Source organism: Solanum dulcamara, chromosome 5, assembly GCF_947179165.1.
Source record: "Solanum dulcamara chromosome 5, daSolDulc1.2, whole genome shotgun sequence".
NCBI lineage: Eukaryota > Viridiplantae > Streptophyta > Magnoliopsida > Solanales > Solanaceae > Solanum > Solanum dulcamara.
Genome location: NC_077241.1, coordinates 68,124,518 through 68,183,494, shown reverse-complemented (window position 1 = coordinate 68,183,494; position 58,977 = coordinate 68,124,518). Strand labels below are relative to the sequence as shown.

The 58,977-nt window shown below is 33.3% G+C and overlaps 6 protein-coding genes across 11 annotated transcripts; 4 read left to right on the top strand and 2 right to left on the bottom strand.

Moving 5' to 3' along the window:
• The first annotated feature begins 10,131 nt into the window (after positions 1–10,131).
• LOC129889468 (uncharacterized) lies at positions 10,132–13,879 on the top strand. Of its 3 annotated transcripts, none has more exons than XM_055964768.1 (6): positions 10,132–10,219; positions 11,336–12,521; positions 12,616–12,666; positions 12,747–12,842; positions 13,042–13,206; positions 13,488–13,879. In XM_055964768.1, exons 2-6 carry the CDS (start codon positions 11,358–11,360, stop codon positions 13,641–13,643), a joined length of 1,632 nt encoding a protein of 543 aa, XP_055820743.1. In that variant the 5' UTR covers positions 10,132–10,219; positions 11,336–11,357; the 3' UTR covers positions 13,644–13,879. The 3 variants fall into 3 exon arrangements, with proteins under 3 accessions (XP_055820743.1, XP_055820740.1, XP_055820742.1); XM_055964765.1 differs by having other exon boundaries at positions 10,133–10,219; positions 12,744–12,842; XM_055964767.1 differs by lacking the exon at positions 10,132–10,219 and adding an exon at positions 10,822–10,843 and having other exon boundaries at positions 12,744–12,842.
• A 1,554-nt stretch (positions 13,880–15,433) lies between these two features.
• LOC129889467 (delta-aminolevulinic acid dehydratase, chloroplastic) lies at positions 15,434–25,454 on the top strand. Its single transcript, XM_055964764.1, has 13 exons — positions 15,434–15,543; positions 16,305–16,630; positions 17,770–17,881; positions 17,957–18,030; positions 20,018–20,086; positions 20,161–20,244; positions 20,351–20,420; positions 22,258–22,313; positions 22,800–22,921; positions 23,349–23,420; positions 23,521–23,602; positions 23,686–23,763; positions 24,865–25,454. Exons 2-13 carry the CDS (start codon positions 16,325–16,327, stop codon positions 25,030–25,032), a joined length of 1,293 nt encoding a protein of 430 aa, XP_055820739.1. The 5' UTR covers positions 15,434–15,543; positions 16,305–16,324; the 3' UTR covers positions 25,033–25,454.
• A 2,700-nt stretch (positions 25,455–28,154) lies between these two features.
• Positions 28,155–29,607, top strand: LOC129889466 (peroxidase 16-like). Its single transcript, XM_055964763.1, has 4 exons — positions 28,155–28,382; positions 28,492–28,692; positions 28,814–28,979; positions 29,078–29,607. Exons 1-4 carry the CDS (start codon positions 28,155–28,157, stop codon positions 29,482–29,484), a joined length of 1,002 nt encoding a protein of 333 aa, XP_055820738.1. The 3' UTR covers positions 29,485–29,607.
• A 199-nt stretch (positions 29,608–29,806) lies between these two features.
• Positions 29,807–41,586, bottom strand: LOC129889464 (ubiquitin carboxyl-terminal hydrolase 18-like). Its single transcript, XM_055964762.1, has 11 exons — positions 41,100–41,586; positions 39,187–39,349; positions 39,020–39,108; positions 38,840–38,925; positions 38,585–38,747; positions 38,308–38,431; positions 37,269–37,426; positions 36,712–36,796; positions 33,057–33,269; positions 31,869–31,930; positions 29,807–31,750 (listed from the first exon to the last, which is right to left on the bottom strand). The coding sequence occupies exons 1-11, from the start codon at positions 41,357–41,359 to the stop codon at positions 30,802–30,804; spliced, it is 2,352 nt and encodes a 783-aa protein (XP_055820737.1). The 5' UTR covers positions 41,360–41,586; the 3' UTR covers positions 29,807–30,801.
• A 9,880-nt stretch (positions 41,587–51,466) lies between these two features.
• Positions 51,467–53,004, bottom strand: LOC129890697 (ethylene-responsive transcription factor ERF038-like). Its single transcript, XM_055966195.1, has 2 exons — positions 52,927–53,004; positions 51,467–52,032 (listed from the first exon to the last, which is right to left on the bottom strand). Exons 1-2 carry the CDS (start codon positions 53,002–53,004, stop codon positions 51,499–51,501), a joined length of 612 nt encoding a protein of 203 aa, XP_055822170.1. The 3' UTR covers positions 51,467–51,498.
• LOC129889463 (beta-1,3-galactosyltransferase 7-like) lies at positions 52,836–57,740 on the top strand. 4 transcript variants are annotated; one of them, XM_055964761.1, is made up of 11 exons: positions 52,836–53,094; positions 53,368–53,476; positions 53,560–53,606; positions 53,851–54,062; positions 54,151–54,214; positions 55,979–56,051; positions 56,132–56,252; positions 56,361–56,448; positions 56,557–56,682; positions 57,029–57,138; positions 57,224–57,740. In XM_055964761.1, exons 1-11 carry the CDS (start codon positions 53,003–53,005, stop codon positions 57,370–57,372), a joined length of 1,191 nt encoding a protein of 396 aa, XP_055820736.1. In that variant the 5' UTR covers positions 52,836–53,002; the 3' UTR covers positions 57,373–57,740. The 4 variants fall into 4 exon arrangements, with proteins under 4 accessions (XP_055820736.1, XP_055820733.1, XP_055820734.1 ...); XM_055964758.1 differs by having other exon boundaries at positions 52,884–53,094; positions 53,557–53,606; positions 53,842–54,062; XM_055964759.1 differs by having other exon boundaries at positions 52,886–53,094; positions 53,842–54,062.
• The last annotated feature ends 1,237 nt before the right edge of the window (positions 57,741–58,977 follow it).

Below are 58,977 nucleotides of genomic sequence, written 5' to 3'. Positions count from 1 at the left end.
AAAAATGGTTAGATTTTGTAATTATGAAATGACCAAATGGATTCATAATTTAGTCATTTTAATTTAGAAGGTGGCCAAATCGATTTATTTTAATAAATTCGGTTAAAATTTAAATAAGATGAATTAACACTAATTAATTAACGAGCTTCTTAATTTTAACAAAATTAATTAGTTAACTTAAATATAAATTTATTAATTAAGCCAAACTAATTAATAAAATATTTAACTAATAACAAAACCTTTTGAGATAATTTTTGAATAATGATAAAAGGTACAACAACAACAACTCAGTGAAATTCCACAACGTGGGGTCTGGGAGGGTAAAGTGTACGCAGACCTTACTCCTACCAAGGTAAGACGACTGTTTCCGAGAGACCCTTGGCTCAAAAGAAGAATAAAAATAGGTCAGATAAGGTTAAGAAGTTCAAAGTATTATGGGAAAGAAAATAACGGATAACACAAATAATAATAAAAGGTAATAATTATATAAAATATATATATATTTTTTAGGAGTTATAAAATGTCAAAATTACTTTAAAATAGCTTGAAATAACTTTAAAATATTTAGATTTTTGCAAGCAAATTATTTTAAAATTGTTTAAAATTGAAGAAGCTCGATAGCTAATATACGTTTGTGGATAGTCAAAATTGGGTGTCAACAAGCCCTATATAGAAATTCAATCACATTTGAAAAGAATTCACTATTAATATGAGAATACCAGTACTCACAATACCCTAGACTTTACTACCTCAGTAGTTTCTCATTCGATCCCTCATCCTCTTTAAGAGGTGAACTCGAGTTCAAGTTTAACTTTATATACACAATTATACTCGATATCTATATGGTCAGTGTAATAGCCAACTTGTGTACATAAGTTAGATTATTTAATTTTAATCGTACTATTTTCCTAGACATGCACTACATTGCCGAATCAGTCATAGCTATTAGTGAAATGCTAAAGTAGCAAAATTGATTGAAATTTTAAGAAACAGTTAAGGTTTAAAGGGTGTAATGAAAATTTTAAGTTTAACTTTTAAGGGTCTCACCCAATGAAGAAGTAGGGATCATTCTTTCATTAACCCACTAGTCGCTTAACACACGTGGTATGAAATATGTGCTACAATGTTCTCAGCTTATCTTGGCGCACGTATCTCATTATCCAACATCGTACAGACCTTGGTCTAGACAACTTTTGATGTCTCTGATTTCCAAAACAATTCATAATATGACAGGGATAATTATCTCTTCATATTCTCAGATATAAAAGGCGATTGCTCATATGAGAGAGCCAATCTCACGACTTGTCTGACATATTTTATTTCTAAAAACTTTATCACATATATTATATACAAATGTAATAGTTTTTATTGATGAGAATATTATTAACAAAAAAGTTATTTTACAATACAAATCATATCATACGCAAACCTAGAGACTTAACATGCTTCTCAAATAAGTCTCTAGATATTGCCTTTGTAAAAAGATCAGCTATCATTTCTCATGTAGGAATGTATTTATTCACTTCTCCACTTGCTAATATGTCTCTTACAAAGTTATATTTGATATCAATATGTTTGATTTTACTATGATACTTAGGATCCTTTGTATATGCGAAAAAACATGGGACCCTTTGAATTCTTTACAATATTCAAATGCTCAAAGAATCTCTTTAACCAAACAACTTCTTGCACTGCAGATACACAAACTACGAATTCAGATTCCATGATTGAAAGAGCTGTGCATGCTTGTTTCTTACTTTTCCATGAAATTGTATCATTATTAAGAAAGAAAGCATAATTGGAAGTGGATTTTCTATCATTCCGATCACCAGACCAATTAGCATCTGTGTATCCTCTCAAGAGTAAATCAGATCCACTATAGCATAGTGAATAATCTGCAGTTCACTTTAGATATTTAAATATTCTTTTCACTGTCTTCCAATGATCTCTTCCAAGATTAGATTGATACTTGTTTACCAGACCTACGGCATAACAAATGTGTGGATGAGTACACATCATAGCGTACATCAGACTCCCAACAACACTAGAATATGGAACTCTAGACATGTCTACTTTTTCTTTTTCAATCTTTGGACATATTTCAAGGCTTAAAGTTTCACCTTTAGCTATTGGAATGCCCATGGATTTGCAACAATTCATCCGAAAGCGTTTTAATATTTTTTTTATGTATTGTTTTTGAGATAAACTCAAAAATTTCTTGGAATAATCTCTTTGGATCTTGACACTCAATATATAGTCTGCTTCACCCATATCTTTCATATCAAATGACTTTGAAAGCCATGATTTGATAGTTTTTACATAGTCCAAATCATTTCTGGCTAACAAAATATCATCCACGTAAAGAGAAAGAATTACAAATTTTCCATTGGACCTTTTCACATAGATGCAATGGTCTTCATCGATCATCATAAAATCAAATAAAATCGCTTTCTTGTGAAATCTTAAGTACCACTACCTTGAAGATTGTTTTAGGCCGTAAATCGATCTTTTTAATTTGTAAACTTTCTTTTCTTGGGTTCTAACCATGAAACCTACAGGTTGTTATATGTAGATTTCCTCATTTAATTCTCCATTGAGAAAAGCAGTCTTCACATTCTTTTGGTGTAATTCTACATCTAACGTGCAACGATAGCCAAAAGTAATCTTATAGAGGTAAACTTCACAACTGGTGAAAAGGTTTTCTCATAATCCATTTCATCTTTTTGAGTAAAATCTTTTGCCTCCAATCGTGCTTTGTGTCTATCTATTGACCCATTCAATTTGTGTTTAACTTTGAAAATTCATTTATTCCCAATAACTTTACGTCCCTGAGGAAGGTCAACTAGATCGCAAACTTTGTTTGTTTTCATTGATTCTAATTCTTCTTTCATCGCTTATAACCATTCGTCCCTTTTAGGACTCAATAAAGACTCAGTTACATAATTGGGTTCATCCAATTCAGTGGGAGATACCAAGAAAACATAATCCTCAATCTCATAAGATCGTTCAAGTATTCATTTTCTTTTACTCTTACGTAATTGAAGTTCAGATTCTTCTATATGACTTTGGGATTTAAAACTCCCACTTGGATCAGGAATCATTTCTTGATCAATTGACCTATCAAATATGTCCGATGACATTATCTGATCTTCTAAATTCAACATTTCGTAGAGAGGTTCACATTCATTTATATCATCCTTTTTGGAAAAATCATTTTCCAAAATCTGACATTTCGTGATTCAATTTCAGTAATACATCCATCTTTCAATTCATCAATGAACACATGCCCTTTGGAGCGTTCTAAGTATCTTATAAAGATACATTTCTTTCCTTTTGGAGTTAATTTACCGTATCATATAAAGATACATTTTTTTTTGGACTTAATTTACCAAACTCACCCAAACGATCTTTAATATATGCAACACAACCCCAATATCTGAGATCATTTAGGTATGTTTTATGACCAATTCAAAGTTCAAAAGGAGTGGAAGATACCAATTTAGAAGACACTTTATTTAATATGTAGGCCACAATCAATAATGCATCTCCCTAGAAAGAGATAGACAAATTTTCTTGCGCCATCATTTATCTTACCATATTCAATAATGTCTTATTCCTTCTTTCAGCTACACCATTTTGGTGAGGTGTATAAAGAGTAGTTAATTGTCTAGTAATGCCTTTTTTAGTACATAATTTTTCAAATTATCTCGATAAATATTCATGTCATTGTTCGGTTCTTAAAACATTTATTCTTTTATCTAATTGATTTTCAACTTCATTCATATATCTTTTAAAGCATTCAAATACTTTAGATTTATGAGAAATCAAATAGACATAATCAAAGTACGTGAAATTATCAATAAATATAATGAAATATATGGCACCAGACCTTGCCCTCACATTCATTGGACCATAAATATCAAAATAGATTAATTGAAGTGAAAACTCAACTCTTTTAGCCTTCCCAAATGGTTTACGTGTAAGCTTTCCAGCAAGACAATTTTCACAAGTTGGCATACTAATTTTGGAATAAGAACCTAAAAGGCCCTCTTTTACCAACTTGTTTATTCGATCTTGCCCTATATTAACTAATATTGCATGCCATGTAATAACATCAATATCATTCTTATTTGAATAACGTGTCATTACACAACGATCAACATAATAGTCATAAGTTGAAGACTTACAATCTAAAACAACAAAGCAATCACAAAGAAATTCAAAACCATACAAAACATTATCTAGAGTTATTGTAAAAACATTACGACTAAAGAATAAATCGAAATCAACATCCGAAAAAATTGAGACAACTACTAAATCTCGTCGAATTTCTGGAGCATATAGGATGTCATGCAACATCAAAGATCATCCACCTCGCAAGTCCACTTTGCAAGTGCATATTCCCTTGACTTCAAGTTTAGCATTATTTCCTACATAAATCCATCTTGATCCAGGTGAAACTCTACAAAACTCCACAAATGCTTCTCGATCTTGACTCACGTGGTCGATGGATCATGCGTCTATAATCCACATAGGATAAGATTCAATTAGTAAAGATATGCTTGAAACATATACAACATTTTGAGATGAGTTTAGGAATTCTACCTTTGTCGGCTCAGTACGTTTACGAGCAAAATGCCCTATAACTTGGCAATTGTAGCATTTCATTTTTCTCTTGTCTCTTTTCTTGAAAAACTATTTACCCTTCTTAGGATTTGGTTTGCACCTTTTCTCAAAAGGTCCTTCTTCGGTTTCCTTTCCATTTCCTTTATTCTTTCAATTTTGTTTGTGCTTGAAGCTTGAAGATTTTGTACAACTAAATTCAGCCACCGAGGCATTAGAAGAGGCTTTAGCAGCACCAACCCACTCGTCTTCAAGTTTTACATATTGCGCAGCATCAGAATTTTTTTAAATATTTTTATCATGGGTCAAGTTAACCTTTAAATATTCCAACTATTGGGAAGGGATCGAATCACTGCCTGAACCTGTTGCTCATTCAAAAGAACGTGACCAACACTCTTGAGTTAGGCTATCATGTTTGACATCACCCTAAGGTATTATTTGATGCTTTGATCATGTTGCTTTTTGATAGTATCAAACTTTATAGTCAGCTGTCTAAGATGGGTCACACAAGCAATCCCATTTATTCCTCGTATGTGTCCCTACATGTTCACGAATCACTTCATCAACTATAGAATCACAATGATTTCACGTGCAATAAAATCTGTTCTTTTTTAAGTTTTGTAAGCTTCGAGATCTCTTTTGTGTTGAGCAGTGTTACCCTCTTCAGGTTGACTTAGGACATGATTTATGCCTTCGAGCGCGTTTTGCTCATCTAAGACATACCATATCTTACGACTCAGATGTCATAATTGTCACCATTTAGTTTCTCGCCTTTGTTTAAGTAAGCAATAGTACTTTTAGATGCCATGTCTATAGTTAAGAAACAATTACACAAGTTTATTAAAAAATAATGTATGTGTCATACACATTCAAGCAAATTAATTTCAATAAGAATTTCATATTTGTTATAAAATCGAAAGTTTATGTAAATATCCAATCATTATCTACAAACTAAATATTTAATCAAAATTAGAAACTAATTTCTTAATGTGTATTAATACTACGAAGACTTAATCACAAAAAATTTATAAGTCTTAGATCAATACCATATTTCAAGGGTAGTACAAAATCAGAACAAAGATGAAAGGGCACAAAAAAGAGAAGAAAGAAGACTGTTTGAGGATTTTAAGAATATTAGAATTGCTCATTTTGACTCTATGCTAGACTTCCTGAGGACCTTTAATGAAAAATTAAAAAAAATCCTTAATCATCACATTTGAGTTGAGGATAAGGATACCCTAGTGATTCTACATGATTCTTTACCAGAATCCTAGAAGAATGGAATTATTAAAGTTTATGACGAGTCAGAGCCTAATAAACCTTTATGGAGGTACTTGTTAGTCCTAGGAGTCAAATGAATGAACAAATTTATTTTGTTTATGATATATTATGAATTTATATTTGTGCTTTATCATATTTATGGAATATCAAATAATCTAAAATATGATAAAGCACAAATATAAATTCATAATATATCATAAACAAGACAAATTTATTCATTAACAATAAAAGAAATTACTAATCAATGTTTACACTATTAATTTTGACCCGTTTGACTCCTAGAGCCAACAAGTACCTCCACAAAATTTATTAGGCTCTGACTCATCATAGACTTTAATAATTTCATTCTTCTAGGATTCTGGTAAAGTATCATATAGAATGACTAGGGCATCCTTAACCTCAACACAAATGTGATGATTAAGGATTTTTTCCAATTTTTCATTAAAAGTCCTGAAGAAAGGATAGAGTGTAAATGAGTCATTCTAATATTCTTGAAATCCTCAAACAGTCTTCTTGCTTCCCTTTTTCGTGTCCTTTCATCTCTATTCTAATTATGTACTGCCCATGAGTCATTTCTTATGACTTCAAGCTTTGAATATGAATTAGCTTAAACTTTGATCCTCTTGCGTCGAGTTTTTTTATTTTTTCTTTTTGCTTCTCTGTTTATATCACTCCCACTTGGAGTAATAGAAGCATATTCCTGTTCAGTCATATCAGAAATATAAATCAGAAATCAAATGTCACAACTCTTTGGTAGAAAGTAAAAAAAAGGATTATAAAAAGGCTTTAAGGTTGGTAGACTGCTTTTATAAAAAAAATACTTATAAACATTCAAAAATAATAATTTATTCGTTTTAAATCCGTTTGACTATTCTAATATATTTTCGGAAAGACCAAAACGAATAGATTACGAATATGAAAGAATCAAGTCTAAAGATTTAACTAGCAGAGCCTAAAATCACAAAATTGGAAGCAATATTTGGGGAATAAATAGTCAAAATTGCCATTTTTTCCAACTTTTTTAAAATTATAATATGTTTTTGAAAAACTCAAAATGAATAGATCATGAATATCAAAGATTTAGGCCCCAAAAATTAACAAAATATGGTTAAAACGAATGAAAACAGAAACTTCAATATTTAAAACTTGTCGAAAAAATCGCCAACCAACAAGATTTCAGCTTAACACACATAAATAATGATCTTAAGGCTATTTTCATGGAACAATCAAATCATATAACCGCGCTCTGATACCAATGAATGAAAAAATGAAGCAAAAAACAACGGGTTGTGCACCTTTGTATTCACAGTGGATTGTTGTTATTGCTACCAAGTGAATTTGACCCACATCCACAATCAAGCTTGATATCCACAAACTAAATGCCCTTTTGTTTGTGTGTGTTTATGAATCTAGAAAATCAAGATGAATTTTCTTTCTCTAGTTTTTCTTCGTTTTCTCTCTTCTGTTATTTTAGTCACGTAACTTTTTCACGTGATTTGCAGGTTACTGACTTGCATCGAACAGAAGACTCTATGTCCCTTTAAAATAGGGGAGAGGGAGAACAGTTAAAAAGGGAGTTGAACAGTAACGGTTAGCCTTATCCTAAAAGGATAGGGTTGGACAATTATAATTTAACTGTTTTACCTTTTAATTTAAAATCAGATTTATCTTTTTATTCACGATTTGGATAAGATTGGATCGGATCGGTTCACATGGCGACCCACGATCCCAAAATTCTTACATTTTCTTATTTAGAAAATGACTTTTCTAGTAAAAGTTGAAAAAAATAAGTTTCACAAATATCAGTCTACATTGATTATAACTCCCAACTAGGGCTGTTCACAGTTTTGGTTAAAACCAAAACCAAAACCAAATCGAAAATTTAACCAAATCGAATAAAAAAACCGATATTTGGTTTGGTTTGGTTTGATTTGGTTTGATTTGATTTGATTTTAAATTAAAAAAACCAATAATATTTGGTTTGGTTATGATTATAGTAAAAAATAACCGAATAAAACCGATAATTATATACATAAAATTTATAATTATTTATATTATGAATTCTCTAGTTAGTTTAGTTTAAATATGTAATTTTTTCATGTTAATGAACAAAGTTGTTTGTATTTTGAAACCTCTGTTTGACTTGTTCTTTTAAATCTAAACTGCGTTGGATGTCTTTCCCTCAATATGCAGCAAAGTTCGCCTTTGTGGGCCGTGAGAAAAAAAGAGCTTCATAAGAAATTTGAAGAATGTAGAGAGAGAATATTTGAATTGTCCCAGCTAGTCATAAATCGAAAAACCAAACCAAACCGAACCAAACCGACAGTAATCAAACCGGTGGTTATTATTTTACTTGGTTTGGTTATGGTTTTAGACATTTAAAAATTGATTAAATTGATTTGGTTATGATTTTAATCAATGACCGATCCAAACCGAACCATGAACACCCCTACTCCCAACTCTCCAACACACCTCTTCTTTCTCCACCCTTATAGCCCCCATCCTCACTATCCTACTCTCTTACCGCTACTCCATGCCTCGTTGTTTAAATTATATATAAAGATTTTTAGGATAGTAACATTATTTTGATTATGTATTGACCATAATAAAATAAATAAATAATAAATTCCTATCGAACGTACCTTAAGATTCTTTTTAAAGTTTTTTTAGCTGAAAATTTAACTTTCGACCATTTGTATTTTCAAGCACTGCGATTCTGATATATATACTACGTATTTTTAGTTAGAAAATGCAATATAATAACTGAGCATGTTTTAAAATACAGCTGTACGTAGTTAATTAATTATTATTTATGTTATGACATTCATTGATCTATTTAATCACGCTACTCATCAACATGTACGTTTCCAAATACTTATAACCGGACGTATTCCTGAGGTTTTATTAAAGGAAAAATTTCAAATATATACAATGAGTTATTAGTTTAGAATAAATATAGTCATATTTTATTTATATAAAAGATAGTCATATTTTATTTGTATACAGTGACTATACAATATACCTTGTCAAAAGTCATAGAAAATATACACTGACTATATAATATAGATTACTTATACATGAATTATACACTGAATATACATTACGATACATAAAATATACATCAATATACATTGAATATACATCAAATGATTTTTTTTTTTGATAATTAAAACGACCGAATGACCATCTACTATAATTATCACTTTATTTTAAATGCATCAAAGGGTCATTTGATTGATGATACTAAAACAATCGGTCTCAAAATAAAATTTCGCATAAAATAATACGGCGATTGGTTGACCAAATAAAAAATAATTACAGCATAACTAATATAACTCTTGATTAGCGATTCTAATTGCTACTTCTGTTCATTTACTTGTTCACTATTTCAAATATACATTTTCGCTCATTTTTAATATATATATATATATATATATATATATATAAAAGATTAAAAAAATCATATTTATCCTTAGCATTTATTACTTATTCCCCGAAATTATTTTTCAAGTTCTAATACTATACGTCGATTAATAAAGGTAGTGTGGTAAAATAGTCATGTCAATCATTATTTTCTTAATAGGTGTTTCAAGTTCAAATATGACAAATAAAAGTGAAATGAGAGAGTAATACTTGGATTAACTAATTCATGAATCTAACAAACACAAAATTATTATCTCTTTTATTCTCATTTTTTTGATAATCATGATGTTTGAGCTAACTTCTGCGCATCTTAACTAATTTCTCCATATGTTAGATTCATGCATAAGTTAATGCAAGTATTATTTAATATCGTTAATTAAGCGTTTTCTCAATTATGTTATAACTATCAACAAGTACTATCCATCAAATCTAAAACAAATTGAAAGAAATTACCTCCTAAATCTTTACATAAATACTCATCAAGTCTAGAATAGATAACAAAAAAATCACCTCCTAAGATCTTTGTACAAATAGCAGATTTGTTGTTAATTTTTTTAATTAATAGACATAAATTATATATCCGACTATTATTTTTCTCCCTTTTGTTGGAATTTGTAACTAACCAGCCCCTTTATAAAAGTTGGGAAAGATAGTTTAAGTTGTACTGGAACATGACGTATCGCCTGTATCGTTGAAGAAACAGCCGTCGATCTTTGACTTTCCTGAACCAATTGGCTGATCCAACGGCTGAATTTTATTTTCTTATTATTCAATCATACTTTACGCGTATCTCTCTAAAATAAAAAGTCTTTTTTCTTTCCACCATTTTATTTGAACAATACTTTTCCTTTTTGGGTCTTTTTGGGTAAAGAAGAAGAAGAACAACAATAAGGTACTTGAATTATCAAAAATATTTCAATTTTTATGTTTATTAATTGTTTTGATTGTTCATTGATGATTATCAAGATAATTTTGTCAACTGTGAGAAGCAAAATTCAAATAAGAGGATTTTAATTTCCTTCTTTATTGTCAACTGATTGAATAAGTTACTTTTCTTGTTATGGGTTTGAAGATGGCACAACTCAAAAGTAAGAAAGTTACTTTTTTGATTGATAATGTTTTATTGAACTGTTCTTGATATGGAGTAGTAATACAAATATTGGAACTTTAAATAATAATCTTAGTCAACTGTAATTTAATCTTTTTCTTGATAAGTTGATATGGGTTTGGAGGTTTTTGATTGTAGAGGAGAATCTCAATCATCTTTGACTGATTTTCCTGATATGGGTTTTCATCCTTGCTCTTTGTTTTGATGTCCTTTGAGTATTATGATTAACTCTCATGGTAATTTTTTATTTTTTTCATTTCTTTAGTTTTTGTAGTCTTGATTGTTTTGTGTTATGACTTGGTAGACAGATATGCGGTACCCTTGGTGGGAGGTAGCAGATATCCGTTATAAAAAAAGAATTTGTTTCTGTTATGATCAGCTTTTTGGGGGATTCTGCTGTGCTCAACAGTTACTGTCTTGTTTATGCTGTTATCTATGTTTAGCTTCTTTTCTTTTAAAAAATATATGTTCATCTTCTAAAAATATATGACATTTTGAAAGATGAATAATTTTGTTTTGGGGTTTATATGCAACAGATATAGTTACAAATTGCTAAATTTGTTGATAATTCTTGCAACGGTAAGCCAATGAACTTCATTAGAATTGTCGTGTCAGTTTTAATGGTTTATATGAGGTACAGGTAGTTTTAACTGTCAATGAACTATTGGAAATCTACAAGTCAATTATTCTTGAAATTTCTGGAAGTTGATCTCCTAGAAACCATATGTAAAATGAATGTGAGTTCATTGTTCTTGAAACCTTGGAGATTGTCATAGTATGTTTTGGAAAACAGCTTTTAAGTTCTGACTTGGCATGCTAAAGGATATTAGTCATTCTCTATCATTCAACTTCTTAAACATATGGCGTTGTTGATGCTAAATATTGTATATGGTTTGACAGAATTTGGTGGTTAGTGTAACTAATGGATGTATATTCTGGAAAAAGAGCTATAAATGGGCTTGTCATGCCCGGAAGAGGTTTAAGGGATGCTGCTGATAACAGTGATGAAAATGTTCAGTTGTGCTCGCGGATTGGATGCAGTGGCCGGCTCAACCATTCAAAGAGCAGCTGTGTTAGAACTAAAGAGAAACCTAGATCATTTAAGCCTACTTTTATTGCTTTAAATGGGAAGGATGTGGTTGGGAGTTCATCTAGAACATCTTCAGTGCTGAGTGTAAGCAAGGCACGCGAGGAATCTCGCGTAAAATCTTTCTATCAAGTTGGAAATGATCAATCAGAAATTAGCTCTTTGGATGGTGTGCCAGAAGTTACAGAACAGATTCAGTCTTCGCCAGAGTATCAACTAAACATTAATTCAGCAGCGAGAGATACTAGATCAAGCAAAGCTAGATCGACAGAAGCAGGCCACTCTAGTGGAACATCCAGCAGTAGACCTCGTAAAATAGTTTGTCATAAGTCTGGTTCTTTCAATGAACATACTCCAATGCATGCCTCTGTTTCTTCACAATCTAAAGCCATTGGTTCTGAAAAGCAGCCTCGTAGCAGTGGGGCTGGATACGGGCTGAGAAATTTAAAATGTAAGTCCATATCAGATGTCCTCCCACATAATTGTTCAACGTCAGAATCAAGATTTAGTAGAAGGGACATGGTAAAAAGGAGAAACACCGAAGGTGAAAGCAGTTCATCTGTTAAAGGGAAGAAAAATACCAAGGCATCACTAAGAGAAAAGCATGCCACTCGTCAAACTTGTGAAATCTCCATCTCTGAGTCGAGAAGTAGCAGAAATTTGGATTATAGTGTAAATAATCATGCTGTGTCAGCTCAGACCCGTAGGTCAATGAATGTGAATTCTAGGTTTAGGGGTCCAGTACAGGATTCATTGCAAACTGAGTCCTCTGGCTTAGTCCAAAGCTTACATCGGCCTGAAACGCCAGATCTCAATCTGCAGTCGTCAAGTCAATTGTTCACGGATGGCTCTTCAAGTGATTCTAGTTCTTATAGTTTTCCTGGAAATGATATTGATGATTTACCCAGTGTAGTGCCCTTTACTTCCGCCGATCTAGGCATTAACCGATTAATGAACCAGCAAGCCTTACAGCAATATAACATGGATGGAGTTACTCAGGTATTTACCAGACGAATCTTAGATTATTCTGTTTACTGGATCTTACATGGTTTTTGTTTGAGATATTTGATTTGCTCACTGCTTCACTTTACAGGTATTATTGGCACTTGAGAGAATCGAACAAGATGAAGAGTTAACATATGAGGTATATCTTAGTACTTCTGACCGCCTGATAATGTCCTGTCTGAATTTATCAATGGAACTATTGTTTTCTGTCTACAGCAGCTGCTTGCATTGGAGACGAACTTGTTGCTTAGCGGCCTTAACTTCTATGACCAGCATAGGGACATGAGACTGGATATAGATAGCATGTCCTATGAGGTATGTTTTGCAGTTTCGATACTTTATGAGTACTGAGTAAGTAAAAAAGTGTTCATTCTTATAGCAACACTCTAAGAAAGTCATTTTCTAGCTGAAAGCTTCTCAAGTTAAAGTATTCCATGGGGGTAAAAGAATAGCTTTTCTCCCGGTATAGTATGATTCTACAGCTTCCAGATCATGATTTATTGCTTGCTAACAGGAATTACTAGCTCTTGAAGAGAGGATGGGCACTGTTAGCACAGCTCTGCCAGAGGAGGCAGTATCAAAGTGCCTTCAAAGAAGCATTTATCAAGGCATGCACTCAGAACTAGGGGCATTTGGAGGTGATGGGGATGAAGCTGAGATCAAATGCAGTATTTGTCAGGTACATTTACCTAGTTTTATATTTACTGAAGTGGACGATCCTTTATGTTTCATCTCGTCTCTGAGATTAGGCAATTGTTGGTTTGCTAGGTTTCTTTATGTTTTTTGCACTGTTCAACTCTATGAAAACATGCAGTAGCCAGAAAGCGTGTGCTTAATTGGACCTAATAAGCCTGGATCTTACCATCCTTGACTTTGTTTCTTAAGCTTTTAAGATGCTATAATCTAGATGACAGCGTATTTTCAGTCATTAAGCACACATAATTACTTTATGTTTTGCAGGAGGAGTATGTTGTTGGAGATGAAATCGGAAAGTTGGAATGCGAGCATGGTTATCACATGGAATGTGTACAACAATGGTTAAAGCTCAAGAATTGGTGCCCAATTTGCAAGGCATCAGCTGCTGCTTCATCAAAGTTAACAACAGCACCATCTTAGTTCAGAACAATTTAAACACCAAATCCGACGAAAAAATAAATAAATGTAGACACCAAATTTCCAGATATGGGGAAGCTGAATGGTTTCCTTACTGTACAACTTCATCCGGGTGGGTTGTTCTAGCATTTTATTTTTCTCCTTTTTCCTTGATTCTTGTACATTTTGTGGTTCACTTTTCATTTTTTCACTTGTAAATATTTCACATTTTAAGCAATAAGCTCAGGTTTTTCTAAGAATGAATTACAAGGATATAAGTAAGCTACTGACATGCTACGGAATCTCCACCATGTCGGGGGAGGGGGACCATGCAGGATATAGCTAGTGGTATACGAGCAGACTTGGGATTGGCACCTTTGTGCCACACTGCAGTAATCCAATGCGTGCTTCGAAGTAGTGGCAGAGCCATCTTGTGGTTAGAGGATTCATCTAAACTCCCTTCGGGAGAAAATTATAATATTTATACATAGTTAAAATATTTTTTTTTTATTTATATTTAGTAGATGTCGAACCTCCTTCAATTAGTTCGTGTGTTTACTTTTTCAGATTTTGAACTCCTTTAATCAAAATTTTAGCCGGCCGTAAAGTGGAAGAAGAGGGAAAACGAAAGAGGATGAGCTGGCCAACTTGCTTAACTACCTCCCGGAGGACTTAAAAAGTAATAAAAAAAAAGCTAATGTATTGGCTAAATGTGTAAATAACTTTCCCACTGATTTCAACGGGTACATCCTACGTCCGCAGCCTCTCGTACAACTTCCCAAAGCACGAAAACACATTACTATCTGTAACCTTGAATTGTTCAAAGTAACTTTTTAAAATGAAAAAAGATATTTCGATGCCTAAAATATTTCGCATTAGTAAGATACATAAAATGACTGTATTATGAGATGTGATGTAGATAGTTATCCTAATACAAGCTTTTTTCACATCTCGAAATGTGATATACCCTAATACAAATATTAGTGATCGTTTTCACGACTCAGACACTTTCAAATGAAGTTGCTTATTAATTGAGCCCCTTTATTGAAATGGGGGTGCCTTTAAAGCCCTAAAAGCAAAGATTTCGTAGATATATCTAAAAAAAATGGTTTAGAATTAACAAACGATTTGGTTTTAACTACGGTGCCTTATTTAAAAGGCGACTTATTGATATATGCTATTTATTAAAATCGAGAAATTGTTGATTGATTGAAAAAGGATTATATTTGTTTTTGTATTCTTATAAATAAGTCAAATTTGTCCTTGTATTCTTACTAATAAGTCATATTTGTCCTTTTACTCTCAAAAAAGATAAGATCTATTCCTACGACATTAAATTCGTATGTCCACAACATATACTTCATCCAACTTTGGAATTATATTTACTTTTGTATTCTAAAAAAATTATATTTTATTTCTATTGCGTTAACATGTCTCACCTTAATTTTCCTATGTAGATCCTTCGGGGCATATTTTTTTCCCCAATTAATTTACTAACTTACTTTTAAAATGGGCTAATACTTTTAATAGAAAAAAAATATGTCTGATAAATTACGTAAGAAAATTAGGGTGGAAGATGTGGATTTAAATCACAGGGGTAAATATGACTCTTTCTTTACTTTTTAGAGCACAAGAATAAATATATTGATAACAAAAGGATTTAACGTTGTAGTGGTAAATTCAATATTAGTTTTTTTAATAAATATAATAATGAAGAGGCAGAGTTGGTAACAAAGTAAAAGCAGAGAGCGGGGCCCACGACCAAAGAAGCATACGACATTTGACTGGACGAATTATGTACATGGAATAGGTAAATGACAACTGAAAATCTAATCTATCTTCTTCTTAGAATTGGCCTTCTTTGTTCATCTCCAGATAAGATTCTGCAACTCTCCTTCTTCTCCCTCTCTTCCTCCATTCTCAGGTAAAAAAATTCTTCTCTTTTTCGAGAGATTCTTGAATATTCTGTAAAATTACTTGAGAAAAAAAAATTCACATTTTGGCTCATTTTTTGCTTTTCAATGCTTCAAATTGTCAATTCTTGTAATATAAGCTCTTTGGGTTTTACTGTAGTTCATTCATTCATTTTGAATTTACGCTTGTTTTGCCAATTTTTTTGAGAAAATCATATCTGAAGCTCAGTTATGGTTTGGAATGCTAAAAATCAATTCTTGTATTGCAGTCTTGCAGTCTTTCTTTTGTTTGTTTTTAGAGGGGGTTGGGGGTTGGTTCTGTTATTGGATTTTCTTCAGTTGGATAGATGAATTTGAAAGTTCCTATCTTTTTTGGGTTTTCTCCAAATAACTCATGAAATTAAATATTCATCTCCATTGTGCTTACAAATGCTAAAATTTCTAGTCTTGTAATGAAAATTCTTCTAGGTTCTTGTTGTTATTGGTTTTACTAACAGAATCAATGGAAACATTTTAGGCTTTGGCCAAATTTTTGAGAAAATCAGATCTTATGTTCAATTATGTTTTGGAATGCTCAAATTCCAATTTTGTGATGTATTGTTTTGTCGGTTTGCTGCAATCGAATGATACACTTGAAAGTTCTAAGAAATCACATTTGTAGCTAAATTATGCTTTGTCAAGCTCAAATTTCCATCTGTATAATATGATCTTTTTGGGTCTTCATGTTATGGGATTTCAAATTGTAACCTATGCACTTTCCATCATATTGTAGTGCTGCTTATCTGAGCAATAATGGCTTCCACGGCAATGTTGAACTCACCTTGTAATGTTGGAGCTGTAAAGTTTGAGGTGAAACTGAAGCCATCGCCAAATTTGTTGTGTGCACGGCCTTCTGTTAAATTGAATCAAAGGAGGGTGTTGACCATTAGAGCTAGCAAGGAAGAGCATGATAATGGGTCTGGCTCAGGGCCCTTGAAAAAGATGGGCTTGACTGATGAGGAGTGTGAGGCTGCTGTAGTTGCCGGAAATGTGCCTGAAGCTCCTCCGGTTCCACCAAAGCCGGCTGCACCTGCCGGTACCCCTATTGTGTCTTCACTGGTTAGTTTTGAGACTTGTCATTATTTGTAATTATGTCAATTTGCCATTTCGGAGTTGGTGAGGAAGTGTTCTAAATGGACCATCTTTTTCATTAGTTTTGGAGGAGTGTTTTGATTGCATTAGAAGGTTTTTGTGAATTTTGGTTATGGTGGCATATTTTCTAAACTGCTAAATGTTGTTTTCTAATCTCCGCATCAAATTGTTACCAGAATTAGATATTCAAGAGTCCACAGTGTTTGATTTGTTTTTAATTGAACTAGCCAGATGTAAGTTGGTGGACTATGGTGTAATTTCATGTAATATACATTGTTTCTGAATGACTAGTAACTTACCAACTGTTGGAATACCAGAAGCTGTGGAGAACATATTCTGTGACAACTTGGTCACAATTGAGTATAGGCATCTCAATAAATGATAATTGACTTAGGATATAAAAAATGGATTCATCTACTGAATTGAGAAAAAAATTTCATAAATGATAGGGCTGTATTGGAAGACTGCTTAACTAGTGTTGATGGGTGTTATTACATTTTGAATTCAAGATTCTTTGTTACATTTTCAAGAGTTCCAGTTACAGAAAGCCTTATAAAGGAAAGTGACCATACTTTGAGAAAATTACACTGGGCTATAAAATCTTGAAGTTGACAGATAAGGTCTAACAAAAACATCTTTGAACATCTCTAACTATTCTTATATGGGCAGAGGATGCAGAATGTTCAATTTGATACTTGCAAATTACATGAGATTAACTTGTAGTGTGTTTCTGGTATTTTTAGAAACATCAAGGATCTTTATTCCATTTACACAAGGTGGTCAGTGATCTTTGTGATACATCCCTCTGGATATTTGACTCTGAATATGGTGTGTAGTTAATGCTTTATCCTTCAACTTCTGGAAAAAAGTATCCTTCAACTTCTACTCTTCTTGTAGGCTGTCAGTGGGTACTACATTTATTATTTCGTAAGTAATAGTGTTAACTTATTTAGTTTGTATATATGATAGCATCTTGGTTGAATTGTCGGACTGTATAATGAATGTTTGGTGATAATACTTTTAATATAGACTCAATACTGCATCAGAAGTTGATATGATTGATTTGCTATGTGCCTGTAGCTAATGACTGGATGTTGCATGTATAGCCAATCAATAGGAGACCACGTCGTAATCGTAGGTCGTCAGCAGTAAGAGCTGCATTCCAGGAAACAAATATAAGCCCTGCGAATCTTGTATATCCACTATTTATTCATGAGGGTGAGTACTTTCTGAGTTACTTCCTCTCTGCTTATGACCTCTGTCAAACTGTTTTTACAAATTGCACACTTGCAGGTGAAGAGGACACACCTATTGGAGCAATGCCTGGATGTTATAGGCTTGGATGGAGGCATGGTCTTGTTGAAGAGGTCGGTGAGCTATCCCTAGGATTCTTCATCATCTGTAATGGCTTTGCGTTCTTAGACCAGAGTTTCAGCATTTTGATTCTTTTAGCTGGTGAAAAATGATGTACCGATGCATTAGTTCACGTAAATAGCAAGCAAATGTGCTCTATCAAGTATTTAATGTTTAGAATAGATGGGGAGGTGGTAAGACACAATGAGCACTCCTGAAAGATTTACCTTTTGTCTAAGGGTGCCTAACCCAGTACCTCCACTTTGGGCCATAAGTAGCTCTCTCCTCTATTCATTTTTATGTGATTGGCCTTGTAGCCATGCTTTGTATTGGCTCATAGTGTTTCTAATTGATGATGATGTGCTTCATTGGTCATGCTGCTATGATTTTGCTAAATATTGATGGTGATTTGCTTTCCATAGTCCATTTGTTTTCCATTGTCGATGTTATTATGACTTAGACCACTATCATTACAATATTGCCGGTATTAATGATAAAATTTTTACCATAGGATTAGATTAACAAAATGCTATCCTTGTAATTTGTTGTAGGTTTTTACTGTTCAATTTTTAAGTTTATTTTTGGAGAAGGGTAGAGGGGTGGGCTCATTATTCACTGAGTCCCATTCGCCGAAGTATCGAACCATGCGCCAGGGGCTCAGGGGGGTTTCTCGGTTACCAAGAAAAAATTCTTTTTGGGTTGGGTAGATAAATCACCTGATTCGTTAGAAACTGAGGGTGTTGCACATAGACTTGGAACGTAGGTTAAATAAAGACTATGATCCTTTATGGATATCACACTTGTCAGGATTATTAATGGACATGCTAGACATCCTGTTTCTATTCATATACTTGATGAAAGAGTTATGTGAATTATACAGACCGTGCTCTTGTTTGGTAAAAATAATCAAAATAACACTGTCAAGAATTCTGCTGTCAGATTTCTCTCAGACACTTGCAGTGTGCATGTGTGTTGGTCCTGCTGGACATGTTTTTCAGTATTTTAAATATATATAAGACTTTGATTACAGCTACCAAAAAAAATTTTAAGTTGGTATTCATGAATATGCATTTTCACTTTGCGAGATTGGTTAGGATGGAAGACATCTTTTATTTTTGTAAGAATGAAAAGACTGATTTATTCTGTGGAAGGTGTGATAACTAAATACTGTTTTGGTAAAAAGGAAATTTTTGCAGGTCCTAGGTGCAGGTTTAAGTGCAGATATCAGGAAAAAGGAAATGAGCAATAAACAGAGAAATAAAGAAACTCATACAACAACTATTAAAACTACACCTCAATCCCAAACCAATTGGGGAGTCAGAAAAGCTACCATGTGTATACTTAAAATTTGCTAATAGGTTGATAATGTATAGGATGCCTCTTTTAATCAAGGGAATCATCTTGGACATTAAGAAACACTTTTGGCAATAATTGGTACTACACAATTCTTATTGTCCATGTTATTGACAGAGCTCATGTACGATATTCAAGGAAACCTACATTCGCTAGAACTGAAATTAAACAAAGTACTTGGGAGATAAAATTAGTTACTGTAAATCTGTAGTAACAAAACTGGGGTGTGCTAAATAAGAATTGAGGTGCTAAAAAGGGTAAAGAATGGGCAGGCTAAAATCCAGTGGATGATGGATAGGCTATAGATGGGTTTGCAGGCTGCAATCAATTGCTCATCTGCAGTTGCCGCCTCTATTGAGAAGTAAATACCGAGTGCAACTGGAATATTTCTAGAATTTAACCAGCTTCCAGAATATGACCATTCTTGACACTTTCTGTCATATGCTTTTAGAGGGCCCATATAAATCTTGTCAATGTTTCGGTTCCAATCTTGCAGTCTGCTACACATGATTTTCTGTACTTAACAAATATGGGTTGGTTAAAGATGCATATACTATCATATTTAGAGATTCAACTGTGATCAATAGCGCCTTTGTAAATACTTCTGTGCATTTTTTCAAGCAAGTAGAGTTACTTTTTCTTATGCAGGTCGCAAAGGCCAGGGATGTGGGTGTCAACAGCATTGTGCTCTTCCCAAAAGTTCCAGATGCTTTAAAGGTCCTCTTCTACCAGCATAAATTTCCATGTACCATCTGACTTCAGATTGTATAACTCATTTCCTGTAACTTCAGACCTCTACAGGAGATGAAGCTTACAATGACAACGGATTAGTGCCTCGAACAATACGTTTGCTGAAAGACAAATACCCTGATCTTGTATGTAGATACATATTACCTGGTTTCTTTTTATCTGCTTAAACAGCTACATTTTTCTGTGGGAAAACTCTGATGCTTCCTCTGATGTTTGATGCATTGTTGATAGGTTATCTACACTGATGTTGCTTTGGATCCATATTCATCTGATGGACATGATGGCATTGTCAGAGAAGATGGTAAGACATAATTTTACGTTCATACCAGCCTAAAGGCAAAACCTTTACTGCTGAACTTGAGAAAAAAACAGTTCTAATAGATATAATACTCATAAACCCTTGGAATCCATTTTTCTCTCTCTCATATAGCTCATCCTATGATTGTGGCTTATGTTTATTATCTTTGTTAACTTTTTAATGCTGATGCAATGAGGTAAGTTCTCTTTATTGGTTATGGCGATAACCAATAGCATTAGTGTACTTCGGTCTTTAGCTTCATGAGTTATTGTATGAAGGAGGAATGTGTCTTTTGAACTGGAATATCTGGATAATGATCTTTTCTTTCATCACTTTGGGCCATTATAAAGCATAAACCACCAGTAGCAAAATTCCTCTTCAACAAAACATCATACTTTCTTGTTGAAATCATTTACTTTATATAGCTTTTCAGTCCACCAATCATGAAAACTTCATACATCTTACTTTTGTGACTCCTATTTGTAAGATAATAACTGATCGCGTTTGAAAATAATTTGATTCTTGATGGCATTTATCATGCTTCCCTGGATTGCAATAAAAAAGGGCAATGCAAGTCATTTATCAAAAAGGAATTAAAGCTGCATTTATTGCTGCTACTAATTTTACAGAAAATATTTGCTGTGAAGATGAGGAAAAAATATCTTGTATTTGGTTTTTTAAGGGCTTATGATAGATAAACCTTTTTTCTTGTTTTCTCTTTCTATATATTTTTTTCTTTAAATAAAGATATGGAGAACAAAGGCCTTTATTTGGAAAAATTGGGAATGCTTTTAATTCCTGTTGCAGAATAGAAAGCTTTGTTTAGCTGCTATAGGATTCCTAAAGCACCTTGTAGCTTTTTCAATTTTTTGGGGGGTCTATACCACTCTCAATTAGGAGTATCTGCAGTTCTATTTTTTTCGGTTTTAACCTAAAAGGAAACCAAGCCAACTATGTTGATTTGATAGATATACAAACCAAACTCTAAACCAAATGTTTTTTTTCAGTTTTCCCCCCCTATTTTTTAGTCACGTGAAACACAAATTCAATTCACAGCTAAAGATAAAACCTCTCAAATGTCAGTATTTGTTTAGAAATAATCAAGCAGATAGATTAACTTTATCATCTATTGAAACATCCATAGATGAGAAGTTCACCATGAGACATGATAATTATCCACTTTCAAAACTGATAGAATGCAGCCAAAATTAACTAAGCTTAATGATTTAAAAATAATATACAAATCACTCCTAAATAACTTCAATATATGTGAATAGAAAACTCAAGCAAGCATCACAAACATGTTAAGACAAATTTACATTTTTTTGTTGCTAAAACTATTTAAAGTTCTAATAGATTATCTAATAATAGATATTTATGTGTATGGAAATTTATAAAAGTCCAATTGATACAAGTCAACGGACAAGTTTTTTCAGTCAGTTTGGTTTGGTTTTTTAGTAATACCTACTCTCTTTCAAGATTCCAATACTGCAGTTTGTATGTGCTTGAGAAAGGCTTCCAGCAGTTGATAGCTTTAGCATGGCCTCAGTTATGAATGTTGTCAAATTTTTGTTGGAGACATTTGTACTTGTTTCCTGTGATGTTAATTGTGTATCTCTTTTTTTGCATCAATGATATTTCCTTTTCCATTGAAGGAATAGAATTGGACGAATTTCCTTGTTAATAGAGGTTGAGCGAAGACAAAAAGCTTAAAGACAAAGAAACACAAAAATATTTGCCTTAATGTGGTTTCTTAAAAATGAAGGAACACAAATGTACAGAGTTAATTTTGACTTGTTGAATACTTAAGTTTGGTTTTTGTCATCTGTAATGGCTGCAGGGGTTATCATGAATGACGAGACTGTGCATCAGTTGTGCAAGCAGGCAGTTGCTCAGGTTATCTTCTATTTCATATGATAATGTTTCTTCACAATAGACAAGCTTCCATCGCTGTTTCTACACTTGCTTGTATACATATTTTCATTTTGACCTTTGTTGAGCTGCACCATTTTTCTTACTTTTGCAAGTAGTTTGACCTTACTGAGAAATCTATTCCCCATGTCATTTTGCTGGATTCAGTGGCTGATGGATATATATTGGCCACCATCTCTTTCTTTTTATTGTTTATTTTCCTTTCTTTTACTACCTACTTCTGATTCTTTTAAGACTGAACATGATTGTAATCATTATGAGTACTAAGTATAGAAATTTGCAATCCCAAAAAAGGTTAATTCATCCCAATGCTTTTCAAAACTAAAACCAGATATAAATCAGGTGTCTGTTCGTTTTCCCTTTGCTCTTTTATGCTTGCATGCATTTTGTTGATAACTTTTGATCAAAATGCAGTGTCTGATCTTGTTATTTCCTCTTCTTTTATCTTAGGCCAGAGCAGGAGCAGATGTTGTCAGTCCGAGTGACATGATGGATGGTCGTGTTGGAGCAATTCGAGAAGCTCTTGATGCTGAAGGATTTCAGCATGTGTCAATCATGTCCTATACGGCAAAGTAATTTTCAAAACTCATAAGTTCTGTCAATGTAGATATTATATATTAGTCCTGGAAATATTTAGCTGTTTGCATATAGATTCAGTATTCAACGAGGCATTTTTTCTATGTTTGTCCGTTACCCCTCTTGTATATTGAGAAGTATATCTTACATCTTAGGTCTTCAAGCCTAAATGGGTTAGCAGCATCATATAATAACTTCTCATTTTATCTTTTAATGTAAGAACTCAGAGGTAGCTTAAGATCTAGTTCTTTTCATGTAAGGGAACTTGATGATCAGTCACTCTGATGGTTCCGGACATTAGTGGTCTAACAACTTAGAACTCAGAGCTTTGTTTATTTTTATTTTTTTGCTTTTATGGATTCTTTGATATTGAAACTCAACTTCCATCTCTTTCTTGACTTGTTAGCTTGAATCATATTGCAGGTATGCAAGCTCCTTTTATGGACCTTTCAGAGAGGCTTTAGATTCAAATCCACGTTTTGGAGACAAGAAAACGTACTGAACAACAGACTATTATTAATTTTCTTTTTATCAATTATATCATTCATTATGTAGACAAAATGAGCTTGTCTGTGAACTTGGTTTTCACATGCAGTTATCAGATGAACCCCGCAAATTACAGAGAAGCATTAGTTGAGATGCAAGCAGATGAGTCTGAAGGAGCTGATATTCTTCTTGTTAGTATCGCGTTTGTTGTTCTGCAGAAATTTGGAAATATGCTATTCTTCTAAAGTTGCTTTTTTTGTTTTTTGCATATCAGGTTAAACCAGGTTTGCCTTATTTGGATATTATTAGGCTTCTTCGGGATAAATCTCCTTTGCCCATAGCTGCCTATCAGGTACTCAGATGTTCATTTATTTTGTTTGTCATCATCTTTTTTATATTAATCAAAGATTTAATAAATGTTTGCACTAGCCAGTGCGAGAAAACATAACTGCTGATTGTGCAGATCCCCTCTTGTATCGTAAAATTGCATCAACATCCTGTACAATAACCAGGTTGCACCAAAAAACTAGTAAAATTATACTGTATATCTTTGTTTAAGGCTATTTAAATTTCTCCTATGGCCTTCAAAAGTTCTTTCATTTCTTTCAAGCCAAAAGTCCACCAAATGGCTTGAGGGATGCTATGGAACTTCAGTTCGTTTTTAAGATTGTGCTTAAGAAGAATTACTTCATATTCAGCATTGTCATTTAGATGAGTTGCATTAATAAGTCCAACAAGTTCACTCAAGGTTTCCGGTGCAGCTGTGTGACAGATTTGAGATCTCCTCAATTTTACTTGCACGTTATTTTCTTTCTTGAACAATATATTTGTCAGGGATTTTGGAATCTGAAGCCTCTGTACAGTCTAGACTTGAGTTATTGCTCTGCAGGACTCGGGAAGATTTCTGGGGCTCTATGATCTCAGTATTTTTCGTCAACGCTGCACTTAGTATTTCTGATTCTTGCCCATTTGTTTACAACCATAAGTGATTCTAAGGGAAAAGAAAGCCCTTTTTCCTGGTTAATGACCCTCGCTTCCAAATAGAACTAAATGATTTGCCAAGTGAATGATGCTTTAAAACTTGTTTCTGCAGAACTGTTGAATTGTTCAGTTCTGTCAAGTACAACAGTTTAATTAAGTAGCATGCTGGTGTATTGAAAATAATTGCTAGTGGACTAATTCAAACACCACCGAGCATCATAGCGAAGGTGTCTTTCAATTATCATGCCAATTGGGAGTCTATTAAAACAAAATATGGAACTTGTGACATGAATGATATATGCTCATCAGAAACTCATTTTCATTTATATTCTTTAATGATGCCCTATCATCGTCTTCTTTTACAATTTCTGGTATCTGAACATCAATTTCTGTCAATCTCCTTGAACACTAATTTTTGCCTTCATTTCTACGCTATCGTCTTCTACAGTTTCTTGGGTTTCTTTCTACACAGGTCTCAGGTGAATACTCGATGATTAAAGCAGGTGGGGTTCTGAAAATGATTGATGAAGAAAGGGTTATGATGGAATCATTGATGTGCCTTCGACGAGCTGGTGCTGACATCATTTTGACCTATTTTGCTCTGCAAGCCGGTAGATGCCTGTGTGGAGAGAAGAGGTAAAAGCTAGCCGAATCATAAAAGGAATTCATGTACGAAGAAGATTTTCGAGTGAACTTTGTAGATTAGTTGATGTGAGTTTGATTTTCAAAAAGTAGCAGAATTGACTATTAGTCGAGGGTCTATCGGAAACAGACTCTCTACCTCACAATGGTAGAGGTAAGGTCTGCATACATCCTACCCTCTCCAGACCCCACTCGTGGGATCACATTGGGTATGCTATTGTAATTGACTACGTTGTTTCTGTATTGTGTTATTTTCTTGGCTACTCAAGCGGCGAATGTGTTTAGGATTATTTGATGTGAGCTTGATTTAGAGGGAGAGTATATTCTCTTTGTAACCATTTTGTGTATTTGCTAGCTCAACATTATAAGTTATTAATAAAAAAAAAAATTTAAAAATGAGTTAATTGTTTCAACTTCCAATCTAGGTATGTTGTTGTTGTTTCCCACATTGGCAATGCTACCATATATGGATTAATTTCCCTAAAGCTAATTGTTTACTTTTCTAGATTGTCATGACTCATGATGCTCAACACCTTTCACTTGATAAGTATTACACAATATGAGTGAATTAGGTCCTCTCCCTTGAGAAATGGGCATAATTCAACAAAATCAGTAATTACATACGCTTGTGTGTTTGGCTCCTTTTTTTTTTTTATTGTTGATAAACGGTTGATAAATCATAAATTGAACTAGACATGACTTTGATATCATGATAGATATGGATTTGTGCGTTATATATGCATGATTGTCACATTAAAGATCACTTTTTTTTAGAGATTATTGTTTACTTGTGTCTGCCAAACAAGGCCATGAGAATGAGATAATACAAACAAAAAATTGCAGAAAACTAAGTACATGCATGTGTGCCTCACCATTTCAACATGTTAGGACCTTTTTTTTTTTTTCTTTATTAATTTGTTTTTTCAGCTAAGTAGGTATCGAAAAATTGTTATGCCCGCGGATTTTCTTTTCTATACAAATTATATATTTGATTTATTTTGTTTTCTTTATTTTTATATTATTTTTATATTTTAATATGTTTTAGCAGATAACGTATCTTTTAAGGTTACTGATAATCTCACTTCTTAGGAATGATTATTTTAGAGGTCATTTATTCGAAGACAGAATGAACGTGGATTATAGTAACAATTTTGAATTATTAATTGTTCGTAACAAAATTGTGAATAGGACATATGGAGTACATCAAATTCTTGAATTTTATGAAATTCGAACAATTGTGAAAGTATTTGGTAGGATCTTTTCATTAATCAAGAGGAAGAGTTTAGGCAATACTTTCAAAGTGACTCTCGACGGGAGAATCCAGGCTAGTTTGAAAATAAATAGTAGTAAAAAGAATTCATTTTGAAACAGGAAATGAAAAGTCATACTACAACAACTGTAAATAAACATCGTAGCCCACCCCATCTACCTATTGTCGGAGGTCAATTGTTGCTCCCTATTAAGTCACGTGAAGATGCCGAATCAAAAAGAATTCGTTTATTCGTCTTATTATTTATTATATATATATTTAACAACAAGGGGCTAGGTCAACTATTCAATCTCCTCTCTGAAAAATAGAATATTGCTCAAAGAAGGTCCGCACATTTGAGAAGTTGAGAAGTTCAAAGACGATCAAATATCGTCTTAGTCTCAATCATAAATGATGTCGATCATGGATTGACGTATGTTGTTTTAGGACTCCGTGAATACCTTATGAGAAGTCAAAGATTTTGGATTCCAAGGAGGATGGTTGCAAGATTGAAACTTAAAGGAATTGACAAAGGGCATCAACAGGATTGGAGCCTGCGGCTTCATTTGACTCAACATGAAAAAATTTATTAGGTCCAGACATAGTAAAAGTTGACAAACTAAGAGCTCCTTTTTTATTCTATGGATGGTGGTGCATGGCTCGTTCTTAGTTGGTAGAGTGGTTTGTCCTGTTAATTTCGTTAACAAATGAGACCTCAGTCTGCTAACTTATATATATATTTTGCGTTTAAGTTCTCAGAAGAATTATAATCTTTTAGATTGCAGCAACGCACGAATCTGAATTTAGTCAAACCTCAATATTAATACAAGAGGAACTCAAGTGGGAAAGTGGAAACCAACGGGAAAAAAAAAACATCAAATTAATGTACAAAAAATATGAACATAGTGTGGTGGTTAGAAAAGTTATCATTCCCTTTCTTATGTCGTTTTCTAATATGAATTTGTTCTAATTAATTATTATAAGTACTTCTCAATCTTATTTAAGATTCTCCCATTCCCATCCCATACTTATAAAAAGATGATGTCAAAATCATTTGCCAAATAAGTGTTAGGCAAAAATAAGAGGAAATAAGCTGTCATTTGATGTCTTTATTGTAGTGGTGCATGCATGTGACTTCTAGTGTCGTCTTCTTAAAAACCCTTCTCATCCACTCAAATAATACTAGCCACTACCTAACAGCTCTATATTTGTTTTTGCCTTTTACTAGTTTCATTTTTCTTTTTTGATCAAATTGAATGTTTATTTTTGTTATCTTTATAACAGTCCCAATTCATATTTGCTTCTTTTGGAGAGAGAAATATTTCGCACATATTTTGATTGAATCAATAAAAAGGGAAAAAAATTAAGAAGTTTCTTAGTATTTCAAGGAGAATTTGTTTTCCACCATGCATTTTTACAGTGAGTTGATTCAATGAGAATGGGATAGAAAAATCATGTTTATTATAACACAAAATTCTCATTGATTCGTAAGGAGAAAAACCTTTGTTTCTAATAGTGCAATGCTCCTAATTTATCTTAAAATGTTTGAGATAGACTCAAATATTCTTTTTTATTTTTTATTATATGACCTTTATCACATGAGATCGATAATTAAATAAAATACATGAGATCTTTGTACGTAAGATCATTTCCTAATTTCTTTTATATAGTAACTGGTCATAGAAAATTATTTTCTGGACCGACCCAATTAAGTACAACGAAATGGAGGAATTCATCACTAAGAAAAATATATTACTCATCACTTTGCAAATTAAAAATTAGTCCATTTGAAACAGTTAAAAGTGAACTTAACTAGTGGTACTATATATAAAGTCCCACTAAACCTTTCCAAAGAAATTACACAAGAAATAATGGATAGGTTGATCAGTAGTAGCCAGTTTCTTCACTTAGTCCTCCTCCTACTCTTTATCATTTCCAATACAAGTTGTATTAATGCTCAGCTCCATCGAGATTTTTATCGGGATTCGTGTCCAAACGTGGAGTCCATCGTCCAATCAGCAGTTGAGCAGAAGTACAGACAAACTGTTATTACAGCAGCTGCAACTCTTAGACTCTTCTTCCATGATTGCTTTATTCAGGTATACGTATATTCATTCTTTTTGTTCGTATATATGTATATGCCTGTTAATTCACTATGCACTGAATATTCAATGCATTATGAAGTAATGGTGTACATGACATTGTCAGGGTTGTGATGCTTCCATCATACTGAGATCCTCAGGAAATAACACAGCAGAAAAGGATCATCCAGACAATATGTCACTTGCTGGAGATGGATATGACACTGTTATTAAAGCTAAAGCTGCAGTTGATAATGTCCCTGCTTGCAAGAACAAAGTCTCATGTGCTGACATCTTAGCCATGGCCACAAGAGATGTCATTGCATTAGTAAATCAATACACTCTTTCTTTCTTCTCTATAAAGGACATGCATGCTTCTTTTCTTTTAAAATATATGACTATACTCGAAGACGAATAATCTAGCTAATTGTTACGTATTGGATGTGTAGGCAGGAGGACCACATTATACTGTTGAATTGGGAAGGAGGGACGGCAGAATTTCTTCACAAAATAGTGTACATAACAATTTACCTCACTCTGACTTTAACTTGAAGAAGCTCCTTCCTATGTTTGCCTCTCGTGGTCTCTCTATCAGGCATTTGATTGCCCTCTCTGGTACATTACCTCTCTACCTATTTCTTCTTCATGTATTTTCTTTCTTCATTGGTAAAAGATACTATAAAATTATCAAGCAATAATCACGATTTATGCAGGAGCACATACACTAGGATTTTCACACTGCAACCAGTTCTCAAGCAGGATATACAGCTTTAACAGCAAACGCAAGGTTGATCCAACAATTGATGCAGACTATGCTACGGAACTCCAAGAGATGTGCCCACAGAATGCATCTCCTAGAGTTGTCATCCCCTTGGATCCAGACACCCCTCAAGTGTTTGATAACATGTATTTCAAGAATCTTCAGAGGGGTAAAGGGCTGTTCACTTCAGACCAGACACTGTATACTAAAATGGGATCAAGGAGAGTAGTGAACATGTTTGCATCAAACAAGACAGCTTTTGAAAGGGTCTTCATTGCTGCCATGACAAAGCTTGGAAGGTTCGGGGTCAAAACTGGAAATCATGGTGAGATTCGAAAAGATTGTGCTGTAGTGAACTAAGTAAACAGAAGATAGAGTAGATCAAAGAATTGTTCTAGGACCATTATGCAGCAGTTGTTTCAAATTCCAATAATTACGAAATAAGGTTTAATCATGTTAATGAAGATCTGGAGTAGGTAAAAATTGACTTACTTGCAACCTCCCCTAGCCCCTCACAAAAGCACCTACAACTGCTCCTAACCTGGCCCATAATAACGCACAATCGCTCAGGAACCTCCGTGAACCCAACGCAACCCCGCACAGGAAAAAGTAAGGAAAACACACACACATGAGGCCTCTCCTCATCACCATGGTAAACTTAAACTGAGATCGAATAGATACATTCAATAACAAAATGGACCAGTATAAATTATTCAAACAGTGTTTTCTCAATCTTAGAGAACAAACGACTACATGAGTAAGTTCAGTGAAAGTCCAACCTAAAACATGTGCAAGATGGCAGACCTGACAAACGACTTACAACTAGCTGTATATTCTACTTCCATCCCCTTAACCACATCCCACCCCACAATCTTCTAAAATTTGCTGCTAAATGAGAAGTAAACAAGAATTATCATTCTAAACTACAGCATCTGGTGTTGAACTATAAGAACAAAAGAATTAGCATTTATAACAGATGCTTAGGCACCAATAACAGCACCCAATTAACGGAACTTCTCAAAATTATGGCACTTCTATCCAGCCCACAAATGTATTGTGGACAATTCCTTCTCGCTAGATGAACCCAGCCAAAAGGATACAAGTTTATCCAAGATTCCTTCAAATATTGAAACCCTGGAAAAAATTCCCAGCTTTTTCTATAGTGACGAGGGGGGTACCAATAATATCAAGTAAGAGTATGCTACTAGGTTGTTCTCTATATCTACTGAAGTTGGATCGCCAAAACATCCATAGATTAGACCTAGTACCTCTTATCAGTCCCTGAATGGATGAACAACATGTGGTTCCTGGACCATGACTTTTCCAGTTTATTGTCAACATCTGAAGAAGCTCTCTGACAATGTTGAAAGAGAAAGCTATGCAGTGCCCCCTCGGTGAAGAATAAGATCTCTTGAAAACTTAAATAGGGGTTAAATGGGAAAACAATCATAATATATAATTTAGACACAAGTAATCTTCTCTGAGTTCTTGTAGGAGCTATCCAAAACTCCTTCCTGGACACTGAGGTTCTAGTTGAGCTCATCCATGAGATTTACGATCTAAACCCAGGCACTAGCTATTGCTGATAGCTGATTGCTGCAGTAGCTATTGCTGCTCCAATCACATTCAACAGGGACAGCAGAATCTACATTCTCAAGGCGACTTGATTCCCCAGATTTACAAATGGTTAGTCTCATTAAGAGAAATTGCAGCTTGTCCAATTGATGCATTACTAGACTCTGAATTTTTTATTTCCACATTAGTATCCTGGTCATCCATATCAATGTGGTTTTCACCAGACAATTCAGGCTTAGTACAGGCATTTGTCAGACCATTAAGGGTGCTATTATGGCAAACTTGCCATGAGACATCTTTCTTGGCAGATTGGTTCAATGGACGTTTCCCAAGAAAGCCAGGGGAAAACAGTGGCTTCGACTTTGCTCCAGAGAAACTCCCTCCATCTGATTTCAGGACCACATTGTGGATTCCATGAGATGATTTTTTTTGGTTCTGGTTAGCTATGTCTGGCATTTCAGAAGAATTTTGTAACTTCTTATTGTGTGAGATGTCCCCAAATTTTGATGCAGAGACGGAAGCATCATCCAGAATTTCACCATTTGTGGCTACAGAATCCTCCTTTAAAGAAGAATTCAAAAGACAGTCATTGGTGGTTCTTAGACATGGTTCAGTATCATCTTTACTGTCAGAAACAGGGGATTTTGTTTCACATTCTTGAATCTCAACTTCAGCCGAAGAACTAGCACCAAAGGAACTATTGGATACCACTCTAGAGAAAGAAGTTCCTATAGCTGCAGTGTATGGTTTAACATCCTGCAACTCCTGCCGGACATGAGAACTTGCCCCAGAATCTACCTCCTGATCCTCCATTCTGTCCTCGGGGGTGATCAAGGAGAATAGCTCCTCTTTGGCCCCAATTATCTTAGCTTCTGAACCATTAAGAGTTGGTGGTGAAAAAGAATCAACAACTGTAGCCGGAGATACTGTTTCACTGAGACATTCAACACGTTGGTCTGTGCAACCCAGTTTGTCTTCCACTTTAATTGTATCATGGTCCTCTTTCTCTAAATGTCCAAGAGGAAATAAGGATGTTCGCCGAGGGTAGATCCTGTCAAAAGCAAATGCAAATCAAGGTCATTTGCTTACAAAGGCAATGCAACATGTTAAATGGACGAGACATACATATAGATGACGGATCAACTAGATCATGGTCTAAAGAAAGTTACCTGCTATATAAGAGCATGTATGCTCCTTGAGAAAGCACTTCATCCAAATCAACATTAACCACCTAACAAAATTTGTAAAATAAGTCACACATCAATATTTTAAAGTAATAAATGAAGAAGTATGAAAAGGAAAAATAAATTGTCTATATGAAGGAATATCACATTGTACTGAGATTATGCTGCTTGAGGTAGAATATTAAGTGACGACCTTTACTAAGGCTCACACACGGTGACATTATTTCTTTATTTTGAAATTGGTACTGTTGTATTCCTCAGCATTAACGGATGCTAAAGACCATCAAAAGGCACACAGAACATATTACAGAAGGGAACAAAGACTCCTATAATCTCATCTATATCTTCTATACATTGTACTTTACACCAAAAGTAAACAGCTATAACACAATTCCACTTAACTATTTGTTGCAAACTCAAACATACATGAGAATCAATAGCTACATAGAGGAAATGGCGTCACATCCTACATAACAACACGGAAAATTTCTGAAAGGTGGCACAAGAAGGGAAGGTGCCAATATTATCTGTTGCTTATACTTTTTATTTGTGTATACATATATACCCAGGCAAGTTTGTATACATGCTAAAAACATGAAGTACATTCCAATCTAAAGAATAGAAACAGTATATTTCTCAGATTAGATACATCTACTACTGCTTCAACTCTCAAGCACAAAACTAAAAGAAACATATAGTTTTCTAAAGGTTCATTTTTTACTTACAGTACATTATCTTGGGAATGGGCACATATATCAAATGAGTGGGCAGTTTCTAAAAACTGTTAGTGCATGCACAAAATACCCTAAGGATGTCACCCATCTGACAAAAGTACATCGAGGCAAACGAAGGAGCCAACAAATAAGACAGAATTGAGATAAGAGAGAACACAACTAGCTTGTAGCCAAAATTCTTCTTCAAGCGGAAGTAGTGATATTTTTATTGTTCAAACAGATCTATTGAGGCAAATGTCAAGGATAATGTAGCATTTCGCTGGACATAGCAACTTATACAAATTTTGAAGCTTCAGAGATGCAGTGTAGATTATCAGCACAGAAGAATATAAATGAAAGTCCAACATGCCAAATTCAGCAACCAAACTAATGCATATTGTGCTTGGGGACAGCATACAACAAAAAACAAGAGGGTGTAGAGCAAATGAGATGTTTCTACCTTGCAGTCATCAATCCTGTACCAACTTCCACGAAAATCCTTGATATAGCATATGTAATGGCCGAAAAATGACGCATTCAACATATCCACATGAACAATAACAGCATATAGCTTGTAAATATCATTGCCGTCTCCTGTTTCACTCATGTACGGATGGAGATCTAATGTTTCAGGGAAAGTCACTCTCTTATTTAATTTGCCAAACCTACCACTCTGCATAAAAATTTGGACATAATTAAACAAAACTAGCAGAAATATAGATCACAAACTCACAGGGTTGCTTCCAAAATTAAATGGAACTTAGGGGTGAGGAATGTCAAAAAGAGAAATATATCCTTAGTTATTGTAAGTTACCCAAGAATATAGCGGGACTTGCGGATGAGGAATGTTAACAGAGAGAGACACTCCCTCGGTTATTGTAATTCAGCCCAGAATAAAATGGAACTTAGGGGTGAGGAATGTTAATAGAGAGGAGAGAGAGAAAATCCCTGATTTATTGTAATTCACTCATCCCATAGAGAAATGCAAATTCTATTTTACCGTTCTAAAAAGGATATAATAATAACAATTAGAAACGCTACACTAAGGGATTATCTTATCCTTTTGCTTTACAAGCTAGGGTATGCTTGGTATCAATACAAATGGAAGAAAAAGATCCATCTAGGTGACAGCTACTAGTTGAGGATAGGTTTTAGAGCCTGTTTGGATTGGCTTTTATTATTTGGCTTATTTTTATCATTTTAGCTTAAATTCAAGTGCCTATAAGCACTTTTTTAATTTACCCAAACACCCAAAAGTGCTTAAAAGCTATTTTGTCGTAAAAGCACTTAAAATAAGTCAATCCAAACAAGCTCTTAGACCCATATGGAACTTTTATTATTATAATTACAATTAGTATTATTCATATATGTTTGTAACGTATTTTTCACTTTTACTTTATTTATTATGATGATGATATGATATGAGCTTGAATGAAAAAATGAGGATTTATATAGCAAACCCCAATTTGTTTGGGACAGAGGCGTAGTTGTTGTTGTTGTTTTACAAGCTAGGGTGCATTCTTGTTTTTGAGTAGAACCTAACAGAAGAAACATGCTAATCCAATAATTTTTTCATAACAACTTCTTTTTTAATTTTAAGCCTTTGTTATGAAAAGATTGTTAGATTTGCCTTTTTTTTCTTCAATTGGGTTCTATGCAGATACAAGAATGCAACCTAGCTTGTAAAACATTAGGATAATGCAACCCCCCAGTGTAGCGTTTCTAATTGCTATTATATTATCTTTTCTAGAACTGCATTTCGATTTCTCTCTAACTTGAGAAATTATATTTCTTTAGCCATGTTCCTTTGAGCATACTGTGCCTTATTAGTGCACGCTAGAATGTGGAAATTCAAGGTCTCATGAACTACTACTAAAAACCTACTTTGTTTTTGTTTTGCTTGTGGACGAAATCCTATGGCTGGATCCTTTTAGACCTACAGGCCGACCAGCTCCGACCGCTTACATGAGCATAGAGAATCTAAACTGGAGCGTTTCACTGGCCCTAACAGGATAGGTAAGGAATCACTTTCTATGTTATGTATGGCCGTGCCTAAGGGCATATCGATTGAAGTAGATTCTTCTTTTGATCAATCAAAACCCCTTCCCAAACTATAATAATGTGCCTACTATGACAAGCTAACTCTATGTTAGGTGGCAAATAGTGAACTCATTTCCTTCCAACAATAAAAACAATATACATATTGCATCACATTGGACCCTTGTGAAGAAAAATATTTATGTGAGATTAGATTGACGTTAGATCTTAATTGCCAGCTGAGGCACATCTGGAGCCTGTACATCCTAGATTGAATATCTTTGCTTCAGCTGGACTTCCATCAGACCCTTTTATCTTGTAGACTTAAGAACCTAAATACATTCAATGTTGATGTGACTCCATAAGGTTTAGCTGAAATTTTCTTTTGTTTTTTTGAGAAATACATATTGACAGTCTCTCTCTCTTTTTTATTTTTGAGGACCTTTCCTTTTACTGAAATTCTCAGAATACACATTGACAGTCTCTTTTCAGAATTGAGGTGGCTCTCCAGTTTGTTCAGCACCAGAACAATCTGAAGGACTGAACATGAAATATCCACTCACATATCACATGATTAAATGGTACAAGAATAAACAATTATTCTCTACTTGTAAGGACCCACTATCAAAATTCAGGTAATATACACTAACAATAAAAGAACATTGTTTTTTTTGAGAACGGCAAGTGGCATTTCATTGATGATAAAACAGCACAAAGTACTGGGAAATTTACAACATCAACAAAGCAGTGAGCCAAAAAAAAAGGAGCAAACGCAAAAAAAGAGGCAAAAGAAAGATCTCTCTAATTGCTAAAGCCTCACTTAGACATGGAAAAGTTCTAGAGTTTCTAGTATGGTATATCCACATTTTTACCAAGTCCATAGTTTCCATCATTGGGACAAACAATTAAATTTATCCGCATTTCAAGCTGTTAAACTTTATTTTGTAAACAATTTACACCTCAACATATTCCCAGAGTTCATTCCTTCTAATTTGTCTTTGCTTCTTTATGAAACAAACCATAAATGTCCTCTAGTTATGCGCCCGTACTCTTTTGTCCCATTCAATATGACATCTTACTATGTAGGAGTCAACAATCTTTCCAAATATTTATATTTTTGAACAGGTAACAGTTTTGTGTATTAAAACACAAAGGGTGTGTGGTCCCCCCCCCCCCCATATTTACATGTAGATGAGCAAAATATTAAAATCCTAGCCCTTAATCTTCTCATAAGGAATCTAGTACTTTTCAAATATTTTCTTAATATTAATAGTTGAAAAAGAACTAGCCTTTTATCAAACTTCTTTTATAAGTAGTTCTTAAATATGTAATTTGACTTCAAAAAGATTGAAGTTTGATTAATACTCCTACAATTACCATTCTTTTTGGGCGAAAGAAGGTTCTTTTTTCCCTCATTTTTCGTGTATTATATACATTTGGCTGTTTCTAATTGCAGCACTAGAAAAATGGAACCATGGAAGAAGCGTTCAGGGGGTTTGAGGAGTTAGAGCTTAGCACATTTGATTGGCACTAACTTGTGGTCAACTCATTGATTCAGAATCCGATTGTTGCCGGTTGCTGTTCACACTTCGTTTCTACCTTTCACTTGAAGAGACTGAAGGGATTCCTTTAACAGTTCAACTCCTTTGAAGTAATTTTACATAGTAGCCATGTGGTTGGCTATTTGTCTTAAATGACAAGTTAAAAGGCAGTCCACTATTTGAAGTATCTACATCTGTTAATGGAATATGGTCGAAAGAATCCCATCAGGGAAGAGGACCACCTTGATGTGGGGATGACTTGCTGGAGAGATGAAAATTGGATATGAACCTTTCTTCAAATTCTCTCAAGAATTTTTGGTATTAGATAACATGTTCATGCAAGACTAGTATGACTCCTCACTTTAATCACATGAGATATAGGTCTTTGACCACTAACTAAAGACGGATAGGTCCTATAAAAAGAGCAAGGATCATTCATTTACATGTTTGGAAAAGAAAAGTTGTTTAAGGGCTAAAGTTTATAGTTCACTTTACCATGGATTATTGAAGCACAATAAATAGCAAAATGAAACCAACCTGAAACCTTTTCAAGGCAATTGTTAAGATATTTGGTGCCCTCCTGACCATTAGGCGCTTCCATGCTTTGACATAGTCATTGCATCTGCAAGACCAACCACAGTTGTTGATTAACGATTAGGTAGCACTATCAATCAACTATGCCTTGATTGGTTGTCAGCCAACAGCAATTTAATAGTAAGCTTTAAATAACTCTCACACATGGAAAAATTAAACATATCATCCAATAGAATTAATGCATAGGATCAATTGGAAAGCTAACATAAAAGTTACTGTCCAAACACAATTTTTGAAAATATTTTTGTAAGATGTATGTGACATTTGTCGTCAAATACTCTCCAAATAATAACTAAGTCAAAGAAATAGGACAGAAGAGTGACATATATCTGTATTAATCCACCATGTTATTAGATACATGTGAACATAGAAATCTAGGAATTGAATCAATCAGTATTGTAAGGTAAATACGAAACTATACATCATTGCTCAAATGACACAAAAATGGCATTGCAGATTGTAAAAAAGATGCAATTTATCATTAGCATGGAAAACCTTACCCATCACATTTATACAAGTTATCTCCATCAAGCCATTCTCTTGCTGTGAATTGATCTAAGCACTCCTCCAAAGATTCAGCATCGCCATGAATCTCTACTGTCAGATCCATCATATTTTCAAATTGATTTGAAACATTACTGCATTCTGTACATATGACCTAAAAAACAGAAATAATTCATTTAGGAAGAGAAGGAAAGGGAAGAGATCCGAATAATATAAGAGCAAAAACACATATGCAGCTTGAAATATCAAAAAACACAAATTATTTGGCAGAATACCTAATTATCCCCTTAAAATTGGCACCGTTTATTCGGTGGATACCTAAACTATTTGTAGTCCCAATTACCCTGGACTTTGCTAGCGCTCCATTATGTAAGCCAAATAATAAAGGTTTAGCCAAAATAATAGAGTTCCAAATGTGTATTTCTTTTTCTATTTAATTGTTAAATGCAATGGCTATTTCTTCCAAACTATTCCCTTTTTTCTTTTTGAGACAAATCTGTATTGGCTAGAGCTCCATTATTTTTAGCCAAATAAAAAGTTATGTACTTCTCAATGCAATGACTATTTGTTTCAACTATGGATTTCTTCTTTTTCAGGCCAAATCTATAAGAAGTTTGATCAAACTCCAATATTTTTAGCCAAATAAAGCCTTTAGTCTAAATAATGGAATTCCATAATTTCTTTTACCAATTTATACTGAAAAAGATAATCTGAAAACTTAATTAATTTAAAAAAGGTAAAAGATATATTTTATTTCAAAGAAAGTGCCATGTGGCAACACGTGTACGTCACTTCCATGAGATGAGATCGTCCAGGGGTAAAGGCTATTAAATAACCAAGTCTAGATGGGGTAATCAAGACTACTAATAGTTTAGGCGTGTAGCAAATAAACAGTGCCAAGTTTACGTGGGTAATTTGGTTTCTAGCAATATATTTTGATGATGCAACATTTAAAGTATAGAGAAAGTGTCAAGTCCTATTCTGATACTTTGGATAATGGCATGCTATGTCTTCTCCATCACAAATTAACATTACCTGAGATTGAAGGTGACCGCCAAATATGTGCTGAATAAGTGTTGTCTCCTGTGTGTTAGGAGGAACAGCCTTCTCTCCACCAAACTCATCGAGGCACACAGACTGCATCATGTCAATAGCAAACCTAGAAATGAAAGAATCTTTCCTTATTTTACATACCATATGCTTCCAGACACAACACACAGCTAATTATATCACATTGAACACTATAGCAGAAAATACATATCAGACTTCCAATAAGATACTCATCAAATTTACTTTATGAAAAGAAACATACCTCATAAATTCATGGGCATCCTCCTGCTTACCATACCCAAGATTACCACCAATATTAGGCAACCGTGAAAGTATTTTGATTGGTGAGAAGGGCTGCTGACTCCGACTAGCCCGTTCTACATGGTGCTGAAATTCACAAAGGAAGCACCAACCATTCCGCCTACCTGAGGGAAGAAAGGAAAAGTGCATAACATAAAGAGCTATTCCAATTACTTCAAAAAAGGCGCTAGTTGGTATACTTTTTAAATGGATTTACATTCTCTCAGATGGCCTTTCTCCAACAAGTAGGCAACAAGTGGCTTAGTGTATGTCAGACATTGTAGAACCACATTAGCAAAGCAACTGCACAAGAACCAAAAATACATTTAAAATATAGATACAAAAACAGATGGCATATCAAACAATTCTTGGTGGCTAGAGTGTAACTGAGGGATACCTGTTTCCACAATTAAGGAGCCCACAAGGTGGGAAACCTGGGCTATCCCAGTTAAAGAGTTCCAAGAATTCCTCATATGGGAAAAGTACCTAACCGATTTAACCAAAATTTGGTCAGGTGCTATAACATAAATGCATAGTTGTGTAATTAACTAAGACGGCGTATACCTTCTTTGAATGGTCTAGAATCTTAGAGGTTCCGCTAGCATGAGTCAGTGAAACAGCAGAAGATTTCCTCCCTTGCAAAGAACTGCCTTTCCCAGATAACTGTAAATCCTTGCATTTAAATTTGTGCCCTGAGTTCCAATGAGATCTCTGGCAAGCTTCAGAGCTATGAGAGGAAGAGAGAGAGAGAGAGAGAGAGAGAAAGAGAGAGAGAGAGTAGAACCAATCAGTAATTAACCAACACGGCACTCCAGAGTCCAGACTATATAAGGAAAAGGAAAAAAATTATGGTCACCCCTGAGGAGTGTTTTTAAAAGTGACATGTGCAAAGCGACAAGGTCGATCGGGCTTTAAGCGAAAAGTAGAACACGCCCTTTTTTGAAGTGAAGTGCACAAGTTACGTAAAATTACAAAAAGGGAAAGGGAAAAAATGCCCTTAAACTATATAAAATTGATGAATTGATCTGTCATAAAAACAAATCGGCAACATTGATCAAGGTCACACTTGGTTATATTTTGGATATATTCAAACCCCGTCGTTAGAGAAAAATCTCTACCAATTTATCATCACATATTGTGTTTATACTGTCAAAAAGAAGATTTTGTACAAAAACAGAAGTAACCGTTGTGGACACCAATTGATTGAAGTCAAGTTACTCTATCAGGTCGGGGCTCTATATTACAATTTAGTATAAATAGTATAACAGATTGTGCTAGATTGCTACAATATGGAAATTAGACACAATAACTGGTCACTGTTGTCACCATAAAGCAAAATTATTTTATGGAATCCAAAATTTAAATTTTCGTATAGATATTGATATTATTGTAGATTGTGTAAACATACAAAAAAGCTATTCTGTCTGGGCTTTAGATCCCTGTATATATAGAGAGAGAGAGATGCTATTATAGTTTGTGTATATGTGGCCACACCGCCACAGGAAGTTGTGCTGTCAAAGGCGAAAAGAGAGAAAAAACAATTAAGCTTGTTCAGGCATTAAGCGCATAGCACGAATAAAGCACGGGCTCTAATGAAGAAATTATGAATACCTAAATGTAGTTCAAAAACAGTAACTATAAACCCAAATAACAATTATATAGACAAAGAATTAAGAAAAAACTAAATGTAGGTGAATTACTTATAGTTTAGTGCACTCTCTTTTAAGGCAAACCACATACACCCTACTTTGCACCTAACTTGAGGACTTAAGCACACCTCAACTGAGCTTTTGACAACAATGGAGAGAAGTTACTTTTTATGGTATAGGGATCTATATAATAGTATAGAAGCAAAAAGTAGAAAAGTATAATCATGCATTTATAACCAAATTGTAGACTACAAAAGATTGACTGTTGTGGAGTGTGAATGATAGAACATTGAAAAGGCAGCAAATTTTATGTGGTTAATAATAATAGAAATTATTATGCAGTTAATATTAATGTAAGGATTGTCAAATGGTGACTAATAAAACAAAAATTGCTAACAGGGATTGACAAGGATTGTCAAATGGTGACTAATAAAACACAAATTGTTATCAAGGATTGACTCTTCTAACAGCATTTTCTTGTAGTTAATGCATGTATTCTTATTCCTTATTCTACCCCGCATAAAATAACACAAGGTATTAGCAATGCAGAGTTTAACCCATCAATCAAGTGGTGCAAGTTTTGTACCAACAACCAAAATTGCAGATTTTAAATTATTAAAGAAGTGTTTTTTTGGTTCCAATTGGGGGACATTGTATTAGTATCTGAAATTATTATTTCTTATGCAGCCAATCAAACTACCCTGAAGCTGAGTCTCTGTGTATATATGTAATAGCTGCCGTCAAAACCAAACTAGTAATAGGTAATACTAGTATTAGGAGAAAAAGAAAAAATCACCACATTGCATTTGTGTTTAGGAATTAGCATACCAGTACTTAACCATCTTGCAACGAGAGCATTGTTTTTTGGTGATATTACCGCATACGGCGCAACCTTCCGACGTTGCCGGCTCCATTCTGCGATCACCAAAACCGGCCGTCGGCGAAGCAGAAGACTCAAAATTAGAGTCGTCGTCAACGACAAAGTACTTAGAAGCGGTGCTCTTGACAAGGTAGAGTAGTGTCACTACGATGGCTATGGCCGTCAATACGAATTGCAAGTAGGAATTCAGATCCACTGCTACATGCATTAGAAATTTATACTTTTCCTACTATGCGAAAACACTTTCTTCTTCTTCTTCACAAAACAGCGCTCTCTCATATATGGCAGCCTAGGGTTTCGATTCCTCCATTGAATTGGAATAATTTGGGGGAATCTGCTATGGAATTTAAATTTCTGGAAAATGAAGAAAGGTCTATTTTTTTCTTCTTTTTTTTTCTCCTTATTTTTGTTCGATTGTCAGTAAGCTGAACTAATGTGCACCTTCTCAAAATATAAATAAAACAAAAGGACCTATTTATGATATCTCCATAAAATATACAATTTATATTTTCACATATTTTTTATTTTGGTGTGTAGTCAGTAGTATTATTAACTTCTGAGTAAATCTATAGTTTTGGGATTTTCATAAATAATTTTCGGAATTATGTTTTCAATCTATTTTCTTTCACTTTAAAGCTAATGAAATCATTTTATTGCCTTTTATTTGAGTATGAATCTTCTTCTTCTTTCCAGAAGTGTCTAGCAAGTTTAAACGTAAAATTATTTCAATATAAATGGAGCTTTATTTTTGAAAAACAAAAGCAAAAAGATGTTGATAGTTTTAGGATTAATTGGTATGGCTAGAGTTATCGCAGTGGCAATTTGTCATTATCCGGAAATGTCCCTACTTATGGATGTAGAATATATATGGTCCTTTATTAAAGAAAAAAAAATTAATGTATGTACTCATTAATTTTGGTATTTTAATTTTTTATTTGATAGTATTTTCAATTTATATATAACTAATCTATGTACTAGTTAGATGTCATACTTAATAGAAAAAAAATATAAAGCGACACCTAAAGGTAATTCGAATTTTTAAAAAGACACCTTAATTATGTAAGCGTCCTATTACTTCCTAAACAATTTTAAATTGATATTATTACATCATTTTTTTTCATCTGACATAGAGAGTGTATGCACTTTCTTAAAAAACGTGAGCAACCTAAAATAATGAATATAATTTTATTTTTACAAGTATTTTGTTATAAAATATATTTTCTTTTTTTCTTATTATTTTAACTTTTTTTTTCTTTATTATATTTTCTTTTTCTTTCTTCTTTCTTCTTCAAAAACTCATTGTCATCTCCATTAAAATTCCATTAAATAGGGTGTATTATAATAAAAATTGAAAAGTCTAACATCAATAATACGGGATACTATTTTTATTATAATACACCTTATTCAATATTTTTCTTTAATATATCATATAATAAATACAACAAATCAAACAGATAATAAAAGATAATATCAACATAACTAATCTCACCATTATTAGTTACATTGTTTTTGTTATCTATCATCATCTGTTGTTTATTGTATTTGAATTATCGTATTATTTTGTTATTGTTCTTGTTTGTTATAGTTTTTACACAGATCTCAATTATGAAATTTCACTGACTATATTATTATTATTATTGTTATTATAACTCCATCAATATGGATACACTTTAATCTGTATATTCTTATATATCCTACCAAATGATCTGAATAATTGTATAACTATAAAACTTTTTAGATTGAACTCTACTATAATTAAGCAGCACCTTAAAAATATTAATTACTCGGTGCCAAATATTTAAATCCACGGCTCCAAATCTTTCTCCTTCAGTCTATTTCTTGAACCTTCAAATTTAACACACTCTAATTTGATGAATATTTGCAGAAAAAATTGTAAAAACCACTATTAAAAATTCATTTGAAGCTTTAGTTTAATTTGAAATTTATTACGTACTTTTTTTGAGTGGAGCATGGTTGAAATTGGTTGGAAATATCTAGGCAATACAATATATAAAATCTGAGAAAAGATTGGAGTTGAAAAACGTCATTGTTATATTGTATATCACGTGTGTATCACACATTTATGCATGAATATACATGAATATATTCACGTATACACCCTCCTTCCTCACCCAATATATCTCTCCACTCAAAATCATTGTAGCAAAATCGCCCAAACCAAAAATCCAATACCATTAGCCAATTAAAATTTCTTTGCACACAAACACTATTTGAGTCCAAAAGAAGAAGAATCCACCACTTAATCTTAATTCATTTCTGCACAGACTCATTTTTTCAACTGAAAAATCCTTGGATCGACTAAATGTTTAAATCCCTAAAACTATTATATTTTTTTTAGGCGAGGAGATTTATGTACTGTGATGGTGACGACGAAAAAAATTATAGTTTGAACTATGCATTGTGGTCTATTAGGTTTTACAAAATGATACCTTTGAGGTCATATATTTGAGATCCATGTGTAATCATAGTTTACATTGCATAAACTCTAAATTGTATTCTCCTATATAGTATAAAAGGAAACAAGTTAACATTTTGAGAATAGAAGGCGTCAGGAGCTTCTATTGCTTCTTTTATTCTTTGTCTAGATGTTTCAATTCAAAAAATAACGATGGATCAGGAGAAGGAATAGTTTGTTTGGTCAAGCTTTTGAAAGGTCAATAATGTTTGAATTTTTTCAAAAAAAAAAAAGTATTTGGCTAAGTTCTTAAAAGAAAATAAGTGTTTCGAGGGAATAACATAAGTTGTTGTTCAAAAGCATAAGTTTACTTAGTTCAACGCCTCTCCCTCTGTGATTCACTGAAAGAAAGTTAAACATATCGTTCAATATCTTACAGAAACATCCTAATATAATATTCGTATTTCTCAACAGAAACCAACTATTTTCTATTACCAATGCCGATGATGATTGGACAGGTGACATCAATGACCATCGCTCGATCTCGAATTACATTGTTTATCTGGGCATGAATTCTGTCTCATGAAGGAGTTCTCGTAAGCAACTTATTGTCTCTTGCTCCTTTATTAGGTTGAATATCATGTTGTTGCTTCGATTTTGTCAAATCAAATTGGGTTACTCAGTTGCTTAAAGATTTTCATGTACCACTCTCTGCTAATCCTATAATACTTTGTGATAATCTTAGGGTCACGTACATTGCCTAGAATATGATATATCATACTGATGAAATGTATGCGTCCACCACACGTGTAAGAAAACCAGGTCTCTTGACACAATCAGTTATTAAAATGTTCAAGTTAAGTGCAAAAGGTAAAATAGCACACAATGTTTACGTGGAAACCTCCTTGCTCAAGGGAGAAAAACCACGACCTGTCACACAAGATTTCACAACCAATCTTCACTAAGATGCAAGAGCAAAGTAGTCTATTACAACCTATTGTAACTAGACACTAACCATCTCCACCCCTTGGCTTGCAATACCTCTATTACAAGACTTTGAGCCTAAACAATGCCTCTATTGCCCATTGCACAAGCTACCTCTAGTTAGTGCAGACTTCAAAAAAAAACACCACGGCTAACTATAGTCACCAACTAAGCAATAACTCTATTGCCCACTACCCCAACTAGCTCTAGTTGACATAGACTTTAGAAACCACTTAAAAGCTAACTCTAGCCATGAACCTGATACAAAACGAATACAAGGAAAGATGATCAATATTTCTTTATAGTAGAGGAACTGATCTTACAATATTTAGCACACTAGACTCAACATTACAACATAGCAACAACCTAAAACTATTCTTCAAAAGTAGCTCGATCTGGTCCCTTGCTGACTTGAGAAAATTATTCTTTCTTTTGAGAACACACACCTTTTTCCTTGAAGAATGATGTGAAGAACTAAGTTGTTTCATATCCTAAGAATAGTATTTGATGTATGGACGAAACAACCTAGTCTCGTCTGATGGCTGGACGCCTTCTGTCCTTCCGCTGCCCACCAACCACAACAGGTGATGACAGCTTTTACAACTAGTTCCCATTTGGTTTGTGACACACATCGTACATGTGACTAGGTCCGTCTATCAGGTCCCATAGTTTGTCAATACATAAAATATGATTATACACCTCTGCTGCAGTGCCCACCAACCTCTACAACTTTTGCAGCTTTACAGTTGTACTCCACTTTCTTGCCCTTAACAAGCGTTAATCATGAGACCAGGTCCCTTTACCAGGTCTCATAGTTTATTAAATCATCAAAACACAAATATAACACATACTAAAATGAAGCATCTTGAGGTTGATCTTCACTTTGTTTGTAACCAAATGATCTCTTAATGCATAGATATTATAGCTTAGGTTAAAGTAGTAAAAAAATGCCTACTATATAAATGTTCATTTTTACTTATCAACTATTTCAAAAAATAATTTTTTACTTTTATTTGTCACTTTTAACTTATTAAGAACAAATAATTATTTTTTTCTCATTTTATGCTCAATATTAGTTACTTATCCTCAAATTATTTTTCAAAACCTAAATCTATACATCAATTAATATGAGTATCATGATAAAATGCTTATATTAATCATTATTTTTTAAAAAGCGTGCAATATCCAAAATAAATAAGTAAAGTCAATTTAGGGGGTATTTCAAGGGACATGTAAAGAATGTCAAAGACAATTTAAGACGGAGCGAATACAAGTTAGGATGTTAGCAATTTAATAAATCAAATGTATTATATTATTAATTATCAACAACAAATTACTATTTCCTCTTTGTTGGATCACGAACTCAGTTATAATCGATGTTTCAAAAGGTCTGGGCATGATAAGAGATATTTTATTTGATATGGGGCGAGGCATAAGCCTTGTAGCGCTGAGCATAAGTCTTGTGAATTTTTTAATTTTTAATATATTATAAATTAATACAACAACAACAACAACAATCCAGTGAAATCCCACAACATGGGGTCTGGAGAGGATAAAGTGTACGCAAATCTTACTTCTATCAAGGTAGGACGGCTGTTTCCGAAAGACCCTCGGCTCAATAAAAGCATAAAAGTATAGAAAGAGGTTAGATAAGGCATATATGGAAAATATTTTATAAATTAATATAATAAAAATAAAGAATTACATGAAAATTTCAAGAAATAAAAAAAAAAAGTGTAAATGTACATAGAACTACTTTATATTAAACTTTAATCAAAAAAATCAATAATTATCTAAAAACATAATAAAAAATGCTCATTTCAAAAAACAAGTGTAAATGTACATAGAACTACTTTATATTAAATTTTAATAAAAAAATCAATAATATCTAAAAACATAATTAGAAATGATCATTTCAAAAAACTAGTCAAACTTTTTTTAAAAAAAAATGAGGAATTTAGAAATTAACTTTAAAAAAAAACGAAGAAAAAATCCATAATATGAAGAATCAAATCAGAGTAAGTGATGAAGAATGATGGTCTTTTTCTCCGTAGTTTGCATATTGATCATTTTTTCCCTTTCTCCAATGAAAGACGAAAGAAAGAATAAGAAAATATTTAGATTTTTTAAGTTATTTAACTTTTAAAATTTAATAACAAGTAAATTTTGTGTGTTTTTTTAGTATTAATTTAAGGACTTATTTAATAATTTTAATTTTATTTATGAGAGACTTTTTGATTTATGCCCCAAAATAAAAACTCGTCCAATCCCTTAAGTATATACTGAGATTGATGGGGCTTAAGGCTCCCATGCTTTTGCCCCCACAAATTATTTCAGTGCATTTTTGCTATGCCTCACCCTAAGCTCGCCCTAAAACGCTTTAAAAATTGGTGATTATAAAGTATTGTTAATTTTGTTCAATTTGCTTACCTCGTCACCCTAGACAAAGGTTCTGTTTGGTTTCAAGTTCTCAAATATTCTTGGCAAGTTATTCTTTAGAGAAATTTTGATAAAATTGTACTATAAGTTTCACCTCAAGTTTTTTTAAATTTTGGTGAAATTTCAAAAAATATTATTTTATACCCGTAAGTTCTAAAAAGTATTAAAAATACTCATAAGTTTGTATTATCATTTTATAATGAACATATTTCGTTAAAAAGGAGCTTATAACATAATTGATAATAATCAACAACAACAAAATAACATTATAGGCAAGGACAATACATTAATCGAATTAAAAACAAATTAATATTTTTTTCAAATCTTGTCACTCAAACTATTCTTTTTTGGAGGAGGTAATACCAAACTATTATTTTATAAAATCTTGGTTGATCATATTAATGTAGTAAATTGGTATATAAATATTTAATTGAAATTAATAAATGATTGGTATTTTTATAAAATATAAAAATTTGGGGTTATCTTTAAATTTTTAAAACTTTCCAAGTTCTCAAGTTCTATTTTTTTTAGAACTTGGGAACTTGAGGATTTTACCAAAAATATTTGTCAAATAATAGCTAATTGTATGGACAAACACAAATTTCTAAATATTTTTTATGTTTTTTTCAAAAACTATTTGAGGCCAAATGCTATCAAATACTACGGCACGATAATAGTAAATGATACGTACGGTATTAATTTAATAATATTGTTATTATGTTTTATAACGAAAAAAAGAAAAGAAGGAAAAATTGTTTTGGCCAAACTTAACACGTGTGACACGACATTTCTTTCAAAGTTTGTTGAGTCGTCGTTCACCTCAAAAGTAGTCGTTTACGACTATCCAAACGCGGAATAACTTGGCCGATTTTGAAGACATAAACATGACTTTTCTTAGCCATCCTACTTTTTTTCCCCTTTCATTTTCACTAGCTTCTTGTGTCGTTTAATATTGTTTATTGATATACACTTTTTATTTTGTAATTTCGAAGAGATATTTGTTTGAAATTATATGTGTCACTTCTCATTTTTACGGTTTAACGTACTTTATTCGTCGTAGTTTATATATTATGATTTGAAATATCAGAATTAAACTAACTTATAATTGATGTGAATTTATTAGTAAAATTATTTTTAATTTTTCGTTTTAATAATATAATAAGGTTGTAACTTCATCAATTTTATTCTTTTTCTTATGATGGGAAAAGAAATTCTCGTACTCCTTAGTTAGGCTGGGGTTTACCTTGCCCTTTCCCCTCCCGAAAGAAAAAAGGCTAGAGTAGAATATTTGCATTAATATTAAGATATTTGAAAATTTGAATGCACATCTAAGCGTAGTGATTGATGCGATGATGATAGTTGATAATGATGGTGATTGTGATGAAAGAAAAAGGTTAGAGTAGAATATTTGCATTAATATTAAGATAAAAAATCCTAAATTCTAACTTCTAATTACTTCATGTTCTAACTTTAATTTTATCTTCAAAAACACTTCAAGTCCAACTAAAACAATATCCAATTCACAATCTAATTAAAAAAAACACAATTCAAACTAAAGCCCTAAAATCTTCATTCACATTCTAACTTCAAGAACTAACCAACTATGTTAATAACATTTGAACATCAAGAACACTTTAATTCCAACTCAAAAAATATTCAATTCACAATTTAATTCAAAAAAAAATCCAAAGCAAAGCAAAGACCTAAAATCTAATTTCTAACATTCACCAATTCATAATCACATATACAAATTAACTATGTTAATAACATACATTAAACAAATTAACTAACAAATCAACAAATAATTTTTTTTCAAAATTAAAACCCTAACTAGCTAACCTTATTAACAATAAGGAGAGAGAAGGCTGACGGAGGGAAGTGGTGGCGGCAACAACGGATATGGAGGAGGGAGTGGCGGCGACGGCGAGGGGCGGCGAAGGGGGCGCGGGGTTGGATGTTTAGAGAGAAGGAGGAGGATTTTTGGAGAGAGAGACACCAGAAAATAAGAAAAGTCGGGCACTGATATGTAATATTTCAGACTAAGCGACAGATAGCGTCGCCCTGTATGTCGCAAATTTTAAATAGTTGACCGCTATTTTGATAAAAAAAAGCGACGGATTGGGAGAAGCTGTCTGTCGCTTATTTTTAAAAAATTGATAAATAAAATGTAATAAATGACGACGGACGAAGAAATAATTTTTAAATAATATTGAATTATTTTAAATTAAAAGCAACGGACTCCGTCACTGTTTATATTTTATAATTAATTTTTAATTATATTTACATATGGCGCAAAAATCCGCCAAAACTCCTTATCCGTCGCTGTTTATTAAAAAAATTAAAAAAGCGACGGATAGCGTCTCAAATTCCATTGCTTTTTTGAGCGACGCAGTCCGTTGCTGTTTTTTTCGTCATTTTTTGGACTGCTTTTAATAGTGTTTTTGAATGGAACTTAAAGGTATAAGCACCACAAGGTGTGAAGTGATCTCGTACTAGAAACGATTTTCACTTCCCATAACAAAAATGAAAGAAAGTCAACATATTTTTGAAATTACGATCAGTCTCGCTACTATTTTAGTTCTTACCTCCTACTTGCTCATTCATAATTACTATCACAAAAAAGTCATCTCTATTTCTAAAGGGACTCATGCACTCCATGTTTTTCTTATGTTATGGAGTCTTGAAGACAAAATTTAACAGTCGACCTTAGTCAGCAAGCTTAAAACCTTTCTCCTTTCTTCCCTACTTTCCATTGGTCAGCAATCAACCAAAGTGCTACTTAATTCCATTGTGCCTATATAATTATATAATTGGTAACTTTGAATTTGTGTTATACCGTGGATGCCAATTTATGTGGATTCCATTAGCTATTGTTGTTTGTGTTAAACGTAAATGATTCTTGGTAATTCTTTTGGTTTTATTTAACAATCGTAGTATTTAATTTATGTAATGAAATTGTGTGCCAATATTGAATATATAAAAAGAAATATCGTGAAAAAATATCTCTAAGTGTGACAATAAAATTGTTTACCATGGAAGTATTACAAATAACTTGAATTTTTTTATCAAACTTATACTTACGTAATTGTTAGGAATTGAATAATTTTGTATCATTTTCAAACTACTATGCATATGTACATTTTAATATATTATGTTAACAACCATTTTAAATTTAAGAAGGATCTTCTTCAAAGCCAAGAGTTTTATCTCCCAAAAATTAGAAATTTTTCTAAATAAGGTAGACGTGCACTCATTAATTTGATGAAAATCTACTGATGAATTACTCCGTCCATCTTATTATAAATAATTGTTTTAAATTATTTGTTAATTTATCTAATTAAGATAAAATTATTTTTTTAAAATTTTAACCCCACAATTAATATTTTTTAAAAGCCTAAATAAGTTTATAAGTTCCAAAAAGTTTCTTTTTAAAAGAGTGATAAAAGATAAATGGCCAAATCCATCGGTGATTCCTTAAAGTTTGCACCAAGTTTCACTTAGATACTTTAACCGGGAGATATTCACTTTAGACACCTCATGTAGGGTTCCGCTGTGTCATTTTGACACTTTTTGCTGACACGACAAAATGAGTGTGATACACTCAACAATAACGCGTGAAAGACTCTATTTAGTCATTTTTTATTTTATTTTCTCTTCTTCTTCTCCATTTCTCAAACCACCATCTCCCACCATTCTTCCAAACTTAATGTCCTTCAATGGAGGTCAATTTTTTTTTATTAAAATTCATTTTTGAGCCATTTTTTCCTTCTTCATTATATTGTTTTTCTAAATCTATCATCACCTCCCTCCACCTTTTTCGCCGAAAAAATAAATTTCAACACCCATATTTCATATTTCTTTTTCTCACTCTTTTTTTTCTACCATTGCCATTAATTTTATCACTATCGTAAGAATTTTTTAATTTTAATTTTTTTAGATTTGAAAATCACACCAACCATCATCTTCTTCTCCTTTTTTTTCTTTAGATCCAACAATTATAATTATGGGGAAAAAGGTGAAAATCTAAACCCTAAAATGAAAAAAATAGAGAAGAAATTGAGGGTTGAGAGGAGGTGCTGAAAAAGTTTGAGAAGAAAGGAGGAAGGAGGGGTGGGGTAGTTGTGGTGGAGTTTAGAAATAGGTATTTTTATTTAGGCCAAATCCATCGGTGTCCCCTTAAAGTTGGCACCAACTTTCACTTAGACACCTAAATCAGGAGATGTTCATTTTAGACACCTAATGTAAGGGTCTGATGTGTCATTTTGACACTTTTTAAACAGCTGGCCCCTCGCGTGTTTTGCACTTACCTGAGGCGCGTAGAAGCTATTTTTTCATCTGATGTGGCATCAAACAAGGCCTATAACGGTCATATCTCTCTTATCTATATTTTTATGTCTCTTCTTCTTCATTTTGCCCTAATTTCTTAAATTGTTTCTCTGATTTGGAAAAAGAAAAAGGCAAAAATCAGTTCTCTCTTCTTTTTTGTTTTTCTCTCTTTCATCGAAAAATTACATTGTTGCAACTGGTGAAGTTTCATGGTTGTAATCCAACATATGTAGATCTTCTTCAGGCCAAAATTCACAGTAATTAGAGTCACTGCTTTCAGCTCTAGCCAAATCCCACGATGAAATATAGTAATAGAATTGATCAAATTTTTGAGTAAGATCCAGTAAAAGATCAGGCAAATCAAGAAAAGGGTCCTCATTATTACTCCTCAAAGATGATTCTGTTGACTCTGTTTCTTCATCAGGAGAACATGCCATTTCCATTAACTCATCTTTACTCTGTTTTTCCATGCAATTTCTTGAAGAAATATCCAAAGCTGCAGCCTTCGTGGCTGCAGTTTGAATATCTTTAGCACATTTGGAAGCTGGTTTAGGAAATTGATGGGCTAATTCAGGGAAATTGAGTAAAGCTAAGTGACCTTTAATGGCAATTGCAGCTACATCATATGCTCTGGCAGCCATTTCAGCAGTAGCAAAAGAACTAAGCCAAATTCTTGATTTTTTCCTCGGTGAAGAAGGAAGAGGGTTTCGTTTGAACTGAAGAGACAATAGACACAGTGTGTTGAAGATCAAGTTTTGGGCATTTAATCTTAAAGTTATATGACATGTAAAGTTGGTAGTGTTGACAGGATTTAATTGGTCAACTAATCTATGTGGAGGAAAATGTAATACACGCTCTACACTTCAACTTCAGATTATTTAAAAAGTGTCAAAATGACATATCAGACCCTTACATTATGCGTCTAAAATGAACATCTCCTGGTTTAGGTGTCTAAGTGAAAGTTGGTGTCAATTTTAAGGGGCCACCGATGGATTTGACCTTTTATTTATTATTTGTGGTTGAAATTTAGTTTTTTTTCCTATAATGTATTTTTTAAGTATTATTTTGCACTCAAATGCCACATGTTATTTTTTAATTAGTCATAGTGCTAGGTTATTCGCGAGTGTATTACACACATTGTGTAATTTTAGCTGATTATTAAAAAAATGTCAAAATGACACAGCGGGACCCTACATGAGGTGTCTAAAGTGAACATCGCTCAATTAAGGTGTCTAAATAAAATTTTGTATCAACTTTAAGAGATCACCAATAGATTTGACCAAGATAAATTAATAAAATTATCTATCTTATTTATAATTTTTTAAGTGACATGTGTAAGATAGAAAACAAACAACTAATAATTACATTTTTGAGTTCCAAACTTAAAATTTTCATTGAAGCACACTCTTTTCCCACTTTATCTACCAGCATTATATAATTTCAAAAACATCAAAAAGATTCCACCATTTGGCATTATTTCCTCATTTATTTTATTTTGGCAATTTTAAACAACCAACTAACTAATAACAAAAATCATTAATTTCAATATATACAGGTAAAAGGAGAGTGACCCCCACGCCCACGCCCCACCCACCCCACCCCACACCCACCTCAATCGTCTCCTTTGATGGAACAATAAAAACCACAAGAAAACCCGCGCTCTCCTTCCTTCTCCCCTGAAAAATCATGAAGAATCGAAACCGAGGCAAAATCTCACCTAAATGGATTGCTATTCTTTGCATTTTTAGCTTTGCTCTTGGCATGCTTTTCTCTAACAGGTAAGGGGTTTTTATTTTTGGCTGTTTTTTCATGCAAAAAGGGGTCTTTTTTTTGTTTATGGGGTTTGAAATTTTTATGGGGTTTCAATAAAAAGCTCTCTTTTTTCATCTATTTCTTCTTCAGATATTTTGGGTGATCATCTTTTCATTCATTTTTGATGTTTTGTGGATTTTCAAGAAATAGCTGTTTGGTTTTGGGCTGAAAAGATTTGATTTTTATTGGGTATTTTCCTGTCTTTTCATTTCTTGACCATTTTTTTGTTGCATAATTAGAGTTTGGACTCCTCCAGAATCAGATGGAAGGAACATATTTGGAAGGCGCCATACGCAAGAAAGAGACTTGCCTTCTGTTTCTGATGATTGTGAAGCCAAAAATAGCCAGGTCTAAACAAAGAATAAAACACTTTTATCATTATTATAGCTATTATTGCAGTTTTCTAAATATGGATGATGTTTTATCAGCAGAAGGAGGACATCAAGGGAGAGTTTAACAAAGCCCAAGTAGCTATCCAGTGAGTTTCAGAGTTTTTCATGTGATTACCTTAGACTTTTTTTTTTTTTTTGGTTGTACTTAACATGACAACATATGTTACACCACATAAAAAATATATTTATAATTTATTTATTTTGTGAGCTTGACCTTGTTTTTACAAACTATGCAAAAAAGAGAAGAAGAGAGAAAGTGTTGTTCAAAATTTATGATGATTTACTAAGTTTTGTTCTTGACGAACCTTTTCTTTATCGGAGTATTGACAGATCATTGGATAATTCAAATGCTAAGATTCAAAGTGAGCTTCCTTCAACTAAGGATCCTCTAATTCCACGGAAAACTGAATTAGTTCCTTCCATGAACACAAATTCTGGAGGAAGTGGGACGAAAAAGAAGACATTTATGGTTATTGGGATAAACACAGCCTTCAGTAGTAGAAAGAGGCGCGATTCTATTAGAGAGACTTGGATGCCTCAAGGTGGTAATTATAAGATTATTGATATATATACTTCAAATTTCGTTTTTCATTTCCTCCTCCTTTGACAACATTCTGTGTGTTTGCATAGGTGAAAAGCTACGTAGATTAGAGCAAGAAAAGGGGATCGTTGTGCGCTTCATGATAGGCCACAGGTATGATCTACATTGCTCCATGTCTTCTTCATGCCAAACATGTAGTTGCTCATTCATCAATGAGTTTCTGCTGGAGTCTCATATTCTTTATTGCCAAAAGAGTGATAATATGTTTCCTGTTCTTTGTTTTAAATATCCTCTGTTTCACTTAAAAGTTGAATGTATGATTAGCTTTTTCACGAGGTATACAAAGGAAATTATCATTTAGAAGCTTTGTTAAGAGTTGGTAATTCACTACTAAAGTTGGACTGGAAAGATTTAGGACAAGGTATAGAGAACTGCAAGTGAGTGATTATAGGATCATCTATAATCTAGCACCTTTTTTCTTTTCTATCTGGTAATGCGCAGCATGCAACTTTTGAACCAAGCTGTTAGAAGTTCTTTTTGCTGCTTACAGGAACTTGCAAAAACTTAGAGTCTTCTACAAAACAATATGTACCTTCGTAAACTAATGTGTTTTGGTATCCCACTCTTTCTGGATTTCTAAGAACAACATGCTAAAGGTATTTAGAGTTGGTATTCTAACTAAGTCGGAAGGAGGGATTTGGACAAAGAGCAACTCAAAAGTACTTACTTTAGTTCCAGTACTGAAAGACGTGTCTTTTGGGACTGAGGATGCCATTTGTCGCATAAGTTATGCTGATCCATGTTGATTTTCCTATTGTATCTTCAAAATGATCAAAGAAAAGGACATTAGCATTTTTTGAGGTTGTAGATTTGAATCAATGACATTCAATGCTTCAATTTACTTCTTTCTTTAGAATGTCAAGACGAGTAAATATCTTGCCATGAGCAGTGTGAGTTACCTCTCAGTTGCCTACATGTGACTTGTGAGTGCTATTCCAGCAATCAATTTAGTTGGATGTGAATTACTCTGTTATTGCATTTATGCTGATATTGCAAAAGCTAAAAGGGCAAGTAATAACATCCCTGATGAATTTCATCTTTGATGGCTGCTATTACTTTTCAATCTTGGGTAGATGGATCACGGGTCCAGGAGTATGGCTTTAACTTGATGCCCAACATGCAGGATAAATGTTTTCTTTTATCTTCTTTTTTGTTTCTGTTAATTGAAATATTAAACAGCAGCATGAAAGTTTACTTTGCATCAGAATAGGAAAGGCTTTTTCTGGGGCTAAATGGTGCGTTTGGATATAAAAGTGGGAGATTGGTTCTCTTTTAGAACTGTATCTTCCACGATATTAATCATAGTTAAGCCATGAGATACACAGCATGTTGCACATTTTCTCACCTGTAATAATCTGCCAAATGTTTTTGCTATCCTTCTAGAGGCTGTTTACAACTTCCTAATTTCCGAGGTGTCGGTAAATTGAGTGATAATTATATTTCTTCTTGAGGGATAAGCCAGTCACCAAAAGCTGTTCCATCTGTTCTTTCTGTGCACTTTATCATATTCAGATCATGTTATTGAATTTAATCCTGAAGAAGTTTGTACTAAGTTCAAAAATCAAGTTATAACATCACTTTAGGTTCAGAACAAATAAACGAGCAGGGCCATCTAAACTGATGGAAAGTAATTTGATTACCCAACAAACTGGGTCTTTTCTATCCTGATCACTAGTTCTCTACAAACATGCAGCCAGGAAATTCTAAGTTTGAGGTTCACAACAGACTTAAATGAGGAAAATGTTTCCTATTCTTTTACTTTCACACTTTTTTTGTTGTTGTGTTGAGCCTACACCAATATAATTATCTGAAATGTCATAGACTCTGGTCTAAAAGTTCTTATACTCCTTAATACAGTGCAATATCGAATAGTATTTTAGATCGAGCCATTGATAGTGAAGATGCTCAGCATAAGGACATTCTTCGACTTGTAAGTAAAAACTGTTCTCTGATTTGCTTCCATCTGATTGTTTTATCTTTCTAGTTTGATCTCATAACTATATTTTACAGGATCACATAGAAGGCTATCATGAGCTAACTGCAAAGACGAAAGCTTTCTTCTCCCTTGCAGTTGCAAAATGGGATGCTGAGTTCTATGTGAAGATTGATGATGATGTTCATGTCAATTTAGGTATGTCTCCCTTTTTTCCTGACATATGTACCTTATAGTTCCGGACGACTGAAAGCTGATGATTTTCAGTTATTTGGAAATTAATACTTGAGCACCATGGTATTGTAGGTACACTAGCTGCAACTCTTGCCAGGCACAGGTTGAAACCCAGGGTGTATATAGGATGCATGAAATCTGGACCAGTTCTTTATCAAAAGTAATTTCTATGAAGCTATTCTGGCCAGCTGATGTAACTAAAAATTTTGAAGTTCAAAATTTCAGGATTTTTCATTTACTAGAATCTTTTCAATTTTTTCCTTGATAGGAGTGTTAAGTACCATGAACCTGAGTTCTGGAAATTTGGAGAGACGGGGAATAAGTACTTCCGACATGCAACTGGACAGATATATGCCATCTCGAAAGAATTGGCAACATACGTTGCCAACAACAGGTAAGATTTTTGTTCATATATGCTTCCTTAAAGACCGGCCTAAATGTTTTCTTGCTATAGCATTCTATTTTGAACATGCTATGCTAGGATCTCGTAGAATATGCTGTACGCTGATTGTAGTTTTGAAGTTCTTCTGCGGTTGGAACTGGTTATGCAAATTATAACAAGGAACATACACTTGAAATTGGGGGAAATGGACATTCCTTCTCACTCACTAACAGCTATAACAGATTTCTAGATTGCGGATTGCTCCTGTTTCAAACTCCGTTCTCTAGTCTAATCCCACTAATCAGAAATGGATATCAATGCTTGTCCATCTCATAGTGAATACCGTGGTAATTTTCAGACCTATTCTGCATAAGTATGCTAATGAAGATGTGTCACTCGGGGCATGGTTGATTGGTCTAGAAGTTGAGCACATTGATGATCGTAACCTGTGCTGTGGAACTCCGCCTGGTTAGCACTCCCTAAATATCTGTCATTTGTCCTTCTTATCTTGAAATCTCAGTACCTAAGGTATTCTAATCCTCCGCTGTGACAGAATGCGAATGGAAAGCACAAGCAGGTAATGTTTGTGTGGCATCATTTGATTGGAGCTGCAGTGGAATTTGCAAATCAGTCGAAAGAATCAAGCATGTACACGCTAAATGCAGCGAAAGTCCTGCTACTCTATGGGGTGCTCTTATTTAGTCATCTTTCTCATCAGAACTGATTCTTCAAACATGATACCTATCCTCTCAACTTAAAGAGGGGTAAATTGTTGATCATTTACGAGTAGGAGATCACCCGATGCTATGAAAGATGATTGCAGAGCTTGATGGAGAATTTAACACTGTTGTTTATACGGCAAAAAAAAAAAGAAAACACTACATATTGCTTGCTAGAGACTGTTGACAAAAGGAGAGTATGAATAGTAGGAAGAGTGTAGTCTTCATTAAGTATAATTATATACACAGATGTTAGAGCTATTAGATTTGTATTTCCACTGTATATTGTAGTAAATATTTTTGTTGAACTCTTGGTATTATTTCCAAAGAAAATTTTCCTCATTTCCACAAGCTTTCATATCTTATGCGCACACAAATTTTGTCATCCTAGTTTAGGTTTCTGATTTTGTTTTCACACAATTTTAAAATTTCGAATCTATTTTCGATATAAAAGTGGGTACAAGGACTTTTTTATTCTAAGGCTGTCTGTAAATAAATCTGGCAACTATTATATATAGTACTTTTTTGATGATAAAATATTTAATAAGAATATGTTAAATAATAAAGCGTAGTTCTTTTTATAAAATTTTTCTCAGGGTGTGTTGTATTGAATCCAAAAAGTGGTAGAAGAGGGAGATATATCCATACCTCTTACGAGATGAGTTGAAATTGGAGATATTAAAATGAGTTGAAATATAAATTGGGTTGGGTCATGATTCGAATAAATTTATTTTGGGCTTAAATGGGTTAAAAATTAAGTTGGGTCATGACTTGTCCAATTTGACCCACTTAATCTCAATAATTTTAACATATCATTATTTAACTTTTATAACCATAATTTGAATTTCAACTCAAGAAAATAAAAAAATATAAATTACAAATGGATAAGTAAATCTTAAAAGATATAAAATAAATAGTAATTCATACATTCAATATGGAAACATATATTACACTAATGCAAATAAAGAATCTTAAAATGGATTGAAATTGGAGATTAAATTAGACCCAATTAAAAATTCTTTTAAAATGGGTTAACACTTGAATGAATTGAGATTGACCTAATTCAAATTATCTTGATTTCAACTCATAAAATTATGAGCGAATTAAGTGGCTTACCTATATTTGGGCTTATTTTGAATCCCTATCTACAATACAACACAAAGATTGAGACTATCCTCCAAATAATGGGCTAACAACAAAAGAAGATTATTGTCCATCAAAACTCTACAATTTACATCATCCAACTAAGTAAGAAAATTTGTTTTGTCAAATCTTACTATCTTATGCTAGGAACTTGATTTTGTCCATTAGAAAAGGTCCCTAGCACCTTTTGGGATGTGGTGTAGTAAATGATACTGATCCTCTCTTAATCAGAAGTCTCAAATTCGAGCCTTGAATATAAAAAATTTAAGCTCTAATACGAATACGGAACATCCTTTGAGTGTTTATTGCCATTTTAGCTAGCCAATCTACATATTAATTGGCCTCCCTATAGCAGTGAACATAGTTAACATTGGCCTGGTGTAGCATAATAGAGACGTCCTCAATAATCTTGTTTAGGTTGTAGTCATTAGCCTTCCTGTCCCTG

What these genes read in the sequence shown, in the direction of transcription:
- LOC129889468 (XM_055964765.1), top strand. Translation starts at nt 11,358, where the DNA reads ATGGATGTATATTCTGGAAAAAGAGCTATAAATGGGCTTGTCATGCCC. An exon ending in ACATGGATGGAGTTACTCAG is followed by an intron (nt 12,522 to 12,615) that starts GTATTTACCAGA and finishes TTCACTTTACAG; the next exon opens with GTATTATTGGCACTTGAGAG. An exon ending in TAGATAGCATGTCCTATGAG is followed by an intron (nt 12,843 to 13,041) that starts GTATGTTTTGCA and finishes GCTTGCTAACAG; the next exon opens with GAATTACTAGCTCTTGAAGA.
- LOC129889467 (XM_055964764.1), top strand. Translation starts at nt 16,325, where the DNA reads ATGGCTTCCACGGCAATGTTGAACTCACCTTGTAATGTTGGAGCTGTA. An exon ending in CCCCTATTGTGTCTTCACTG is followed by an intron (nt 16,631 to 17,769) that starts GTTAGTTTTGAG and finishes TTGCATGTATAG; the next exon opens with CCAATCAATAGGAGACCACG. An exon ending in AAGGAGCTGATATTCTTCTT is followed by an intron (nt 23,603 to 23,685) that starts GTTAGTATCGCG and finishes TTTGCATATCAG; the next exon opens with GTTAAACCAGGTTTGCCTTA.
- LOC129889464 (XM_055964762.1), bottom strand. Translation starts at nt 41,359, where the DNA reads ATGCATGTAGCAGTGGATCTGAATTCCTACTTGCAATTCGTATTGACG. An exon ending in GATGCCCATGAATTTATGAG is followed by an intron (nt 38,432 to 38,584) that starts GTATGTTTCTTT and finishes TTTCATTTCTAG; the next exon opens with GTTTGCTATTGACATGATGC. An exon ending in TTGCCTTGAAAAGGTTTCAG is followed by an intron (nt 33,270 to 36,711) that starts GTTGGTTTCATT and finishes ATTTTTATGCAG; the next exon opens with AGTGGTAGGTTTGGCAAATT.
- LOC129890697 (XM_055966195.1), bottom strand. Translation starts at nt 53,004, where the DNA reads ATGATTTTTCAGGGGAGAAGGAAGGAGAGCGCGGGTTTTCTTGTGGTT. An exon ending in CATCAAAGGAGACGATTGAG is followed by an intron (nt 52,033 to 52,926) that starts GTGGGTGTGGGG and finishes TTGTCTCTTCAG; the next exon opens with TTCAAACGAAACCCTCTTCC.
- LOC129889466 (XM_055964763.1), top strand. Translation starts at nt 28,155, where the DNA reads ATGGATAGGTTGATCAGTAGTAGCCAGTTTCTTCACTTAGTCCTCCTC. An exon ending in TCCATGATTGCTTTATTCAG is followed by an intron (nt 28,383 to 28,491) that starts GTATACGTATAT and finishes TGACATTGTCAG; the next exon opens with GGTTGTGATGCTTCCATCAT. An exon ending in GCATTTGATTGCCCTCTCTG is followed by an intron (nt 28,980 to 29,077) that starts GTACATTACCTC and finishes CGATTTATGCAG; the next exon opens with GAGCACATACACTAGGATTT.
- LOC129889463 (XM_055964758.1), top strand. Translation starts at nt 53,003, where the DNA reads ATGAAGAATCGAAACCGAGGCAAAATCTCACCTAAATGGATTGCTATT. An exon ending in GTGAAGCCAAAAATAGCCAG is followed by an intron (nt 53,477 to 53,556) that starts GTCTAAACAAAG and finishes ATGTTTTATCAG; the next exon opens with CAGAAGGAGGACATCAAGGG. An exon ending in GGACCAGTTCTTTATCAAAA is followed by an intron (nt 56,449 to 56,556) that starts GTAATTTCTATG and finishes TTTCCTTGATAG; the next exon opens with GAGTGTTAAGTACCATGAAC.